Here is a 72,089-nt window from a genome sequence, read left to right as displayed (position 1 = left end):
TACCTTACGTTAGATTTCAACTTAATTTTTTTTCATTAAACTTATATTGGCTAACCCATTTTTTGGAAGAAAAAAATAACTACGATATTCAAGTAATATAAAAAAATATTTAATGGTACAAATTGTTGTATAATGACATCAATAAAGTTAACTTATAAATAAAGATAGCATTTAAAATTAAATAATTAAAAGTCTTGATACAACAAAATACTTTAGATGTTTCTTCAGATTAAACCATACAAAAAGGAACTGGAAAGTTAATGAAATTATTTGTTTTTCTTACTTTAATCTTTCTTTTTCTTTAAAAATATTGTAGTTTGTTTTTCTTAATGAACTGTTATAATTTCTTAAACGTGTATGTAGTTTTAGTGTTTCATGTTTATCTAACTATTTGTCCTGAATTATATAAAACATTGCTTATCACATCTTTTGTAAAACATTTCAATATCAAAACAATGTGAAAATGATTACTCTCATTTTCAATTTATTATTATTATTATTATTATTATTATTATTATTATTATTATTATTATTATTATTATTATTATTATTTGGAGAGCTACAATATTTCTTTAATTACTTTTTTCAAATATTTTAGCTATATATGAAAAATAATTTTAAATTGATAATTAAGCGTGTATTAAGGTATATAACTTTTTTACTTGTCCGTAATAAATTTTATAGAAAAAAAATTGAAACAAATTTAATCATTTCCACATAAAAGAAAGACAATAAACTTTTGAATCAATTTTTAATTTGGTTGAATTAATAATATTTTGTGGTGTCACTATCACCCTTCCACATCATCCCTCCTAGAATTTAATTAGCCCACATAATTATTCAAATTTACCAAAATAGGTGAGAGCTTACAAAATAATTAAACCTTCAATTAGGGATAAAATGGACAAAAAATTTCATGTGAGGACTACAAAATTTTGAGATCCTCCCTTATATATAATAGTAATTTCTTATCCCTTCCAATTAAGATGAATGTGACGTTTACGACTTATGAGTACCTCTTGGATCGGGTTGGTTCGGATTTTTTAAACACCAAATCAAATTAATTGTATCGAGTTTTTAAATTTATACACCAAACCAATAAAATTTGGATTTTTCAACCTCGGTTTTTCTCGGGTTTTTCGGGTTTTTTTCGGAATAGTCTTGATATAAAACATATAACTTTTACTTCAAATATCTCTTTAGTCCTAGTAAGGTACAACTATATAATTAAGGTGTTTCTTAAGAAAATAACATAAAATGTGAGAAGAGTGATGACATTGTATTAAAATATTTAACAAAAGCTAATAAAATCGGTTAAAATAAATATTGTTAATTAACAAGCCATAAAGAAAATGACCATAATCTAAAAATATTAAGTCATGCTAAAATAAGTACGGCTAATAAGTATTAATTACATGACAAAGAAAAAAAACTTAAGTTATGTATTTTCACTCTCTAAATCAATTATGCAAAACTAAAGAATAGATATCCAACATTATTGTCATTCCTAATGGTAAATTGAATTTCTTTTGTTAGCATTAGTGTTGAGTTGGTTTTGGCTTGAACTTTATTTGAGTTACTAACTATAGGATATAAAACTTATTGACATTCAAAATTCTAAGTTCAAGCTTAAATAATATGATAATAGATAAAAAAACTACGAAAAAATTTAAGAAATATTTATAAATTACATTACAAATAAATATTTTTATGTATAAAATATTTTAAAAATTGAATACATGTAATGTCGGGTTGGTTTGGTTCGGTTTGACTTTTTTTAGTTAAACCCAAACCAAACCAATTATGGTCGGGTTTTTTTTTTCAACACCAAACCAAGTCAAACCAAACCACTAGTCGGATTTTTTTCTCGATTTGACTTGATTTATCGATTTGGTGCGATTTATCGGTTTACTTTATACACCCCCAATGAGTACTCCATACTGCTAAGCACCTTATATGTTGATCTAGATGATAACAAATCTTTAATTGCTCGAACTTAAAAAAAATAAAAAAAATCATGAGTATCCGAAGATGGGTTAAGTCAATATCATGGTCTTCATCGCAACTTATCCTTCTACGATTGAAAAATTCGTCAACGTAAGATGTCATGTGACAATTCTTATAACTAACTCTTTTACACAAAGCTATCCTAAACTTGATTAATAGCTTGTTTGGCTTAGAGAATTAGGCGTATTTGTTTGTATTTAAGTAAAGTTTTAATCTTAACTATTTTGATTGCAGTCACTAAGTGTGTTTATCTTTTTAGGTCTGAATCTTAATCATTCAGATTTAACCATCAAGTGAGTTTTATTTTTATATTTTACAATCATTTATTGAGTTTGAATAGATCTGAATGGTTAAGATATATAATAAAATTTTATTATCATTAAAATGTCTAATCAAGGAAATCTACACGGTGGCAGTTCACCAATTCCATCAGCTCACCCGATCGTCATCGCCTACCATTATCAACTACTGTTGTCGCCGCCTACCCTACCATCCATAATCACCATCCTCAACCACAACCACCACTGACCACTAGTTACAATCATCACCTCCAATCACTGTCACCACAACAATCACCAATCACCACAAACAGCCATCAGTATATACGGCCGACTACTGGCGACATCATTCATCATCACTATTAGCTATCACTATTATATACAACAACTATCAGCCGCCACCACAAACTACCACCACCACCCACTATGCCAGCTATTATCACCTACATCTACCACCTACAGCATCATCATTAGCCAACACCATCCCTCGTCGACACCCACAACCATCATCACCACCGTTGTTGTATAACTTTTTAAAAATATTGTATTGATATAATATTAGATTAATTTAATATTTTATTATATTTTGTATTTATTAATTTTATAAATAAAGACAAGTTTTATATATTCAAATGTTGAAAAAATAAGCAGTCTTAGTTATTTGGTATTCAGACTCAAACTTCTAAATTTTAATGCACATCTTAATATTCATATGCATATTCAGATTCAAACGCCTTAATTTTATTAAAACCAAATGAGCCTTAATGTGTTTTGCCAAACTTTTGGAATCAAATAAATATTTTTTAATAGTGGCAGAAGTGTTTTTCAGAAGCTGAAAAAAGTAGCTCTCACTAGAAGCACCATATGTAAGTTTGACCAAGCACGATTGCTACTAGCTACAATATTGGAAAAAATGATTTTCAATTGATTAGCAAGTTACTACTCTTTAAAATTACTTTTTGGATAAGTACTCTTCTGACAGAATTCATTTCTTTAAAATAAACAAAATTTTAGAGTTTGACAAACAGACTATAAATATATTAAATTCCTTGTAGAAGCATTTCTCATGCAATTTTGTTCCGTTTATAATTACCATATAATAAAGTTAGTTAATGAGAACCATTTTTAGAGTTCCGAAAAGTTTCTTATCTGTTTTATATTCGAAAACGTGGACCTGAAATTTGAACATAACCATAAATAATAGTACTTTTTTAAAAAAAAAATTGTTTTTATTACATGGGGCAAGGGAAAGAGAAATGAAGAGGGAATTACAATGTGGGAATTTGAACTCTGACCAACAAGGTGAAAGTTCAGATAGCCAACTAACTGAGCTACCAGATCCCTATTATAAATAAATAATAGTACACAAATGAAATTGAAAAAGAAAAACAAATTTGAAGAAGACAGGAAACAACCGTCCAAATTCATTACTAGGGGCACAAATATATTCCTATTTATAGCCTGTTTGGTCAAGTTTATTTTTTCCAAAAAGTTTTTATTTTTTCAATAAGTGCTTATTTTAAAAAAAAAAAAGAGATGTTTGGCCAAGATTTTGGGAGAAAATAAGTACTTTTGGGGAGTAGCAGAAGCAGTTTTTCAGATGCTAAAAAAAATAGCTTTTGCCCAAAAGCACTTTTTTGAAAAGTACTTTTGAGAAAAATACACATAGAAACACTTTTTAAAAGTTTAGTCAAACACTAATTGCTGCTCAAAAGTAATTTTTAAATTAATTGGCCAAACACAAATTGTTTTTAACCAAAAATACTTTTGAGAAAGGTACTTTTTAAAATAAATTGTTTTTAGAAGCTTGACCAAACAAACTATTACTTGATACCTAGAAGAGGGGCGCTAGAGTTAGGGGCATAAGAGGTTCATCCTTTCGCTAGAAAATTACACTATATATATAAGGTCAAAATTATTTTATATATGTATATACTAGTTTCTTCGCATGTATACCGAGTCATGTATGTAAGGATTTTATCTTAATCGATTGTAAAACGTAAACAATCTAGCATGAAATCCTATCAATTATTGAGGGTCGTGAACTATATGATTTTTCACGTAAACACATAAACGATAATTTTCAATCAAGAAAAACGTACCCGAATCCGTTATGTTTTTCTTGATCTTGAGGGGGATGCGTGATTGTTCTGCTTCTTTAGAAACTCGTTTCTTGCTCTTTTCATTTAACGATTTCTTTTAGAATAGTGTGTTGATGGAGTTGTCTACGGTAAAAATCGGATTTATGCTAGACCGGTGAGATCGGGAATCGAGGGAAGAAAGAAACAAGCACGGGCATGAAGACTTTCTTTCGGACCGGAGGTATCGCACTAGAAGTGGCTGATCAGAAGAAAGCAAAGGAAATCGTTTGGTCCGGTTTCTCCATAGCCGAGTTGATCGTGGTCGTTAGTTCGGGTGATCGTGGCCGTTAGTCCGGGTGTGCAGTTACACAATTGCCACGCGTCAAGACCGTTCCGCCACATTGTACTGTCAATCGTACGGGTGTTAGACCGTACGACCCAACCTTATCCTTTTAGGGTTTTCTTTATTCAAAAGGGCTTTATGTCGTATAGAATGCTCATAAGACAAAACTATAAATAGGGGACATTTCCCTACTTTCAAGGGTTAGCTTTTTCAAATCTAGAACATTGTAATAACAAAATATACAAAAATCTCTCCCCCTCTCTCTCTCTCTCTCTCTCTCTCTCTCTCTCTCTCTCTCTGATATTGGTCCGGATTTGTGTGCTCTTCTTTAGCTTTATTTACTCATCCAATACTTACATATTATTTAATACATATATTTGATATAAATCATCAATTTCGATTCATTTGCTCACGGCAATCACACATATAGACACATATCTATTGCAGCGAATCTCTATATATTTCCTATCAATCAAATAGATTAAAGTTCACCCACATATCCAATACCTCACTTACAAATTCAATTAATTACCTAAATTCGGGATAAACAGGAGTATACGCTATTCCCAATTTAAAGGTAGAGAGAGAGGACCCATAACTGTGTTGGGGAGTTACAACTCCTTTATCCCACTCTCCATCACGTGAGGAGGGAGTTATACCACAAGTTAACTTCTCAATATATTGATTTAGCTATTTAATATTTATTTAATTTAATTTAGCTATTTAATATTTATTAAATCAATATTAGTTATGTGGCCACAACTTACAATGTAGTGCATGTTAGTAGTAATATTATTAAAACTAGATTTTGATCTCGGTAAGTATTAGTGTAGTTAATTAACTATCTTCTCAATCTAAATAATAGGAAATTAGAGGACAAAAGGACATAAAGAAAGCCAACTCTCCACTCATGTCCATTAGTTCCATAGGCCAGCTTTCTATTTATATCCTAATAACTTTCATACGTGTGATCAGTTATGAGCATCTTGCCAAGTTTTGTATCTCAGGAAAGCTGAATCATGTTTTTTCTCATATAAAATGTTAGTCGAATTATGCAAAGTAGACGAAACTATATATATATATATATATATATATATATATATATATATATATATATATATATATATATATAACTATATATATATATCTTTAGCACCAACCAAATGTCAGCTTCAGAGAAACATTCATCTATACGAGAGATATCAGTTTCGATACTTCATTACTCCTCATACAATATGGCAAATGTAATATTTCCACAAGATAGGATATGACTTTTCAGGCTCCCTTTTTGCTGGACTCAAAAGTATGAAGGAAAAGGAGAAAAAGCTTGTTCCATACAGTTTACTAAAATGCAAGGCTCAAGTAATGAATGAAACCCATTAGGCTCTCATTAAGAGCATCCTCATTTCAAATTTAAAGTATACATTTTCATGTCTTGTATCCAGCATCAAGTGTCATAAAGGGGTCTACATTAACCTCACACTCAATTTCAATGTAGAAACATCAAGGAATGCGTCTTTTGTAAGCCTCTATGTAGTTTTGACTGACATTTCTTTCAACAATAACTACTAGTTTCTCATTACCAGTAGAATCCATGATTATTAGAAGATGCCTTTTGTAGCTTAAGAACCTATAATGCACTATTCTTGGATCACATACAGGAACAATCACCCTATTTTCAACTAAAACAAGACAGAAGTTGCTCTTGTTTCTTATGCATGTACTACCTTGACAGGATCTCTTTCAACCACAGTCCACAGGCACATACATTTGAGATCGGGCCCGGGTGTGCAAAAGAATGCCTCTCTGTTCAATATATTAGGCATGATGCTTTCAATAACTTTCAATAAAAATTGAAGTTATTGACTCCTTGAGGACAATTGAATAATCCTTCTCACTTGTATCCGTTTCATTCTTAAATTTCATGTAAATTTCAACACCCATCAATAGCCTTCAAATTTTGGCTTGACTGCTAAAATTCTTTCACAATAGTAGTCATGAATATACATGTATCAAAAAAGTAAAGATTTTGGGCTACACTTGTCGCCCTAAGGTTTTGGCTTCACCGCTAAAATTCTTCACAACAATAATGAAGACTTTCTCATTACTAGGAGAAACTATTCCATTAAAGTCTTTGTGATAATGAAATAAAGCAAATATAGGTGGGAAATTCCTAGTCATGATTTAAGAGTCAAAATGGTTTAAATTTGGACTCAAACTAGTTGTACATATTTTAGGGAGAGGAGGAAAAGTGAAATTGCCCTCTAAAAGACCTGTGGATATCAATTTATAGGCAGCTTCTGTAAAATGCATTCCATCCCAACTAGCATATAGTGAAGGGTCACCGCAAATATTTCTTGCTGTTAGATCCCCACATAATTCAAAAAATTTATAATTATATGGCCCTCCTGCTCCACAGCATGCAATTAAAGCTCCTTTTGTAAACCCTGTAACAAATTTTGTAATGTTTGGTGTGAAATCAGATAGAATCTTCAATTTTTATGAAATAAAGTTTACATATTTAAAAACGAAATAAAAAGTATTATGAGTCACAATAGTTAACTATTCAAAATATTTAGAAAGTATTTGAAAAAATTGTGGTCAAAGAAAATATCCTTTGACTATCCAAATAGTAACTAAGACAAACAAATTGAAACTGAGGGAGAACGTACCATAGGTGTTTGGGGACACATAAAATTGCATGGCAGCATTGTAGTAGTCAGCATAGATGATTGTAACAGAAGGATGAAGCTCTCTAAGAAGATGAAGTTCCTTCTGAAGAAAATCATTGTAATTCTGGGAAAATTGGTTTAGCCAATTAATACAACCAGTAATTGGATCATAATCTTCCTTATCTGAGAGCATAAATTTTGTTAGAAGAGCTGTTGAGCATCCAATTGGCATACCCCCTGGAACTACCAGTGTGCTTGCTCCTAACTCCATTAGTTCCTGCATCATCATGTATAGTCAAATCTCTTTATAACAACATCATTGTTCTAATATTTTCTTAACTGCTATAGTCAGAGGCAGATCTAAGATTTAAACTCTATGGGTTCAACTTTTTTAGATTTTTAATTTGAACCCTTCATATTTTAAAAGTTATGGGTTCATGTCAACTATTTATTGCAATTTAATTACTTTTTACACAAATTTATGCTCCGCGTCAAAAGTTAGTTGAACCCCCACCTATCATGCATTCATGCTACATCCGCCACAGGCTATAGTGAGATGTTATTATAGATAACATATAATATAACATAATATGGAAAGATCGGTTTCACAGAAAACATAGTTATTATAATGAAATATTGTTATAGAGGATGACTGTTAAAGGGAGGAGTCTGACTGTATTTAAAATTTTTTTAGAATGTGTGCCGGCCTCACAGTTGTTGTGTCACGGTGTTCGTATGTAATAGAAATTTCACAAATCCATATTATGAAGTTTGAAATAAATTTTGGACAGAAACAATAACAATATCAATAAACAATAACAATATCAATAATAATAGTAACAGTAACAAACAAAAAAATAGCAATAAAAACAGCAACAAATAACAACGATTACAACAACGACAATAACAATAGCCAAAACGACAGCAATAACAACATCACTAAATGTAACTGTTGTTATTAAATCTGTATTGCAACAAATACTTTGAAACAGTAACAAGAAAAACAGAAACTGGACAGATTCTGCAAACTGCAAATAACTAAATTAGCAGAAACTGGAAAATACTATGAACAGTATGTTTAATTGTATGGAAAAATGAAATCGAGCCCACTGAATTCACAGTGTGTCCTTAAGGAAATTATTCCCCTCAATGTACCGAGGTATTGGAATCTTTCCTCCCAGGATAGAACGATTTACTCACTAAAATAGCGGTACAGCAAATTCTGATGACTACGAACCACTCGAAGGTAGTATATCAGACGAAAGTTTTTACGAAGTGCAGAGAAGAAAGAAGAAGAATATCAGAAAATTTCGTAAGTAAATCAATAGAAATATATAGCCTGTTTCGGAAAAGGTTTGCAACTTTTCAGAAAAGGTGTGCAACCTTTCAGAAAAATTTCGTTGAAAATCGAAGGGAAATTGTTTTAAATTAATCCGGGAAAGAAAGAAACGGGTCGGGTAATCAGATCATTTGATCAAATCCCAATCCCAATCCCAATTCGAAGCCGAAGCCGAGCCGAGCGACGACGACGGCGCGAGGGGAGACCCTCTTCTTGACCCTTTAGCAACAGAAGGAGTGCTTCTACTTTTAAGTAGGAGAACTTTTCTTTCCACCACCTATGAGGGACAAATGCTTATTTCATAAAGCAAGAGGGAGCAACTCATTTTCCCTCCATTTCCCATTCAACCTATCAATTAAACCCAACAATTCCCCACATGAATGGGGAATGGCTATAAGATAAAGGAATGCACGGACAAGTGTGTGATATGCAAGTGAAGATTAATTGCATCTGGATAAGTAGGTTTCCCTTTGAACTTTCCGTAGTGAACTTATATCGGATATACTCGATCAATCGGTAGATGTGATATCTTTGAACCGTCGAACTTTGTTGGATACCTAGACAACATAAGTCACACAATTAACCCTCAACCATTTATGGTTCTCACGGTTGTGTTCGTTTCAGCCATGAACACCGCCTGGTTTCGTAAATGCATAGAGAATAGGCCTTTACCGTCATTCCCCTTGAAGCGGCTTATACTTCACACTCACATAGGTGATTTCTAAATGTGCAGTCCTATAGACACACTATCTGATCGTGTTCTGCCAGACTTAGACAATCATTAAAAAACTTTAATGCTTTATTAACTCATTAAAAAGCCTTAAGGTATTATCGTTGTTTCTGAACATTATCTTCATCACGAGAATGGGTTGAGTTATTTGACAATGTTAAACCGTCATTCATAACTTTGTTTGATCTCTTTGAACCTGGATCTTGGGATCTCCAGTCTACTAGGTAGAGTTACCGCTATGATGACTTGTCCTAGGCCTTAACCCCATTCCCCTCGATGATCTTTCAACAACCTCTCTAGATAGGCCTTTTGTTAGCGGATCCAATACATTATCTCTTGACTTTACGTAGTCAATAGTGATAACACAACTAGAGAGTAGTTGTCTAACGATATTGTGTCGCCGTCGAATGTGACGCGATTTTCCGTCATACATAACCTCTCTGCCCTACCTATAGCCGTTTGGCTATCACAATGTATACATATAGGTGCCAAAGGTTTGGGCCAAAATGGAATATCTTCCAAGTAATGTCGGAGCCATTCAGCTTCTTCACCGGCCTTGTCTAAAGCTCTAAATTCAGATTCCATTGTAGAGCGGGCGATGTATGTCTGTTTTGATGATTTCCAAGACACTACTTCTCAACCAAAGGTGAAAACATATCCACTCGTGGATTTAACTTCAGATGATCCGGTGATCCAGTTTGCATCACTATATCCCTCAACTACTGCGGGATATTTATTATAATGCAAAGCATAGTTTTGGGTGTGTTTCAAATACCCCAAGACTCATTTCATTGCCATCCAATGAGTTTGATTGGGATTACTCGTGAATCGACTCAGCTTGCTAATAGCACATGCTATATATGGTCGTGTACAATTCATAATATACATCAAACTTCCCAAAACTTGTGCATAGTCCAATTGTGAGTCACTTTTACCTTCATTCTTTTGAAGTGCAAAACTTACATCAATTGGAGTCTTTGTAATATTGAAATTTAAATACTTGAACTTGTCAAATACCCTTTCAATATAATGTGACTGTGATAATGCTAGACCTTGTGGAGTTTTATGGATCCTAATTCCTAAGATCAAATCAGCAACTCTTAAGTCTTTCATGTTAAATTTGCTAGCAAGCATACACTTCGTAGCATTTACATCGGCAATATCTCTGCTCATTATCAACATGTCATCAACATATAAACAAACAATGACTTCATGATTTGGAGCATTTTTAATGTAAACACATTTGTCACACTCATTAATCTTAAATCCATTTGCCAACATTGTTTAGTCAAATTTCGCATGTCATTGTTTGGGTGCTTGTTTAAGTCCATAAAGTGACTTAACAAGTTTGCACACTTTCCTTTCTTTATCAGGAACCACAAAACCCTCAGGTTGTTCCATGTAAATTTCTTCCTCCAATTCTCCATTTAAGAAAGCTGTCTTGACATCCATTTGATGGATTTCAAGACCATATACGGCTGCCAGTGCCACTAACACCTGAATAGATGTTATTCTTGTTACCGGCGAATATGTGTCAAAGTAATCAAGGCCTTCTTTTTGTCTATAACCTCTGACCACAAGTCTTGTCTTATATTTATCAAATAGTGCCATTAGCTTTCATTTTCCTTTTAAAGATCCATTTTGATCCTAAAGGTTTATTTCCAGGAGGAAGATCAACCAATTCCCATGTATGGTTGTTTAAAATTGATTCAATCTTACTATTGACTACCTCTTTCCAAAATGCTGAATCAGAAAAAGACATTGCTGCTTTAAATGTTTGAGGCTCATTTTAGTCTACAAACATATTACAGATTAAAATATATAAACAATAATTTCCTTAAGATTGTTATTAAATCTGTATTGCAACAAATACTTTGAAACAGTAACAGGAAAAACAGAAACTGGACAGATTCTGCAAACTGCAAATAACGAAATTAGCAGAAACTGGAAAATACTATGAACAGTATGTTAAATTGTAAGGAAAAATGAAATCGAGCCCACTGAATTCACAGTGTCTTTAAGGAAATTATTCCCCTCAATGTACCTGAGGTATTGGAATCTTTCCTCCCAGGATAGAACGATTTACTCACCAAAATAGCGGTACAGCAAATTCTGATGACTACGAACCACTCGAAGGTAGTATATCACACGAAAAGTTTTACGAAGTGCAGAGAAGGAAGAAGAAGAATATCAGAAAATTTCGTAAGTAAAAATTCTGAGGATCAACAGGAATATATAGCCTGTTTGAGAAAAGGTTTGCAATTTTTCAGAAAAGGTGTGCAACCTTTCAGAAAAATTCCGTTGAAAAATGGAGGGAAATTGTTTTAAATTAATCCGGGAAAGAAAGAAACAGGTCGGGTAATCAGATCATTTGACCAAATCAAAAGCCGAAGCCGAGCCGAGCCGAGCGACGACGACAATGCTAGGGGAGGCCCTCTTCTTGACCCTTTAGCAACAAGAAGGAGTGCTTCTATTTTTAAGTGGAAAAACTTTTCTTTCCACCACCTATGAGGGACAAATGCTTATTTCATAAAGCAAGAAGGAACAACTCATTTTCCCTCCACTTCTTTTCCCTTCATTTCCCATTCAACCTATCAATTAAACCCAACAACTGCAACAGCAAGATTAGGCTCGCTAGAACCATTTTACTCCAATGTAATCCGATCGTAATTAGGTAAAGGCAAATCACATGCTAAGAAATATGAAGGCTCTCAAAATAAAATTCAATTTGGCAAAATGTATTGGATAAAAATTAATGCAAGTAGTATATTCTATACCATGCCATAAAGTTTCTTTTTTTTTATATTATTGCTACCTGTATAGCTGAGCTGATAGTGTTGATGACTGCTGGAACATATGATTCAACCTCTTCCTTAGTGTTATTTCCAAAGAAACCATAGATGAAATCATTGCCTCCGATTTCTCCCACCAGTATCAATGACTTTCGTAGAAATTCCTTGCATTCTATACATGATGTGAGATGTATAAAAAGAATTCGTAATTAACAAATGTTGAATAAAACTTATACTAACACATTATAAGTGTCTGAAATACATATTTATGCCTTTCTTTGAAAAAATATATGCCTTCTTAGTGTGATCTTTTGGTTCTTTTGCAGATTCTTCTTCTTTCTTATTGTTTAACTTGAGAGATTAATTAATTTTATACTACTTTTATCTCAAGATATGACTTTATTACCTTTTTGGTACGTCCAAATTGATTGAACCTCTTTGCTAGTGTGCATGTTAATCTTGTATTTTTTTCCCTGTCCTAACAATTCAAACTTGTATCACAAGTTACTATTCGCTCTATTTCAATTTATATGTTTTATTTACTTTTAATATGTTTAAAGAAGAATATTTCTTTCTATATTTAGTAACTTTTAATTCTAACATCTTACGTAACACGTTTAAAACCACAAGATTCAAAGAACATTTTGGTAAATTATACATATTTGAAATTTAAGACAACAGGATTGAAAAGTCTCATTTACTTTTCTTAAACTTCATGCTCAATCAAAGTAACTAAGTAAGACACATAAAATGAAACAGAGAAAGTACTAATAAAATATATTGCGTATGTATACACTTAAGGTGCTTAATTAGGAGTCCAAATTAAAATTAATTTCTATATAGTGAAATGTATTGTAGGAAATATATAATAGTACCTGAGGGAAATTTGCAATGGGAAGAGAGCATTTCTTTGAACCAACCCAATTGAATCACCAAAGACGCATTGGTCGTGGTTCTTACTCCCTTGTTCGTCAAGTAGGCAGAATCAAGTGCCGTTGCTCCTCCTACTGCAAAGTTCACACCTTGCCTGAATTTTTTACCTTTTCCTCCCAAATATGGTGGAACTAATGGCAACCCCAAACTCTCAGCTGCAAATCCAACAAGTCATTACAAAAAAGAAACTTGTGTCAGTTTTTGGTGCACGTGAAGAAGTGAGGAATGCATCAAAAACTCACAAATTAAATAGGACTCCAAAAACACAGTAACAAGTATGGATCTGGCTCGACAAATAATCCATTTATCAACCAATGTTGATAGTACTACGTACATGGTTGAAAATTAAATTTGTATATTCAGACGTATGTAGCAATACAACCACAACAGCAACCTACCTAGTGTAATCCCACAAGTGAAGTCTGTAAATGGTAGAGTGTACGCAGACCTTACCCCTACCTTGTTGAGACAGAGATATTATTTCTGAAAGATTCACGGCTCAATTGCAGCAAATCAAAATAGTTATGAAAAAGGAAATATGGTATTGAAGAAAACATAACAACTAATAAGGAAACCATTACAAAGCATTCAGAAAAATAACAGTAACAAACAGCAAAACAGTGTGATAATCGAAAAATAATAAACAACATATGGTAACAGCTATCAAAATCAAGAAACTACGTGAATAAGACTAGTACTACGACAGACACTGTGCTCTAAGTACGTACCAATGAAATCGATAATAAGACGGCCATTGGAAAAGCGACCGGTGGGACGATGAAAGAAGGTTTCACCATAAGGTGGGGTAGCGAAATAGGGAGGAGGATTTCTGTTTCGAGTGAGGTGAAGTTCATTTCCAGTGTCAGTAAGAGAATCACCGAAACTAATAATGGAGTTGAAGCATCCTATTCGTCCCTCAATGGGATTTAACAACACCAAAAAGAAGAAGGCACTCCAACAAACCAAAGCCATCACAAAATTAACCATATAATATGGCTATCGCACATAACCCTCTTAATTATAAGGGTCGATGAAATGCCAACAAGCTAGGCTGTTAATTAACAATGTGACCAACCACCAGCTTTTATTTATTTATTTTTTATTTTTTATTTTTAAGGCCCCAGGGGCTATTTCCAACCGCCTATTTAGGACTGGGCTACTATCAATTACTATGCCAAAGGACAATGTGGTCCCGTATATTTATTTTAGGATCATTGGCACTCATGTCTAGAGGTGTCAATATCGGCTTGGTCCGCGAGGTCGGCTTAACCCAACCCATTATTTAAATAGGGTTGGGTTACGATTTCTTTGGCTCATATAAAAGTGAGGCTCAAAAGCGCAGCCTCTCTTGGCCCGCCGGCCTTAAGTGTTGGGCTGAGGCCAGCCCTTGGGCCAGAAAAAAAAAATTAATTTTAAAAAAAATATAAGTAAATTATACAAAAAGACAAAAAGTAATGAAAAAAAAAAATGTACTTACTACTAAGTAGTAATTTAGAAACTAGAGTAATACTTTTTAGTCTTAGAAGTTATATTATGTTTAATTTCTTTTGAACGTGATCTGAATTAGTGATAAAAATAATAATTTATATTTGTTCTCTTAAATTTTTTTCTTTTATGATATGAATTTGCGCAAGAATGGGTTGTAAAAGATTCTATTTCATATTGCAAAAGTTTCATGTTCAAATTGTACCAAAAATCACTTAGAAAATGTTATTTCAGAAGACGAAAAAACTTAAAGGGCTGGCCCGTCCTAGCCCGCGGCCCGCTTACGCTGGGTTGGGCTGCCATTTTGCAGACTCTTCAATTAAAAGGGCCAGCCCGTCCTAGCCCATTTAATTCTTTGCCCCTTTAGGGCTGGGTTGGGTTGGGCTGGGTCAGCCCATATTGACACCTCTAATCATGTCTCTCTTTTGTGATGGGTCTTTAATTTTTGGCCCTCATAAAAATTCTAACTTTTTTCGGAGCATAAATTTATATTTTCGCATCATAATATTTCATAAATTATGCCCTGCATGCTGAAAATTAAAGATCCATTTGAAGGACAACTCGTGCAATTTCTTTTTTATTTTTTACGGATAATTTCATAGATCTCCCTCTAAGTTTGGCTTCATAATAATGATCTTCCTTGTGGTTTGTAATTTTGATTTCTTTGTAACAATTATTTTAAACTATATTAATATTAACATAAACTAATTACAAATGACCAATATGACCATTCTAATGTTACCTCTTTTGACTAATTAATTTTATAATTTTTTTTTTAATATTCTTCCTTATTGAGAGACTGTTGGTTATAACTTCCAAATGGTAAACAATATCATCCTATACAAGATTACAGTAGTCCAAAATGTTACTCATATTTGACAAAAAGGTCATAAACAAAATTAAAAACTCAATATTCTCTCTTCAAATATTGATATGAAACAAGAGAAAAAGGAAGGAAGAAATTTTGGGTGGGACCTTCGACCCAGCTATTCCCTCTGTTTCAATTTATGTGAACATTTTTGGAGTACAAGGGTCAAACTTAATAGCCTTGACCGCAAATTTTGACATAGATTTACCAAGTTTGTAAATATGAAATCTATATATTCAGAAACTACATAAAAAGTATTTGTATACATGATAAAATACAGCTTGACACATGGCATGACGAGAAAGTAACACGTGGCATTTGAAGGTGAAACACTGCTTAGTCGTTTAACTTGGTCGGAGTGAGACATCCCGATTAACCCCAGAGCGAACTTGCGAGTCAGTTGTTTCGGGTCATTAATTGAAGATAAACATTATGTGACCGGTCCGGGTTCGAAGCAGACATTACGATTTAGAATTTAAACAGCATTTATTGTCTATTATTGCTCATTATTAGAATTTAATTTCAACTTAAGTGCTGATGTATTTATATTATAAGAGGAGCCTGAAGGCCTCTCAAAAGAATCATCCAATAACAACAACTTACACACATTCATTCTATCCAATTTTTAGCAATTAAGTTTATTTTATCATTCTTTTGTACGGGGTTACCATTAATTTAGCAACGCCGAAGCAAATAGCTGTTCCACCAGACGAAAACCTATCAAAGGATTCTCTCTAAGGATCAACAAAGCCTAGGCTTATTTAATTCATTATTGCTTTACAATGCATTACTAATTTATTCATTCAATTTCTCTAGTCATTATTGGCTTTATTATCCACTGTTTATAACAAATCAATTCACGTATCATTTAGACCTCAAATAAATTTAACTATACTCTTTTTTAGGGTAAACAATTTGGCGTCCACCGTGGGGCTAAGGAAAATAGTGATATTGTTTTGTTGCTCTAATTACTTTTCTTATTATCTTTTAATCTCTATTACCAGGTAGTTCTAACAATGACGAACACTGGAAACCAAACTGATGGAGTATTGAACAACACTAATGCACAGAAAGAGATCCAGCAACAGGAGAAGTTAGGGTGGGGAATCATCAAGAAAAGATTTCTCCTCGTGGATCCAAGCATACCGGAAACGATTTAACTCCTAATGATAAGCACGAAGAAGAAGTAGCAGCTGCAAACCTAGGGCTAGCAAAATTCTTGGACCTGCTGGAAAAGCAGCAAAAGGCTATTGCTGAGTTACGAACAGGAATAAATAATGTTGGAACAAACTTAGCCAATACGAATGATGAGCACAGGGAAAGCAGCGGTGAGACCCGAGATGACAAAGACATTATGCAATATTTGGAGGCCCTTTCCAATTGGCTTGAAAAGAATTAAATAGTCGATTGGATCGGAACGAGAAGGAATTTAAGGCGTTCAATTTCCGGATAGACCAGATTCCATGAGCCCCTCCGGTATTGAAGGGACCAGATGCGAAGTGACGAAAGTACCTTTTGCGCACCAATTTAGTGCGCAATAGGACTAAACTGTAACTTTCACAATTAATTCCTATTGCGCAGTAATTTAGTGCGCAATAGGGGTTTAATAAAACGCCCCGCCATTTTCTTTACCCGATCAGTCCCCCACCTCTTTTAACAAAAAAACACCGCCATTAAAGTCAAAAACCCAAGGTCCCACATTCAAAAACATCGTTTTCGTGTTATTTTTTTTAACCTGAAAGTCAATATTCTTGGTATATTCAAGTTAAGGAACAAGTTTCAAAGCTTGAATATCGAGATAAAGCAGCGTAGAACTCGATTTCAAAAACTCAAAAACAACTTTAATCTAGGTATTTTACTATGAATTTTCTATTACATTGTTAAATATATTATTATCCTAAGCATGATTAATGTTTAATAGTTGTGGATTTCGGGAAAAAAAAAAAGCGCAATAGGGGCTGTCCAGTGCGATCAGCCCCTTTTTTAATTTTTTTTTGTTAATTGTTTGATTAGCTAATTTTTAATTATTTGTTAATGATATGTTAATATTAAATTGTTTGATTAGTTAATTGTTAATTATTTGATAATGATATGTCAATCTTTAATTTCTTGTTAATTGTTTGATTATAGGAAATATACTAATCTCCTAATAATATCTTTATTTGTTAATTTATTTATTTGTAAAATTGTTTAATCCATGTTAATTATTAATGTGCTAATTATTTATCTATTTTTATGTGTTAATCTAATTTTATTTGCTAATTAGTTATCTAATTTTATGTGCTAATTAGTTATCTAATTTAGGTGTTAATGTGCTAATTAGTGGTCTAATTAATTATCAATTGTTAATTAGAAATAGTTAAACCTTAATATCCTTAATATTATATTTGTTAGTTAATTGTAGTTAATACTTAGTTTAGGATTGAACATCCTTAGTTTAAGATTAAAAATATCATTAATATAATATTAGTTAGTTAATTATAGTTAGTATAATAATTAATTAACAATTATTACTTCGCAAATTTAGATAGTTAATATAATTTTCCGTTAAAGGATTAGTTAGTTAATATAATTTTTCGATAAAGGATTACATAATTAATACGGAAAAGGGCCAAATATACCCCTGTACTATCAAAAAAGGGTCAAATATACCCTTCGTTATACTTTGGGTCTAAATATACCCCTACAGTTATACTTTGGGTGCAAATATACCCCTCCACCGTTAAAGTTGACCAAGGTTAATATTTTTAATGAAGAAAATGCCATGTGGCATGCCACCTCATTGTCCAAATCCAATTTTAACCCTCCCTTCTTCCATGTCATCTTTCACCATTTGCACCTCCCCTCCACCACTATACCCACCACCATTTTTACAAACTCAAAAGGTGGAAGAAATCAAAATGCTTCAAATGACTCATCCCAATTAACTGCTTTCCCATCAATTGGAAGCCAGAAGAGCCATTAAACTTTGAGGTACATCTACTTCGAGCATTTGATCATAGGCAAACCATTGAGCAGCTTCTTGTCTTAAAGACATGATGAGATTAATTCAACTGTGTAGTGCAGTCCAGCCAATCCAACAAGAACATATCATGAGCAAAAAGTCACGTGCACATTACAAGACACTGAAAACTAAAAGTTGGTGCACATGAATGACGTCGGAATATTGGCAATGCAAGTAAAAGGGCTTGCTCTGTATATACAAACATGGAGTAATACTTCGGGATTCCGATGCCCTGCTTATAATCTAATTTTGAAAAACCAAAATATGTACATCTATGAAGCAGTTAATTGGGATGAGTCATTTGAAGCATTTTGATTTCTTCCACCTTTCGAGATTGTGAAAATGGTGGTGGGTATAGTGGTGTAGTAGTGGTAGAGGGGAGGTGCAAATGGTGAAAGATGACATGGAAGGAGGGAGGGTTAAAATTGGATTTGGGCAATGAGGTGGCATGCCACATGGCATTTTCTTCATTAAAAATATTAACCTTGGTCAACTTTAACGGTGGAGGGGTATATTTGCACCCAAAGTATAACTGTAGGGGTATATTTGGACCTAAAGTATAACGAGGGGTATATTTGACCCTTTTTTGATAGTACAGGGGTATATTTGGCCCTTTTCCGTAATTAATATTACATGTCAATGATTAATTAAAAATTATTAATACAGATACGACACCTTCATGGATTCCAACCCTCTTCATTCGAGACCCTTCGATGCATCAGTACTTTATCTACAGGCTCTTCATAGGTCCCAGCTATTATGGGATGGGGAGAAACATTCTAGTACGTTGTTCCGTTCCCGTAGGATAGAACATGTGTGGGATCTTGTGGGGGCTCGACCCCCATATCGTCACGTAATTAGATATACCTTATCAGGGCAGTATCTACCATTGCGTCGCTGTTGGTCGGGTACAACATGATAGAGCACTTGTGCCGGCCATAATTGAGCGATGGCGACCGGAGACCCACACATTTCATCTCCGTACTGGTGAAGCCACTATCACGCTTAAGGATGTGGAGGTCATATATGGTATATGGGTAGATAGACGCTCATTATATATTGAGGAGCCTCAACAGCCCAGTTGGTATCAGCAGGAGTTGACTAGGCTCACTGATTTCGTGTTGGAGGAGCGTGATTTATGGGGACAGACTCGGGTATCGTTGGTTTCCCTCTGTACTCACTTGCGCCTCATAGACATCTAGCATCCTATTACAGAGGACACACCTCAAATAGAGGTCGATCGTCGTGCCCGTCTATACTTACTCATCATATTCGGGGGCATCTTGTTCCCGAACACATCGGGTTCCCATATGAGCTTACGGTATTTGCTATATATGGAGGATCTAGGCGAGTTGGGATGTTATAGTTGGGAAGTTGCTGTTTTGGCTTACCTGTATCGATCACTATGTCGAGTGCCTGTAGGCGAGCGTGTGGAAGTCGGCGGATTTCACTCGCTCCTCCAGGTAATATATTCAAAAGTGTGTAATTTTATTCTAAATATAGCTTTTTGAAACGACGACTAATAAAATATATTTTTTAATTAACCCTTACACATATGGGTGTGGTCTAGGATGAGGCCTTTTCAGCCCGTAATTGCACACCCTCGGCCTAACTTCATTGTGGGGCATGCCCTACGCGAGGAGGTAAACGAAAGGCGTTATCTGAGATGTGGATACGCACTACAGACTTCTTCCTTTCAGGGATCAACTAGATCATATGACGGCGGACATGGTAGGTTATTATATTTTTACTTTTTTTAACTATTTTTGTCTTGTATTGTTTACTAATTTAATTTTTTTTACAGTTTTTATATGGAGGCCATATGATCAGATTTTGGATTATTTGTCGGTGTTTTGTAGGGTTGGTGAGCATATGTGGAGGTCGCGGTATCTGTTGATACACATGGATATCGTTGAGGATCACGCGCCCCCACCGCGTCTTACAACAGCTCGGGCATATACAGAATATACCTGAGCCGGTTGTTTGGGAGCACGACCACTATACGTGGGACAAGCGTGCGATCGTTGATGCTGCATTTCGGGCCTTTATGCAGGCGCAGCTCCATTGTTGGTATCATAGGATGGGGTCGCTAGCGGTGGTCGGACATACGACTCCGATCCTTGAGTACATGGAGTGGTACCGGCAAATCACACGCAGCCTGATTGGCAACCCCAGGATGCGTCACGCAGATGACCGAGGATATGCAGCACTCGAGGGACAGTATGAGACGTTGGTAAGTTTACCCGACTTAAACTAATTAATCGTCTTATTTATTACGTTACAAATTTATTCAATCATTAATATTTGCCAACAAATGCAGCTACGAACCGTACAGACGATGCGCTGGGAGAACATGGGCCATATGCATTCAGCAGGATACGCAGCCCGGATGGTTCAACTAGCCGATAGTGGTATGCAACAATCACAAGAGCTCGGACGTATCCATGAGCATATTTTAGATATCCCGTATCAGGCCCCTGTAGCATGTGGTCATGGTCGTGGTCGTGCTCATGGAGGCGGTGGTGATAGAGGTGGTGGGGCTAGAGGGGCTGGTGGCCAAGGGTGTAGGGACAGAGGCGGCGGGGCCAGAGAAGCTGGTGGCCAAGGTGGTAGGGACAGAGGGGCTGGGGCTAGAGGGGATGGTAGCCGAGGTGGAGGCGGTAGAGGCCTCCGTCTAATAGATGAGCCTGATGAGCATGCTACCATTCCAGCTTCAGCTCGGCAACATCCGTCGACTTCAGAGCGCCTATCTACTTCTTACCCACCATCGACACCTCTATATACGCCGGCGGAGCTATATTCAGATCACATTGACTGGCGATCAGTAGAGGCATACCATGCGTATCCTCCGCCAGTTTGTCATCCACAGAGTGACTGGCCAGTTCGTGATCTACAGGGTGGCAAGGAGCTGGAGTATTACTACACATTCCTGGACTTTGACAGCTGAAGCCAAGATGTAAGTATTTGAAATAATTATTTTAACAAATTAAAATACTTATACGAATTATTATATAATTTTCCATTTCTTAGGATCTGGCACCATCTATATCTCCGGCTCCAAGGCCCATTCAGCAGCTCGTTCGGGAGACCGCTGAGAAGCCAGCTTGGGAGCCCTCTCATCGTCCATTTCAAGAGCCCGTCGACACACAGGCTTGATTGTTTACAAATAGATAATGTATTAATTAAATCTAAATTATAATTAGGTTTTTAAATTGTTTATATGCTATTTCAGGTTTAGTTTAGAACAAATCTAAACTAAATTGTTTATATGTTATTTCAAGTTCATTCTTCTGCGCTTGTGGACCCGTCTCCTGTTGAGATTGACCCAGTTCCTGATGTTGATGAGGTTCAGACCATACAAATCCCATACCGGCCCCACAAAGAAGCATGTTATGCTCAAGGGTGCAAGGAAGGGAAGGAAGGATGATCATGACATAAAACATCCTATTATTAAAAGGAAGAAGCGGGATGGAGATGATGGTGAGGGTAGTGGGGATCGCCTTAGGCTTAGGGTTACTCTAAAGGCCCACATGTGGGACCTAAGGAAGAAGGGGGATGGAGATTGTGTGTATATAAATAAATTGTATATTTTATGTTAATATTATATTTTTACTGGTATTTTTTTTTGTAATGATAATTAGTTATCTTAGTCTTTATTATCGTTTATTAATAACTCGTGCGACGACATAAATTAATTATGAAAAAAATCTCGACATATTCAAAATAAAGTGATGCCTTGACTAAATAATAAAACGCTTAAATCAAAACCTTATAAAATAAAACACTTAAACCTAAAGATAACAAGTTTTCAAATAAACAAAACTTACTTCGAGGCACTTTACAACTCCTAAAACGACGATCCAAACGTTTAGGTATACTTGATGTATTAAGCCTACATTATTGTTCGCAGAAAAACATATCAGGTTCTATATAAAATATTGATATTCCGGCGTTTTGAAACATGACTAATCTTTGATCAAAGTATGGAAAAAAGGTGAAATTTCAAAACTTTGAAATTACACAAGTGTTGTAAAAATGAAAATAATACCTATTGCGCACTAAATTACCGCGCAATAGGACTTAACTGTGAAAGTTACAATTTAGTCCTATTGCGCACTAAATTAGTGCGCAAAAGATACTTTCGACCCCTTTTTTTTTGCCGTTATTTTGGTCCACAAACTCACTTTTTGGGTCATTTAAGTTGCGGACTCTAGAAAAATGTTGGAAGTGATGACTTAATAATCAGCGAAGGAGAGGGCACAAATGAAGGAGTTTGGCGGCGACTGCTAATATTTCTACTAGTTTTGGTCCGTGCATTTCTTTCGGCAACTATAGATGGATGGAGATGGGAAAAAAAAAATTAAGGTCATTTTCCTATGTAAATAAAAACTAAGGATATTAAAAAAAAAAAAAAAAAAAAAAAAGTTAAAAATCAATCTTTTAACATGTCAACTATTTTTAAAAGAATCTCACACGCTCGATGTTAATGTTAACACGCGCAGTTTGCTACATTAAAAACTTTGTGTTCAACGAGCATACATTTTCAGGTAAAAGTATTTATGCGATCACCAGTTAAATTGGAGTGTCTAACTTACAATCGTGTCAAGTTTAAAAGGATATCTAGGTATTTACATTTTAATTTTATATTCTTCATAGTTTAAATCTTTTTTATGCTCCCGGCCAAAGTCTAGGAACATGTTCAAATTATTCACTGATAGAAAAGTTTCACTATCAGGGTAGGGGCGGACACACGTGGAACGAAGTTGTGTCACGTGACACCTCTTCGTCATAAGTTTTTACTGACTATATATTATTAATACTATGAAAATGATAAATAGGAACAAAGTGAACAACGCTTGTCGCTTGGCACAATAGTTAAACGCCATATGTTGCTTTTCAAGGTCGGAGGTGCGAACCTCAACTTTAACATATTTTTGGCAAATATTTGAGAGAGTCTCTATCAATAAAAATTGTGGTTAAGTAGATCCAAACTCTAAATCTTTTTTAGCTTAAGTAAGAAGCGACCAAACCATATATAATAGGCATATTCAGTATCTACTAAAGTGATCACTAGTATTATTTATTTCCTCTCTTTTATAAATATTGAGACCGCTTAGAAAAAATCACTATGCCCTGTATCAGGATGGCAATGTGAAGTCACCTAACTCCACATACGATGGATACTGTTGCCTAGCAGCCTAGGCTAAACATGAGATTTTAAGATTTCATATGAGTAACATTTTCATTTTACAAAATAACTTAACTGTGTTGTTGAATCTTAGATTAGAAATACTCATTTAAAGTTAGGGGTCCCTTTAAAAAACAAAAAAATGAAAACCCAAATAAATGAGATAGCGTGAGTAAAACTAACTTGTGAAAATTTTGGGGTAATGAGAGTTGACATCTTTGTTGGACTCCAAAATTGGCCTTTGATATATATATATATATATATTTTTACATAGAGCCCGTTTAGATGTGCTTATTGCTTTTGACTTATAAGCCAAAAGTCATAAGTTATTGCTTTTTTTTTTAACTGCTTCTATAACGTAGTAAAATACTACGCTAAAGCAGTTAACGATTCCGTCTCCGTGAACTGCTTTAGCGCAGTAAATTAATGCGCTAAAGGTAGTTTTGTAACATTTTTTTTTGTTGCGGTATTTTGGTTCAAAGTGGTTTTTTTGGGGCATTTTGGTTCCGGATTCATTTTTCTAAGCGGTGTCAATATTTATATAGAACCTGATGTTTTTTTCTGCGTACAATAATATAGGCTCAATACATCAAGGATACGTAAAACATTCAGATTGTCATTTTAGGGGTTGAAAAAGGTGCCCGAAGTAAGTTTTGTTTGTAAATTTTAGGTTTAAGTGTTCTATATACATAGACGTCCATTTTTGTTTGAAGACTTGTTGTCACTAGCTTAAAGTTTTTTATTTTTAGGGTTTAGATTTAAGTGTGTTATTTTTTAAAGCGTAACTTTATTTCGAATATACGCCTTTTTTTGCGCTCGGACGTCCGATTTACGCGATTTTTTTTTGCAACATATTCGAAAGAAAGTTACGCATTAAAAAATAACACACTTAAGGAACATAGTGTTTTTTCCATAAAAAGATCGCAACATCTTATTTTAATAAATCTTTTCTTTGCAGCGCTTAGTGTTTTTTTCATACTTTGACCAACGATTAGTCGTGTGTCAAGACTCTGAAACGTCAATATTTTATATACAACCTGATATTTTTTTCTGCGTACTATAATGTAGGCTCAATACATCAAGGATACGAAAACGTTCGGATCGTCGTTTTAGGGGTTGAAAAGGTACCCGAAGTAAGTTTTGTTTAAGGTATAAGTGTTTTATTTTGGGATAAGACATCATTACCCCCCTCACCTAGTAGCGTTTTTGCTACGACACACCTTACCTAATGTTTGGTCCTATCACCCCCCTAAACTATTTAAAACCGCAATATTTTACCCCCTAAATGCTGACGTGGAAAGAAGAGTGTATTTCACTCTCTTTGAGAGAGTGAGAAACATAAAAAACGGGAAAAATTAATTTTTTTCTTAAAAATCTATATTTTTTTAAAATATGAAAATAAATGTATTTTTCCAAATTTAGTTTTAAAAACGGATTTTCCACATTTTAAAAAAATAATTATTTTTTCCAAAATTTTATAAGAAATCAATTTATTTATTTTCAAATTTTGACAAGAAAAACACTTTTTTCGGATTTTATTTGAAAAATAAAAGTGTCCTAAGAAAATGAAATCATGAAAATCAAGATCTTTTAAGACATTTTAAAAAAAATAATCAAGCTTTCCATATTTTTAACAAATCCATTTTTTCATATTTTAAAAAAAAATCATGTTTTCAGTTTTGTTTTTTTTTAAAAAAAAAAATTGATTTTTTTTTTTTAAAAAGGGTTTAAAATTTAATTTTTTAAAGAAAATTCAGTTTTTTAATTCACGTTTTCAGTTTTTTTTTTTTTTTTAAAACATATGGGTTTTAAAAAAAATCAAATTTTCATTTTTATTTTTAAAAAGGGTTTTAAATTTATTTTTTTAAGGAAAATTCAGTTTTTTAATTCGCGTTTTCAGTTTTTTTTTTTTTTTTTTTTTAAAAACGGGTTTGAAAAATAAATTTTTTAAAGAAAATTCAGTTTTTTAATTCGCGTTTTCAGTTTTTTTTTTTTTAAAAAAAAACGGGTTTTAAAAATAAATTTTTTAAAAGAAAATTCAGTTTTTTATTTTTTATTCTTGAAAATTGACACGTAAGCTGAATTGTTTTTATTTTTTTTTAAATAAATAAATGCACATGTGGCAAGGAGAGTGTATGTCACTCTCCCATATGAGAGTGGGCATCAGCGTTTAGGGGGTAAAAAATTACAATTTTAAATAGTTTAGGGAGATGATAGGACCAAACATGAGGTAAGGTGTGTCGTAGCAAAAACACTACTAGGTGAGGGGGGTAATGATGCCTTATCCCTTTTATTTTTTAAAGTTTTGATTTAAGCGTGTTATTTTTTAATCAAGACATAACTTTATTTTGAATATAAATATAATTCTAAAAAATATAGGGAGAACAACTAGTTGTAAAGTGGTCAAACTTTAGATAGTCATAACTTTGCGCTCGGACGTTCGATTTACGCGATTTTTTTTTTTATTTTGGGTATTTTTCCGAGATCTATGCGGACAAACCACCACTTGACCGAGCTGATTTTTAAAAAAACACACCTTTTATCCCATTCAATTTCAATTTCCCCCCAAATTGGCCTGAAATTTTCAGTTTTATTTACTTATAAGATGAGGATACGCAATAGATTTCGACATAAAAATCCCGGGGTAATGTAGCTGTGAATGTCAATTTCACTTCTGCGGTTTCAATTTTTGAAAATAAAGCTGACTAATTTTCTCGACATATAAAGTTGACTTAGATAACCTTACAATCAAACACTAAGTTTTTTCAAACAAAACTTACTTTGGGCACCTTTTCAACCCCTAAAATGACGATTCGAACGTATACATATCTGTCACGACCCAACCCCGTAGGCCGCGACTAGTGTCCGTGCTGGACACCCGGACGCACCCCATAACCCAAACCGGCATATTAGCAGAATATATAAATATAAAAGTCAAATGGCGTCACTAACTATCACAGATGAACAGATATAGCACGTGGAAGCCGATAAGGCTATCACAGATCATATCAACTCAAAACATATACAGAACCCACATGTATGTCTACAGACCTCTACAGAACACATCAGAATCATAAGACGGGACAGGGCCCCGTCGTACCCCTGAATAGCATACATATGTACAATGGCAAAAGATTGTACCAAAACGTAGGCTCTGAACAATAGAGCACTCCAAGATAGCAGAATATAGTCCTAAGCAAGCGGATCAGCAAATCTGTCGTCTGTACCTGCGCGGCATGAAACGCAGCCCCCGAAGAAAGAGGGTCAGTACGGAAAATGTACTGAATATGTAAAGCACGGAACGTAGTAAACAAAGTCATAACCGAAGCAGAAGGTACAGAAAATGAACGGAATATCCAGAATAGCAAAATGCTGATCATGAAGCATAAATAGTGCATGCAGAAAACATATGTCATATCTGGTCCCATTACGGGACTGGGTAAACAGAACGTGGTCGCCACCCCGACACTGGCGCCACAACACAGCATAACTCCAGAGTAGGGAATAACTCCGTAACATATCATATTATATCATATCAGAATGTGCACATGTCAAACATATCAGATGGTCATATCATATCATATCATCATATATCAGAATATGTGTACATGGCACAGCATACTCCACAACCCATGTACATGTATACCTGCCCCCTCACATCGAGGCGCGGCGAACAATGCAGTGGAATACGCGTGATAACATATCCTGGCCCGGGCTCAGTGAAGGAAGCATTGAGGCATCCACGAGTAGAGTAGTGAGAAACTATATGCATATAAATAAATTCCAAGACTCGATGGACAAATATATTTACCGACATCTGAAGGCTCAGAAACAAGTTTCGGGTCAATCCGATTTAGTATACGAAAATTATGAGCTTTTGAAGTACAAAACCTTCTAAAAGCGATTCAGAGGCCATTTTTCTTTTTTGGAAATTCAAGTAATAATCATATTAGACAACTTTCAAATATCGTTATGGATCAAATCAAACAGAGGCTTTAGAACCATATGTACATATCAAAATATATATCAAGGACCTTAGGCATATCAATTATCTTTCGAACAACATTCGGAAACATACCAACTAGGATTCTTTGAACATCATAAATACATATCAAACCATATGGAATAACTTAGGGAAGTCAAAGACATTGGCCATCCTAGTGGCTCTAAGAATATAATTTTCTTTAGAGTCATACATATACATCACTTATCTGTTCCATAAAGGTCATGCCAAAAAAAAGGTTAGGCTTTACATACCTGTTAGCGGCTATTCGTAACCCGTTCGTCTCGTCGCTCTTTTAGCCTATTTATATAAGAGTAACGTTATTGTTAGTAACTATATTATCTAGTTTACAAATCCATAGCCTATTTCTTATCGAACCTATATTCTAGCTTATACATATTCTCGTTTAAGATTTTCTATTATCTAAAATTTAGCGAAAATCCGGCAGCACTTCCCCTATATTTTCACCTATCCAAAATTTACAATTGTTCTCCTGTTGACACAGAAATACCAACAACAACATATGGATACAATCATATCTTCAATTCCTTCAATTCAACGAAAACAACATATTCATATCAACAAAATTTCAACTTTAACTTTCTAATCCTTTCGCCATATAATCCATGATAACAACAACCATACCACTAATTAAACTTAATTCACCATAGCTAGTTTAAATTGGCCCCATACGGCTCAAACTCCACTTCCATATCAACATACACAACTCTTGCAATTTTTTTCACATCCACTAATTCATACAAGGACTAAACATCTTCTAAAGTATGTAGGAAAATATTAAACCTTACCTTAATAAATTTGGCTAAAAAAATATACCGAGGAGAGAATAGTTCTTACCTAATATGGCAAAAAAAAAATAATCTTCTTCTTACTTGAAAGCTCGGAGTCAACAACACGGCAAAACGGAACGGATCGAAAAGGTGAGTAAAACCCGTATGTTTGTTCTTCATATTTCGTTAAGGATCATTGTTGCTGCCTTTGTAGCTCCTAAGAAACTTCAATTAAGAGGAGAGGAAATCTGTACGTATAGCCTTTAAATATATTGGAATGTTGCTGCCCATATTTGTTAAACTTATCTAAAACGAAATCTCAAGACTTAATTAATTGATTGTGGTCTCTCCTATTCAGCACTTTTTTTTTTTAAAATTAAAAACAAAGCTTGGCTATAGATAAGCCACGGTTAAATGCATATAGCATTAATATGAGTCATAAGTTGGCTCACTTTCATGATCACACGTGTAATAAACAATTAAAGCAGTTGTCCCCCACTAATTCAACAATTAGATCATATTTCTCCCACTTTAATTTATTCTTGATCTCAAATTATTTACATACGAAAACAATTATCATTTTTAAACACATCTCATACACTCATTTTCATAATCTTGTGGTATAGCAATAATCCATAACTATTTTTTGCACACATAAAATATTATTTACAATCACTGTCATCACATTTGTTAAGTCCTAGATTATTTCGGGATCTCAAAACTCTTTGTACCATGATCTCTTTATTTGCATACTTGAATGTGACTAAAATTCCATATAGTTCGTTATAACTTGTTCAATTTCTAAACTTTGACAAAACTTATTTTCTCCGATTCGCTTAACCTCCACGACACTTACTTATCACTTGTTAAACATAGCATAAATACTTATAACGTCATAAGTAATATTGTCCTTGAACTTATGTCAATTAACTTACGACAAATCCAATGCACAAAAGTGTGGAATTTAACAAATTCACACACTAATGGTACGAAACACTTATCCTATCAATGTAATGTTCCTTATATTTACTAAAATTAATACCTACCATTAATCCACTTATCCACGTAGTCACTACACCTTTTAATAGTAGCTATTCCATCCTTGCTGTCCCACCTAGCATTTAATATATAATACATATTTTCCAACTAAAAGGACTTTCTATATATAACACTTGTAAACAAAAAGCACCATATGCTTCCTTCTATATTTTCATCTAGTAATCACTATATCTAATTGGTAACATAGTATTCATATGGTAATAATATAGCAATGGTGCAGATATAAATATCTATCATACGTATTCCTCAATAATTCTCATAATAGAAAAAGATAGATTTTCATAAGAGAAAATAATTTATGTACCCATAACAAATAAAATCTCATTTCTAAATGTCCTCATACCGCACACATAATTAAAAATGTATCACAGAAGTACTTACAGTATTAACTATAGAAAATCATACTTATCAAATATTTACTAAAAGGGGTTTACTTAAAAGAAAATACCATATCAAGACCATATAAATAACAGTTTCAAAATTCATCAAACTTATTCCGTTACTAATGTCATTGAACTCGTACGCCTTCCAACTTGTGAAAACGCGGGATGTAACAATATCCTTCATGTATTGAGCCTACATTATTGTACGCAGAAAAAAATATCAGGTTGTATATAAAATATTGACGTTTCGGAGTCTTGACACACGACTAATCGTTGGTCAAAGTATGAAAAAACACGCTAAGTGTTGCAAAAAAAAAAAAAATTGCCAATTTTTTTTTTTAGTGCTCGCTATTTTACTGCGCTATACAAACAAAAAAAAATTCTTTAGCGCAGTAAAATACTGCGCTAAAGAAGTTAAAAACCTTTTGGCAATGGCTTTATTTTCAATAAATCTAAACCCTAAAAATAAAAAACCTTAAGGTAATGACAACAAGTCTTCAAACAAAAATGGACGTATATGTATATAGAACACCTAAACCTCAAGTTTACAAATAAAACTTACTCCGGGCACCTTTTCAACCCCTAAAATGACGATCCGAATGTTTACGTATCCTTGATGTATTGAGCCTACATTATTGTACGCCGAAAAAAATATTAGGTTCTATATAAAATATTGACGTTTCGGAGTCTTGACACACGACTAATCATTAGTCAAAGTATGAAAAAAAACATTAAGTGTTACAAAAAATAAAATTGGCCATTTTTTATTTTTTTTGGTACCGTTTCTATAACGCAGTATTTTACTGCGTTATAGATTTATTTTTTTAACAACTTCTATAAGGCAGTAAAATACTGCGCTAAAGCAGTTAACGGCTCCGTCTCCGTGAACTGATTTAGCGCAGTAATTTACTGCGCTAAAGGTAGTTTTGTAACATTTTTTTTATTGGAGTATTTTAGTTCAAAGTGATTTTTTTGGGGGCATTTTGGTTTCGGACTCTAGAAAAAATCACTATGCCCTATATCAGGATGGCAATGTGAAGTCACCTAACTCCACATACGATGGATACTGTTGCCTGGCAGCCTAGGCTAAACATGAGATTTTAAGATTTCATATGAGTTAACATTTTCATTTTACAAAATAACTTAACTGTGTCGTTGAGTCTTAGATTAGAAATACTCATTTAAAGTAAGTGGTCCCTTTAAAAAGAAAAAACTGAAAACCCAAATAAATGAGATAGTGAGTAAAACTAACTTGTGAGCATTTTGGGGTAATGAGAGTTGACATCTTTGTTGGACTCCAAAATTGGCCTTTGATAGATGTATTTTTACATAGAGCCCGTTTAGATGTGTTTATTGTTTTTGACTTATAAGCCAAAATTCATAAGTTAGGTATTCTAGCTTATGACTTTTGGCTTATTTTTGTTGTTTTGGCTTAAAAACAAGTGCTTAAAAGTTTTTTTTTTTTTTATCCAAACACTAGAAAAATGCTTAAAATCTATTTTGGCTTAGAAGCACCTAAAATAAGTCAATCCAAACAGGCTCTAGAAATTCTAGCTTTTGACTTTTAGCTTATTTTTGATATTTTGACTTAAAAACAAGTGCTTACCCAAACACTACAAACACTACAAAAGTGCATAAAAGTTAGTTAGACTTAAAAGTACCTAAACTAAGCCAATCCAAACAGGCACATAGTCAGATTTCTAAACTGCGACTGATCCACAACAAGAGATGATAAAATTGCACGAATTGTCCCTCAAATGGGCTGGTCTTTAATTTTTGTCATTTGGCAATCGAACTTATTCCGTATTGAGCATAAGTTCTTTAAGGGAAAAAGTCATGCAGGACATAACTTCTGGGATATTATGATGCAAAAACATAAACTTATTTCCTGCTAAAAAAATTAGTTGGTATGAGGCACAAAAATTAAAGACCAAAACAAAATGGGACCAAAAGATGCAAATGACCCCCAAGAGATCACTGATTGGGCTTCTTTCTTAGTGCGAGTGAAGTGCACCTGGGCCTTAACGAAATAAACGGCCCAAACAGTGTTTATTTGTAGAGTCAATTTACTAATTTACCCTCTAAATGTTGACATTATGACAGTCATCTCCACTATATATAAATTTCAGCCGTGTCCCTAAACCCTAATTCCTGTTTGCATAACCCTAGTATTGAAGGAGGTAAGAGTTACTCGCCGCCCCTAATTCCTATTTCTTTTATTTGTTAGATTGGCATTGCATAGATATTTTCTTCTGTATTTTTTAATTGTTTTTGTTTTAAGTTTTGTAAATCCTCAGTATATACAAAACAGAAAAGGGAAGAAAGGTTGTTCTTCTCTTCCATTTTATATGAAACTGTTACTCTTTGGATGGTCCTAACTATTTGTTTCACTAATCTTTATACCATTTTTAAATATATATTTTTTGACTATGAAAAATTGTGTTCCAAAGTAGGTGATGGCGCCAAAGCAGGCGAATACAGGGCTATCTGTTGGGCTAAACAAAGGCCATGTTGTCACCAAGAAGGAATTAGCTCCACGCCCTTCTGACCGAAAAGGGGTCAGTTTAATTCTTCCTTGTTGATTGCTAACTGTTTGACAACTTGGGTTTGTATTAGAATCTTTGTATTTACTAAATAAGAAATTGGGTTTTCTGAATTAGTCATGAAAACTGTGAAACAGTCGATAGTTTTGACAAAATGTCTTTTATAGGTTTTCTGCATGGTATATTGGCTGTTTTTAACACAACTCTTGTCCCTTATAGTGTAGGGTTCTCTATTACCTATACTTGTTTACTTTTGAGACTTCAGAAAAGCCTGATGCACATGATTTTGGTACAATTTATTGGATTTGGGAGTTGGGGTACACTGTGTGACATTATAACAGGTGCATGTACATCTTGTACTAGAATGGGTTGATCGAGTGGCAGGACATAAATTTATCCCTTTTGAGAGTTGAGGAGTAAATAGTCTCTTGTAGTATGTAGACTATAGGCTGTGGTGTTTAAGGGCGCCCTTCATGTACTGTTTCTTACGCAGAAATGTTTTTGGTACGGTGCTCGTCTTTTACAAATTCTTTTACCAGTGTTATTTTCATGGGAAGGATTAAATATTTTGTAGCTGGTTTCTTACGTGAGGTTTTCTATTTCTGATTTGGATCTGCACGTACTATGCTTTTGCTTGCCAATTAAACAGGTATTACTTGCATCTTTGTAACAAATCATAATCTTTTCTTTCCATTTTATTGGTCTTTATTAGAAAACAAGCAAAAGAGTCCACTTTGTGAGGAGCCTTATCAGAGAGGTTGCTGGATTTGCTCCATATGAGAAGAGGATTACCGAGCTTCTCAAAGTTGGAAAGGACAAGCGTGCCTTGAAGGTAGCCAAGAGGAAGTTGGGTACTCACAAGAGGGCAAAGAAGAAGAGAGAAGAGATGTCTAGCGTTCTCCGTAAGATGAGGTAATGTCTTGATTATTATTGCTTTTACTATAGAAGCTGGTCATTGCTGTTATTTTCTTGCTGAAGAAGGCTACTACAAGCCTTGCCAGGTATCTCATGTTTCATTCCTTTTTCTTGACTCGTACAGGGCTACTGGAGGTGCTGAAAAGAAGAAGTGATATGCTTGCTTCCTCCACAATTGATGATTGAAGAACCCAGTTAACTCACTAGCTTTTATATTTGCAATGTACTTTTGTTTTCAAGAAAGGAGACTTGTGATTAGAAGGATTTCCCCATTTATGTTTCATGACGATTTTGGAACTAGTGATATTTTAGACATTTTTGCAAATTGCGTGCTTTTCTTAGCAGCACTAGTCGTAATTATCTGCTTTTGATCTACTTCGATGTGTATTGTCTGATTCAACTGCCTCTGAGAAGAAAGAGTAACAAATCTTTGACGGTTCAATCCTGTTGAAATATGTGCGTAACAAGTAACAACTAATTTTAGGTGTATCCCATTAGAGAAAAATGAAGCCATTGCTTTTAGACAATCTTACCTAGTTTAGGTTCTGTGACTAATAGATGAATTATAGTCTTCAGGAAACTACGCACCATTGCTGTTCCAAACATGTTTGTCTCAGAAAATCCGAGGACACAACTACGAGCACTACAAGTGACATAGCTCCAACTAGAGGGCAAAAAAATTATTTTGGCCTAATGTACACGACTGATGGTCAATTGGAAACAACCTCTACCCCATAAAGGTAGAGGTGAGGTTTGCGTACATCCTACCCTTTCCGGACTACAGGATTACACTAGGTATATTGTTTTTGTACAAGAGCGATACAAGAATATGCACTATTGGGTTCACTCAAGTCTTGCATTTCTGCGATATTTTCTCAATTACTCCTCTGTTATCTCCTGCAAATCGCTTTCCATCCTTGAGACCTGAGCCAGTATCAATTTGCATCTGGTTCACAGCTACCATTTTCGAGATAGCATTATCCCTTAGCACTGCCATTCGTGAGCCTGCTTTCAGTGCCCATTCCTTGAGCGCAAAGATTACAAAGAGTATCTTTCCATTATGTTATGAATCATCTCTTTTGATTTCCCTCTTACAGTATCAGCCATTTCCTTGAGCTTGTCCCTCAAACTTTCAGCTCTATTCAGTCTTTTCAACTGGCTGATTTCCAGCATGTAGCATCAGTTTTCGTTTCTTCTTGTAGGTCATTGTCAACTATACCAGTTTGATGCCTTGCCTCCCAATGGTCTCAAACCGCCCCTTTTTTCTTGCTCTCTAGCTCTTTTAGCCTCATCTTCAGTCCAAGCTCTGGGTGCAAGATTAAAACAGAATGAGCTAAAGGCGAAATGCAACTGGAAAGGGTGGAAAAACTTTTAGCAATAGTATGAAACTGTTGAACCAAATGAAAGATGACTAGTTAAATGTTTCGACATGTAAATATGCAAGTGCAGAATATCAGCTGCTTTAATATAGCCAGCGCCCTGTTGCCCATTGTCAGCTATGCTTTAACAAATGCGATCGACTTATAATTTGACAAAACATAATTCAAGTTATGAAGCTTAGAAAAAACACCAGAGGACACGAAAAGATGAAGCCTGAACTGGGACCAAGAACCCATCAATTGAGTTTCTGTTAATTCCAGCTTCTCTCCAGTGAATTTTGTCAAAATTAGAGGTGGCAACATCAGGAGAGAAATTATTAAAAGGAAGAACATTTCGGCACACTTTTCTTATCTTTCCTTCACCAGATAGTGTTTTCAAGCAGAACTGACTCTCATGATAAATCATGCTGTCACAACTTCCTGAGAAATCTAGAAGTCATTGAATCACGTAAGACTCTTCATGAGTGTAGGGTGGTAAGGGGGTGGGAGAGGAAACAAGCAGTGGCAGAGCCAGGATTTTCACCTAGGGGGTTCAAAAATATGAAGAAGTGATAACATCTACTATATATACATAATAAATAATTTAACCTTGTATATACAGTGTAATACAGTGCATTCTGCAGTTGAAGTACCGCATTTCAAAAACTAAGCACCTATCAGATGTCTTTCTCAGCTTAAGCTTTCAACATAAGACTAGCTGCTGGTATAAGGATCTTTACAACTCGCAATTGAACACAAAATGCATGTACATTGACATTGTTATTTCACAAGGCAATCCTAGAATACTACGCCGCCAATATTATTCTCAAAGTGAGGAAAAGTACTTCACCACAAGCTTAATCAAGACATTCACTAAATTAAACAATGTTTCAATCCCAAACTAGTTGAAGTCTACTATCATCTCTATCAGTTCCACATTATGCAGGCTGACGTTACTTCGATACTTCTATAATAACGCACTCACCTGAGCTTCAAATGAAGAAGCAGCTGAGATACTTGATAATTTTCTTGGAGAGAATTCATCTCTGCTCTATGTATAAATGAATGTTTGAAGAGAATTCATCTCTTCTCTACGTATAAATGAATGTATGTATCTCTTCTATCTTCAGTTCGTTTTTTATTCTACGAGAAAGTGATGTCCAGTGGCTGGAATCAGAGAACAGCTATATAAGCTTGTTGAATTCAACAGAATAACCTGTTATCGGATATACATATCTTTTAAATTGAACAGGCATGCCCTTTATTAATAAACTTATTTGCTTTTTACCCATGAATTTTGAAATGAGTATATGGAAGAATTGAGCTAATTTCATCATCTCATATCCTTACACAATCTGTTTCATCTCTCTTTGGGTGGACAATGATTCCGCTGTACAAGAACAAAGGTGTCATCCAGCGTTGAAATAACTATAGGGGTATTAAGCTGCTTAGTCACACTATCAAAGTTTGGGAAAGGGTGGTGGGTGAGGTAGGGCGTGTCTATTTCCGAGAACCAGTTCGAATTCATGTCGGGACACTCAACTACAGAAGTCATTCATCTTGTTAGAAGGCTGGTGGAGCAATACAAGGAGAGTAAGGACTTTCACATGGTGTTCATCGACCTAGAAAAGGCATATGATAAAGTCCCAAGGGAGGTTCTATGGAGATGATGGAGATGTTTGGAGGCTAGAGGTGTACTGGTGGCGTATAATAGGGTGATCAAGGACATGTACAATGGAGCCAAGACCCAGGTAAGGATGGTGGGAGAGAGGGGGGAGGGGGGTTGGGGCGGGGCTCGGACGATATTGTTTTGATGAGACCTGCAACAGAGTTAATGCTAAGTTGGAGGTCTGGAGACAGACTCTAGAGTCCAAAGTATTTAGGTTGAGCAGAACCAAGACGAAATACTTGGAGTGCAAGTTCAGTGATGTAGAGCGTGAGGCGGCCGTGGAAGTAAGGCTTGAGACACAGGCCATCCAAAAGCGTGGAAGTTTTAGGTATCTTGGGTCCATCATCTAAGATAATGGGGTGATTGATGGTGATGTCACACACCGTATTGGGGCAAGGTGGATGAAATGGAAGCTCGCCTACGGAGTCTTGTGTGATAAAAAGGTGCCACCAAAACTTAAAGGCAGGTTCTATAGAGTGGTAATTAGACCTACTATGTTGTATGGGGTGGAGTGTTGGCCAATCAAGAAATCTCACGTCCAGAAGATGAAGCTTGCGGAAATGAGGATGGTGCGATGAATGTTTGGGCCTAGTAGGAAAGATAGGATTAGAAATGAAGTTATCTGGGACAAGGTGAGAGTGGCGCCCTTAGTGGAGGACAAGATGCGGGAAGGGGAGGCCGAGATGATTCAGACATGTACAGAGGAGATGCACAGAGGTCCCAGTGCGGAGGTCTGAGAGGTTGGCTAGATAGTTTGAGGAAAGGTAGAGGTAGGCCGATGAAGTATTGGGGAGAAGTGATTAGACAAGACATGAAACAGTTGCAGCTTACCGAAGACATGACATTAAATAGAAGGTTCTGGAGGACGAGGATTAGGATAAAAGGTTAGTAGAACGTTGTCTCGTGTGTCCTCCCATACTAGCTAGCGACCTGGCGTAGTATTATCTTTGTAGCTTCCTACCCTTCGATTTTTTGTTACTATCTACTGTCTCTTGTACTTCGTTTATCGTATTAGTTTGCTGTAGTTTCTGTTAATTTTCTATAGTACTTTGACATGACTTCTTTACTTTTATCAATTTTTATCTGACCTTTTTGTCATGTTTTCTCTTGAGCCGAGAGTCTTTCGGAAATAGTCTCTCTACCTTTCAAGGTAGGATAAGGTCTTCATACACTCTATCCTTTCCAGACCCCACTTGCGAAATTACACTGGGTGTGTTGTTTGTGGAAGAAACTCCTACTTCAACCAAGTTCATTAATCGGCCATAATTTGAATGGAGGAGAATATTGTCAAGTAAAAAATAAAGTTTTAGCATATTTTTGTAGTACAAGTTTGTAAAAACTGATATGAATTTAATAGCAACTCCTAGAAGAACGATCGAGTTTGGAGGAAAACAGTGACTGCAAAAGAGCATCGGTAATACTTTTTTTTGCGCGGATTGCCCTTCTTTTGGGGTGGTCTTTAAATTTTGCCCTTCAAATTTGTGGTCTTTAAATTTTGCCCCTCATATTTGTGGTCTTTAAGTTTTGCCCTTTGCTTGGAAAGGTGGGCGAATACATGAAGTTCTGGGTTCGAACCCCCGCTCAGGCATAAAATAAAAAAAAAAAATCACTAGGCAGGACTGGGGGAGTGTATGCTGGATCCAGCATACAATCTTTAAGGAAAAGCTAAAGTTATGTCGGATCCGGCATAACTAAAAGTCTTCCCCATAAGGCAGAATTTTTCGTAAGACATAGTTTAGTTATGCCTTATGGGGCAGAATTTTAGTTAAGGCATAACAAAATTATGCCCCGTAAGGCAAGAACTTTTCTTAAGGCATAGACTTTGCCTTATAAGGCAAAGTTTAAGTTATGCCTTAAGGAAAAGTTCCGCCTTATGGGCATACTTTTAATTATGTCTTTGGGCACACTTTTTAGTTAAGGCATAACTAAAAGTTTACCTTGAAAAGTAAAAAAAATATATATATATGCTTCAAGGCAAAGTCTGCCGGAGGTGGCAGACTTCTAGTTAAACACAACTAAAAGTCTGCCGGAGGGGGCATAGCAAAATTTAAACTTTGCCTTATAAGGCAAACTTTTAGTTATGGCTTAAGGAAAACTTACGCCTTATGGGGCATACTTTTAGTTATGTTTTATGGGACACACTTTTAGTTAAGGCATTACTAAAAGTTTACCTTGAAAAGTAAAAAAAAAAAAATACGTATATATGCTTCAAGGCAAAGTCTGCCCCCTCCGGCAGACTTTTAGTTAAACATGACTAAAAGTCTACCGGAGGGGGCATAGCGAAATTTAAACTCTGCTTTGCAAATTTTTTTAAAATTTTTGACTGAGCGGGGGTTCGAACCCGGAACCTATGGGTTTTAGCCGAAGGGCAAAATTTAAAGACCACAAATATGAGGGGCAAAATTTAAAGACCACAAATATGAGGGGCAAAATTTAAATACCACCCCAAAAAAGGCAATTCTGCGAATTGCCCTCGGTAATATAGCATCGAATTTGATCATCCATTTGGTGGAGTTCTTACTCCCAACTCTTTTATTTACACCCTATGTTTCATAATAAGTGGTGTTTTTAGTTTATACACACCTATTAAGAAATTGCTCACTACTAAAAAAGAGGAGTATTTTTAATAACTTATCCCTAATCAAATTTTACCTATTTTTAAGTTACATCTTTCCTAGAAAAACTAGTTAATGATTCTTGATTATGTAAATAAGAGTAATTTTAGAAGAATAAGATCAATTTCCTTTTGAAATACTAAAACATCACTTATTTTGAAACAAAATGAAAAGCCTAGAACACTATTTACTTACAAACGGAGAGAGTATCTTTTTATCCCTATTCTCGACGTCCAAAATAGGCATTAAGATGGGTCACTACACTTAATTCATTTTATTAAGCGTATTAAATGATGAGCAAGATATTTTAGTGACTTGCGTGACAAAGAAAAAGTAACTTTTGTTCTATAGACCATCAATGAAAACTTCCATCCAGCCAGTTGCAATGCTTTTAGTTTTAGCTACATAACCTATTGAAACAGATTACCTAGACGTATGAATTGTGTCCAAAGACCTGGAAACTTATTCTTCTCTTAGACCTCATTTGTACAGAAATTCAGCATTGCTATTCAATCACAGACTTAATTTCAAATGCTTATTCGCAACCGGAAAATCAGCTGGAACTCAACTAACCAGACAGTACAAAGAATATGTTCCAGATTGATTCTTTACAAGTAAAATGCAGTAAATGAATATGTTATTCTTTTTATTGTTGGTAATTAGCCCGACATTGTCCCTTTATGAAGTTTGATTTTTCCCTGGGCTGATGGGTGGTTGCAGGCACCCCGTGTAATTAGTCGAGGTGCGTGCAAGCTGGCTGGACACCAAGGTTATAAAAAAAAAAAAAAGATACTAAATCACTTTGTTTCTAAATATGTTCATTTGATCATACAATCTTCTATGTTCTGGTAGCTTTAGGTTGCATCAACACAGTAGATGAGAGGAGCGATATGCTTTTCTACCCTTTTCAAACAAATATTTTTTGTATTTTAGATTTTCTTTAGGTTAATTGATAGGCATCATGTATATTGAAGGGAGATTCTTCGCCTTGTATCTGTAAGGAAGAAGATAACATAGTTGATAATCATTATAGCGGAGGCAAAAAATGCTAGGTAATTTCTTCTCATCTACCTAAGTCTCAGTGGGCAGAGTTACATGTTACCTGTGTTGGTGGGAGGTAGCAGGTACCCAGTGGAATAGTCAGGGTGCGCGCAAGTTGGTCCAAACACCGCCATCATAAAACATATATAGTTGATAATCATTTGAAACTAGGTGGTTTTCCTCTTTATCTTGTACTTCTTTATTAACGACGACGATGATTGAAATTGCATAATAACATCTAAGATGTTTCCAAATTTGTGTTTTGATTTTATTTTGAATTGTTTGTTTCTACTTATAATCGTTTTTTTTTTCCAGGTGTTCTCAGCTTTTGGATTTGTCCATAAGATTACTACATTCGAGAAAACTGCTGGCTTCCAGGTCAGTATGTTATTGAAGTTGGATTTGATCAACTTTGATTGGTCTTGTTATGTCTCTAGTCCATCGATTCAGCTGATAAAGTCCACCACTCTCCATCGGAACCTTTTCAGGCGCTAGTGCAATTTACTGATGCAGAAACTGCGACTTCTGCGAAGGAAGGATGCCCTTGATGGAAGAAGCATTCCCAGGTGATTGTGGATTTATATTTCAGATTGGGGTACATTGGGGCTCGACATCTTTGAAGAGCTTTTTAAGAATCTACCAAAGGGGTACACGCATGTTCCTTGACCATTCCATATCTCATTATATATTCGCATTTAATGCCCCTTAGGTTCATTGTAATTCTAATGATGTGGTCTGTGTACTGCTAAAATATGCAGCTTAAATGTTGCTAAAGAATCTATTCATTACAACCGGTGAGCTTGCATCTTCTAGCTTAATAAATATTAGCTGATCCTGCTTAAAAGGTGCTGGACAGATGAGATTTTTGCTTAGACTTGCTGTCAGCTAGCTGTTTCGATGTGCATATGCTCAAAGACTACTATGATATTGTAAAGAAGAAAAATACCACAACGTCTTTACATCCATCATCAGCTGTTCAATATCAGTACAATTTAGTCCTCTTTTTTTGTGAGAGAGTAGCCATTGACCTATATTGTTATTCTCTCTGCATTAGGTATTTGATTCCGGAGCTGGGACCTTGTTCTCTCAAAATAACATATTCGGCACATACTGATTTGACTGTGAAGTTTCAGAGTCATCGTAGCAGGTAGAACTGATATCTCTCTCCCTCACACAGAGAACTCCCCCCTCCTCTTTTTCTGCTAAGCAGACATTCATGATGATGGCTTATTCTATTTTCGGAAAATCAGCTGTACATATTGCATAAAAGTCGGCCAAACAAAAGTTATCAGTGCCAGGTATGTTAATGAGTCACCTCATGGTTCAAGTGAACAGCTAAGAACAAATAAAATAAATAGGCTTCATGAAGAGATGTTGTGTTGGTGTCTCTCAGATTCAATCTTGAACTGTATAAAACTGCAATCAGGAGAGCAAGGCCCTAAGGGCACATATGCAATTCTAAAAATAATAATAATAAGGGGGAAATATGGGGAAGGTCAGGGAAGCAAGGTGAGAATGTAAAATGCAAATTTCTCATTTTAGAAGTCATGGAAGAGCATGAGAGAATCGTCAAGATTCATTAGGGAAGATTCCAGGGTAATCCGAACTTTTCTTAGGCGCCTGTATCTGTCGCCCAGTTCCCCTACCAGCCTTTCTCTGGGCATCTGAAGAATCTGGAACAAGTGACACCGAACAGTCAATCCATTAGAACATGTGAATCCACTAATAGTTAATGAAGGGGAAAGGTAAATAACAAAAATAAATGAGCAATAGACACAAAGTAAAACTTGATAAGAGAGATCTGTAAGCAAACCTCTTTTTCCTGTTCTTGCTCATGTGTTATTCTCAATCTCAAATTAAGGGCAGCATGGTACATTTCATCTAGAACATGCAGCCAAAGAGACTGCTTATTAATTTTCCACAGAACGAATTCTGATTGCCTTGCTCCAGGTGTAATAACTTTCTGGAGAGAATGGGGAATATCATTAGTATGTGTTAGAAGCTTTGTTCAATGCAATCTTTATATGACCGGGCCTACGTGCGGGTATGCATGCAAATGTACAAAGAAAAGAAGAAGAAAGCTTTCTTCAATGCAAGTCACAGTTGGAAAATAAAACAATTTGGGGCTTATCATTTTACTATGTATTCCGTTCCTCTTGACGTATGTCCTGCAAGCCCATTAGGGGGTTTCAAATGCAGCACTCGTCTATCAGAAAGGACAACAAGGAGAAATTCATAGTTGCATAAGTAGGTATTTATGCTATATTTTACGCAACTACTTATTGGATCCTATGGTGACAGTTAATTGTGAGATTTATCTGCACTGTGTGAAGCTTCATTATTGTCTACATTCCTTTTCATGGAGACTTCAAAAGATGGTGAGAGAACTGCTGCTGAAAAAAGGATTTGACTAGTTAGTAGCTTTCTGCAGTTCTTGTTCTCGACCAATTTGAATGCTATTTCGTTTTTTCATGTTAAGTAGAGTAGTAATCTGCTCATAGAAAGAACAAGCATTCTCATTGTCTATGGTTGTCTATGCAGGTGCTAGTTTGTGGAAATATACAACAAGTTTATGGCCTTTCTTACAACACAACATAAAGGTGGATATTGGAGATGGGAGCAAAATTAGATTCCTGACACATGTATCAGGCTGGAGAAGAGAAACTGATGGAAAATTTTCCCCATTTATATAGTATTTCTATGAACAAAATCTGTACTGTTGCAGAATGTCATTCAGAAGCAGCCTTACAACCAAACTTCAGAAGAAACTTCAATGAGTGGGAAGTGGAAAATGTCTGTCGACTACTCGATCTTCTAGAACATATATTTTGGAAGAAAGCAGGGTGGATTCAGATTTAGAGGTCCAGTAGAGATGAAAAATATTCAGTTAGAAGCTAAAAACAAGCTGGTCAGTGGAGGTATCATGGCCTTCTTACTCAGGATATGCTACAAAGAGGAGGATATGCCTTATGCAGCGGGTGTTTTTTCTGTTAAGAAAAATCAGGAATCTGTAAATTGTTTATTCCTCCACAGCAAGCAAACTGGACAGATATGGGATCTCTTCCTAAATATACAACAACAACAACAGCCCAGTGAAATCCCACATCTTGGGGTCTGGGGAGGGTATAATGTACGCAGACCTTACTCCTACCAAGGTAGGATGGCTGTTTCCGAGAGACCCTCGGCTCAATAGAAGCATAAAAAGGGGGTCAGATAAGGTTAAAAGATTTAAAACGATATTGCAATGAAATAATGCAAGCGACACAGTAAAACAGGATAATCAAGGAATTCAAAGCGATATGGAAATGCAAATCACGAAAGCGGCACAGATAAAATAGAGTAATCAAAGTACAGAAAGTAGCAAATAATAACATAAATCAAAGCACAAGAAATTATAATGCGCTAATGCGCCTACTAATAAGAAAAGATAACGAGACTTATATACTAGCCTTCTACCCTAATGTGGGTCCTCCACACCTTCCTATCTAAGGTCATGTCCTCGGTAAGCTGTAACTGCGTCATGTCCTGTCTAATCACCTTTCCTAAATATATATGGTGTAAAATGGGTAATGCCTAATAGTATTAGAAGTCTGTTGGAAAGTTGGCAGAGTCAACAGGTAAGCAAAGGGGAGAAGAAGATACGGAAGACCATTCCTCTATGAAAGAAACAAAAGATGCTTCGAAGATCAGAGGCTCCACATTCAGCCAACGTTAAAAAATAGATGCCTGCGGAATTTGTAATTTTGGTGTAAGGGAAGTGTAGTAGAAGACCTGGTTCAGTTTTCAGATTTCATGGATATGTAGGAGTTCAATATGTAACTGCTATCCCATTGTAATTTGCTTGCACTTTAGAAGCACCTCCTTGGTCCTTTTCTGAAGTTTCTTGATAAAAGTTTACCTTACCTGATAAAAGAAAAAGGAACAAGCAATCTCCTTCTGTACTTCTGATGAATCAGAATGATCTTCACACTTGATTCTTGAGAATTTCTGTCTGAACAGAATCATATGGTCAAAATCAGTGGTAGATTTTCCTATTTAGGAGCTTAATGAATCGCCCACTTTGCATACCCGGGTAATTGTGCTGGGTTAGAACATGGTCGAGTCCTCATCCAATCTTGAGCTTAAATTTGAGCCCCCCCAATTCTCAATATGAATCTCTACTATGAAGCACAAAATAATTGTAACAAAGTTGTGCACAGTATCTGGAACTTCGAAAGGATATTTTCATTTAACATAAAGATCTTTTTTGTTTTTAGATTACTCTGAATTTCAGGGAATGCCCCAAGTGCCAGTAATTCTTCATGGAATAGATCAGAGTTAGTCATGTTACTATTTAACAGGAGATAAAATATACGTAGTTTTATAGCACATATCCAAAATAGCACTTACTGGCATAAGACAGCAAGAAAAACCACAAAATAGTTCGAGATATATTTTGTTCTACTCTCAAAGGTCTTCAATTTTAAGGAAGCAATCAAATCAAGACATGTTCTTCATCTACTACAACAGATGACTGGAAACATATTACCTTCATGTCTAAGTAGTCATCTTTCCACAGCTTAAATAGAATCTTGAGTGCGTCTTTCTTTTCAACAAATGTGGTATCTGAAATCTGAAAAATTACAGCATTGTAAGATTGCTTTCATCTCATTTATCAACAAATTATAGCATCCAAAAACAAAACCCTCTTTCACCTAAACATTCTGGAAAACTCAAAGACTAATGCACTTCAACATTATCCTCATGTATGTGCACTTTCTCAGTGAGCAAGAATTTCAATGGAACAAGTGATGTATATATGCTCTAATCTGTTCCATTTTTACCTATGTTCTTAATACTTAATCTACCATATGATTTTGTTCTTAGCTTCAGTTTTGTGAAATGCTTTTTGCAAAATTTAAGGACTAAATGTTCTAACGGCCTCCCTTAAGATTTACATTTGCTAGAGTAAATTACAATTTAGAGAACCAACGAGATATATGCTCCTTGTTCCTGCACTTAGCAATGCAATTTTTTGGGTGAAGTGAACTTGGCATTTTGATAATAAATGAACCTATTGAATAAAAAATAGGAGGACATCTGAAATGATAGCATCAATTAAAGTTGATAGCAAATATACAAACCAGTTTTGGAGAAAAAATAGAGTTATTTATGTTTGATGATTTCATTAAATCACTTTTCGTCCCTCAAGAACATTAGCTGGAGTTGAAAATAGAAGTTTCATGGGCTACAAAGAAAGAGGGAAGATAGCCCAGGATAAACAAAATCTGGCACGTACTGAGCAGCCTCGTCGACATTTATTTATTTAAGTCTCTCATAATGATGGTGGTTGGACCAGCTAGTGGGCACCTCGACTATTTCATTACGTGATATTGCCAGCCAGTAAAGGTACCGGGTAACTTTGTCCATCAAAGCTTAGGTAGATCAGAAAGAATCACCTTGCATATTTTTTCTCTACTAGGATTTAAACCTCGGGTTTCACTCATTTTGTTGAGATAGACTAAACCCTTGGGTGGCCCCATTGCCGTTTATACAGGCAACAATTTGTAGAAATCTAGCATGCCTTCAAATTAAGTAGCCTTTAAATCATACATTCACCAAAGCTATGATACCTTATCCGTTTCAAGAAGATGATCATTTTTAGACAGTAATCTGAACATCCTGTAGGCCTCCCTCCCATACCTTTTTAATACAATGGATTCCACCTGCAAGTTATAGCATATAGAGATGAAGTAATTCAATTCTAGCACATTGAAAAGGTTCCCTGGTCTATAAGTTTGTAGCCAACCTCTTCAATGCGAGCCTGTTCAATAATGTTCTTCAAATCTGTGGACACATAACTGTCAGTTAAGTCATAACGGGAAATCAAACACTTGGATCCACATGTGTTGTAAGATATACATACCTACACTATAAGTTTCATCTATTTCCATCAATGGAGCTTTACATCCTAACTCACCAAGGGAAGCTCTGATACGCTCCAAGTCCATACCAAGACCACCTTCCCTCTTTATCACCTCATCATAAATAGCATTTATGGACTGAGGAACTGCAAATAATGATTTCAAATATCAATTAAGAAAATATAATGACAAACGCATTAAGAAAAAGGGAGAAAAGAGACTCGAAATCCAAAGAGAATGATAACACTACAATGAAACAACTAAAACATGAAACTGATATGCGTCAACACAAATCCCTCCATTTCCCAAAAACAAACCAAATAGAAATTTTTGGCACAATGTCCGAAGCTCCTACGAAACTTTACTCCGTTTCAAAATGTTCGTCTGGTTTTGACTTGGCACGGAGTTTAAGAAAGTAAAGAAGACTTTTAAATTTTCTGGTCTTAAATTAGAGATATGGGGAATGTACCAAAATGTCCTTCAATCTTGTGGTCTTAAACATGCCATGTCAAAAGTTGAATCAAAGGTGCCAAAAAAGGAAAGAGGCATTCTTTTTTAAAGAGACGAAAAAGGATAGTAAGACAAACATCTTGAAACGGAGGGAGTAAATGATTTTACTGCAGACTATGACTTGTTAATTACTCAACCAGAGACCTTATCTTGGCAAAATATCAACAGAAAAGTATAGAAGTAAGCATGCCACTGTTATGCATGTCTCTAGAAAGGTCTATAAGGCTCAGTCTCCAGTCTAGAAAGTTATCCATATACGACTGTATATGATTCAAGATGAATGTACCTTCACAAAAGACTCAAGATGCTAAAAGCCTCAAAAGCAAGGCTGAAATTAAAGTTGGTGGGGCATTTAATGAATAGAAGTCGGTGGACTTTGTAAATGTGAAATATCAAGTCTATTTATGTCATGAAGCTGGCTATACCTCATCTCAAACATATGCATATGGTTCATTAGTCACCATGCACCTACCCTTCGTTGAGACTTGAGAATTATCATACACTTTTTTTGACAAATGCAAATTTTAGTTTCTAATTATCCTTTAATAATATCAACAAGAGGTCACAATCATGTTTAAAATTTATTGACCAGTAAATGAAATCCACACTCACCTGAGTTATCAATTCTCAATTTAGTTTCAGAATGTCTACTCAACTCCAGGGTTGCAGCAAGAATAATGGCAGCATCATTGTGGACATTTACTTTCACATTTGCAACGCAAGCCTACATACAATTTGATATAGCTGTGATGCCATAGCCAAAGCCCTACTGAAGATTCTCAGGAGATTTTAGTTCTAAGAAAAAGTCAAACAAGACAATGTTTTCTGAGCCATTACTACTCTAATGGTAAAGGTTTCTGAGGTTTGCTAAATAACTTAACTATACCACTAATTTGAATGTTTAGGTACTCCACTACAAGAAATTGAGAGACCAACCTTGTGCCTCAAGCGGCGAATGAATTCTTCAAAATTGGCACGCCAGAGTACTTTCTTTTCATCTGTATCCAGCAGTTCTGTGTTTGACTCTAAATTATCTTGCTTCCGCTAAAATCAGAAGATAATATATCAACCAACTATCAAAATTGATATCTTTAATGAAAAGATCATACCAACCTTTGTGCCACATTTCACATCCATAGTCTTTATGTCAGTTTTTTCCTCAGAATTATTCCAGGTGTCTGTCTCAACTAAGAATCTCAAGGATTCCATCGGAGCTGCTGCTGCTAAGGCTCGTTGTTCAAGGGTTTGTGCTGGAATCTGTTTTCATCAGTAGATAATAAACTCAAGAACATTAACAGTAAAATACCAACTTAAAAAACTGCAGCTTTTACTGCACTATATTTACTCATCAGGAGTATTTGCTAATGCTCTCATCTACCTTCCTCACCCCAAATAACCTATCGGTAGCACTATTTTTCTTGTTAAAAAAAGAAAGCAGCATCTCTTTGCTGATTTGAAAGAACATAACCTACATTCCTTTCTCTAATACCTATGCTACTACTCCCTCTGTTTCCGTTTATACGACAGTGTTTGACTGAGCATGAAGTTTAAGATATTCATTTTTTACTTCTGTATTATATTAGTGGCCATGTAAGAAATATTAAAGTAGTTCCAACCCAAAAGAAATAAATACTAAAGTAGTAGTTGAAAATTTAGCTTGACAGAGAAAATATCACATCAAAGTTCAAAATTGAAGTTAATGGATTGAATTCTTGGAAGTTGTTGAAGTTGGATAGACATGGAATTGTGTCAAACATTTCGGAACGACCAGAAATGGAAAGATTGCCATATAATTAAAACAGATGGAGTATTTGCTTTACATTGTCAGTCCTGTCTCCTATCTTATTTTGCTTACTGTCATTTCTATGATTCCAATCTGCAAAAAAACAAAAACAAAAAAAAAATGCATCTCCTGTCTTCAGACGATAAATGGAAGCATACTGTTAATTGATGAAGCTTTAATTTAATCGTTTTCTAGGAAGTTGCTAAAAACTAATTCAACTATGACTGACTGTTTGTAACTACAGATAGGCTCTTATTGGGAAGAAAATTTGTCTTGTAAATTACTAATGTGTGGGGAAACATTATATGGTGCTGAAGTAGCATTACGCTATTACCCTACTATGAAATTAAGTAAAACAGCGAAGAATTGAACAAGACAACTTAGCCAATTAGATTATGTAACTCCTCAACTTGTTAATTTTTCTTGTCTATCATAGCAAAAGCTTCAACGTCTTGCTGTAATGTAGTTCCCCGAAATATTTCGTTAGCTTTAAATGCATCTTTGCATTTGAGAGGCTCCATTTTATTATTGCACGTCAAATGGAATGGACTTTTAAGTTATTTCTTAAGTGCAGTTATTAGTAATTCAATGAGTTTATGTTTGTTTCAGATACACGAAACGGAAAATGGAACAGAGAATCAAATGAGGAGCTTGTGGGACAAGCGCACAATGTCATTAACCACGTTATTGGTGGAAACTTTATTTCTTAGGTCAACTAGTTAAAAGAGTACCACATGATAGTTTATTATTTATATTAGATATTTGTACAGTGAAAGAGGTGTGGGCTAAGCTTCTTTGAGGCTTGAACAATGGATAAGGAGTGGTCTTGAATCTCTTTTCAAAGGAATAGATATGGGGGGAAGATAACAATGCAAAAGTTTTCCTTTCCATTGGAGTGGTCATGGCGTAACTGGTAAAGTTGTTTACCTTATGTGGGTAAGTGCCAGTTACGTTTGTCCATTTTATTCATAGAGGCTCCATAAACATACTGAGTGGTTTTGTTATAATTTTTTGCAAAGCATTTATTTTAGAAATAATTGAACTTCTATTTGATTGACGATTCATGTGCATAGACATTGGGTAGTATGGAATGATGTATAAAGGTGGTTCGCTCACAGCAGGTTAACAGCATCAGATGTCGGCCATGTCTCAACCCATTTTGGCCTGTGATATGTAAACTTGTACAGGAGCGCGATATGGCAATATCCAGTTTAAGCTCAGTTCAATATCTTGTAGGAGGATTTACTGGTTAATAGAAGAATGGAGAAGTATTCTGTTGCTCGTAGAAAATCTCCATCATGGTTACTTGTTGTTTATAATTAACAGTTCTAAAGCTCATATTGATTTATATGGTTCTTCAGCTTAAGAAGGAAAGCCAAGATCACATAGCTTTCTAGAGTAAAATGAAGAATGCAGCAGAAAACCAACATCACATGGAGTCATCAGGGTCACCGGTATATCTCAAGAGAAAGTTTTTGATGGGAAAGAAGTTATCATCATATTATAAACTTGGTATCAGAGTACCTTTGCAGATTTAGCACCTCGTTTCTTTGCAGCAGTTTCTTCTTCAGTAGGTGGTTCAAGAAATGGTTCAGGGGCAGGACATCGTTCCACAAATCTAGCGTTAACTAGTCTGTTGAAGCTATCTCGTGCAGCATCAGCGCTAGAATCTCCTGCACAGTGATGAGGCCCTCTTAAAGTAAGAAAGTTGTTTAGGAGATGCAGCCTAGGCTTATCAAAGATTGACACCCAAGATTTGTTGCTTCAGGTTCAAGTAGCTATAACCAAGAAACAAATATAAACATGCAACTTGAGGTTATGCACCCAAGGGTGTAGTCTAGTAACCAATGAAGTGGGTCTAGAACCATGAGATCTTAGGCAAATTCCAGCAGAGCGAAAACACTAGGTGTGTCCAAGCCTTGGTGGACAGAGTTACATGAATACTTGTGCTAGTGAAAGGTAGCAAGTACTACATGGAATTAGTCGAGGTGCGCGCAAACTGGCCGTACACCACACTGTCAAAAAGAATTGCTTACGTGTGGGGAACATAGATGCTCTCTTGAGGCTAGACACCTAGGTGTATTTGACTTTGTAGAAAATTTTGAGGCTTTTCTTTCATCCTTCCTCCTTATCTTTGTTTGCCTTGTTTCAATTTGCAGTTTTGCAAGAGAAGTACCAGGGGATTCAAGCAAGGATCCTTCAACTCCAAAGACTGGAAGAGGAAAGGAAGAGAGGAACTCCAGTACTATTGGTAGTAATAAGTAGAATATATCTTATACGCTTGTGAAACCTCTTATATTGAGGGTTAAGTAATACTAGTGTTTTCCTTTAAAACAAAAGACAGGAACAGAAGAAATAGCATATATATGTAGCACTAAAAAGGACCAATAATTTTATACACTCGCAGATCCTTTTATTGAGAAGCTGACTAATACTTTTGTGTAGTTCTGTTTTTATGCAGGAAGAAAAGATGTTCTGTGTAACTGCTTTAACATATTTGATGGAGTGTAGATTTAGGTGATGCTGTGTATCTCACGTGTTCTTTGTCCATGTTGTTTTTTCTGTTTTTAAAATATTAGAAACAAGAAACATGTTAATATATTGCCTATCATCTTCAATTCAAACCATTTTCTAAGGAAATGGTTTTTTATCTTTTAAAATCAGGACAAACCTTCTTCTCATTGTTTCTTATTTAGAGAAAACAGAAGCAAACAGAAGTGAAAAGTCAGATTAGAACTCAAGCTCGCATATTAAACTAATTGGCTATGATACTATAATCAGAATTTACAAGAGACTTCACAAAGAACTCCAGCAAGGATATTGTTTCACCTTGATTCGATGTCTGCTTGTATCTATCTATAATTTGGCTGAGTGAAAGCCTACCATGCTGAAGTAACCCTTCAAAAATCTCTTCACACTAGAAAACAAACACAGTCACTGTATTATAAACTATAATCAGCTTGAGATAGGGCAACGAATATTATACCTAGTGAAACCAAGAAAACTCACCTCTTTTCCCAGCTCCTCAGACACAATCTCTATAAACTTAGGGAACCTCAATTTATGTATTATGTTGTCAAATAGTGCCATGTATTGTGTAAAAACTTTTGGTGCCTCCCCAAATGCACCTAAATGGAAATATATCAGATATCAAGAAACTTCCCATTACATATCCTCAAATTGAAAAGCTAATTGTATTAGTGTTAGTACCTTCTTGTTGCACTGCAAAGGCTTGAACACAATTGTGATGAATAAGCACGAGCAAACAGTTCCTAACATTCTCTCTGCTAAGCTCTGTGAAACGTACAACCTGAGCTAAAGGTTGTGTTCCTCTTCGCAATAAACAGTCGCAAACTTTCTGCAAAAATTATCAGAAGAAGAATTAGGCAAAAGGGGATCAACAAATTGATTTTAACTTAATTGAAAGCGTCTATATAGTTTCTGCATAAGAGATATAAACCCCCCAAATAAAAACAACTACCTACCCTCAAACTCAATTAAACGAATCATCTATATCTATTCCATTCTATTTGGGTCCGTTTCATTCCAATACCAACAATTTTCTAAGTTACGAAACCCCAAAAGCGAAAAAGAAAAAGAGCAACTACTTCTGCTCAATCACATGCTATGTACATTCTCACCTCAAGCAGAAAAATCAAAACTTTGAAATCTTTAGAAAAGCATCCATATGGTTTCTGCATAAGATATAAAAAACCCAAAAAAGGGAACATTTATAAAAAATAAAAAAACTACCACTACCCCTGAACTCAATCAAACTAGTTGTGTTGACTATACGAATCGTCTATATCTATTTCCATTCTATTTGGGTCAGTTTCTATCCAATAACAATAATTTGCCAAGTAATAAGACCTCAAAAAAAAAAAATACTACTTCTTCTCAATCCCATGCTAATTGCTATGTACATTCACCCCAAGCAGAAAAAATAAAAAATTTGAAATCTTTAGAAAAACATCTATATGGGTTCTGCATAAAAGATATCAAACCCCGACAAAGGGGAACATAAAAAAAAAAAACTACCACTACCCTCGAATCGAAAACGAATCATCTATATATATTACATTCAATTTGCCAAGAAATAAAACCCCAAAAGCCACAAAAAAACAGCGAAGTCCCACAAAGTGGCCGTGCAAAGAATTGAAATTGGGGGAGAATATTACAGCGTGAATGTATCTATAGAGTCTTCAACTAGTAGAAGTAGTGAGTAAAGCGCCGTGCTAAATGGAGCATTGTGCCGCTTGATTAATAAATTACATTCCAGACAAAATTGATCCTTTCTTTTTAAGCTAGATATGAATGAAGTTGAATTGCCAAATTAACAATTTTGATTGTATTTCCCTCCAGTCAAGACTACTTTTTCTTGAAAAAGATTCACTCTACTCAAGAAACTACATTACGGGTTCATACAATAAGAGTGGCGTAAGGCCATAGAACATTCCCTCGGGATTTAGTTTTGTACAGAAAAATGAGATGAGTTTTAGAATATGGCGTCACCTATTAGATATTGTTTACGTTGTATTAGGGTTTAGGAAAATGTAAGGAATCAGATAATTTCCTTGAATAAAACCCCAAAAGCCACAAAAAAAAAAAAAAAAAAAAAACAGCGAAGAGTGGCCGTGCAAAGAATTGAAATTGGGGGGAGAGTATTACAGCGTTAAGATCACCGAAATAAGAATTGATGAGATAAACAGCCAGTTTGATTCCGTGCGGCCAAACCATTGTGCTACTCTCTTTCTTTCTTCCACTACTGACCCAGAGAGAATATTGTTGTTGCAGAAGAAGCGGCCAGGGTACAAGACAAAGGAAAAGAGCTAAATAAAACTACACGGCCCAACAGCATCAAGGGTCCATAGCTCAGTGGTAGAGCATTTGACTGCAGATCAAGAGGTCACCCGTTCGAACCCGGTTGTGGGCCGCCCTTCTGCTTTCTTTCTCTTTTTATTATTATTATTAAATACTCCGTATAGAAACTTGAATTAGATTTTGTAAAGCCATTAAACTAAGAATTAAATTTAAGTTCAAATATTGATTACTTAAATTTATTAATTCTCCCAAGAGCTAAATTAATCTATTGTTCTCATTTAAAAATCATAAATATACATCTTTTTTTTTTTTGCGCAGATTGGCCTTCATTTGGAGCGGTCTTTAATTTTTGCCCTTCAAATTGGTGGTCTTTAAGTTTTGCCTTTCACCTAATACCTTGAGGTAGTGGATTTGAATCCCAACTCAATAAAAAAAATTAAAAAAAAACCGCAAGGCAGAATTTGGGTCTTAAGGGCAAAAGTTAAATACTACCAATTTGAGGGGCAAAAGTTAAGTACCACCAATTTGAGGAACAAAAATTAAAGACCACCCCCAGCGAAGGACAATCCTGTAAATTACCCCATATTCATTGCAGAAAAATAGCCCAAACTTTACATTACAATTCGCTGGCCCAAAAATACAATAAGCCCATTCTTATATCCAAAAGAACCAATGTTTGATCCGTTATTTTGGTGTCCCCGTCTTTGTCTGTAGTGTGTTGCCTCCAATCTCTCTAGTATCCCCGTCTTTGTCCGTAGTTTGTTGCCTCCAATCCATATTGTGTTGCCTCCAGTCTCTCTCCTTCAATACTTCATATACATCGATACTTCAAAATCAGAACTAATGCAGCTCGAAAACTTCATATACATTAGCAATTGGTGAAAGAAATCAACAATTGTTTTCAGTTTTTTTCTGCAATTAATGGTTTGAAAAACTTCATCTACATCCTTATTGTGCAATTCATGATTTCAACTTGTTTCAATAGAGAATGCAGATTTATCCTGTATGCCTTCTTCATAGTGGTCAATGGACTAATGACAATTAATTTGTCAATTTTGTTGCTGATTATATTGCTATTGGGTCTACCTTCAACTTTGAAAATTTAGTTGAAGCAATTTCAAAGCAGATCAGACTAGATACTCAGTTAAATGCATTAGAAATTAAGTTTGTTCCAAGGGATGGGTTGATGCTTGTCCTAATCTACAATGATATTGGAGTTCAGGTCTATATCGAATTGAAAAAGAAAAATCCACAGTTCACTGACTCTGCGCTCTATGTCACGGTGGGAGGAGGTTGAGAATGATTCAGTTGCTGCAAGCTCGAGTGGTATAAATAGAGGCAACTTGGTACAAGAGGTTGATACAATAGATGTAATTGAGTATGAAAGTGATAATGAATATATTGAAAACAAGGATTTTGGAATAATAAATGATATGTTACACAACGAAGTTGAGGAGGATCAGGTTTATAAAGCAAGGAAACTGTTGTTAGTGTGATGCATAACTATGATGTTCGGAATAATTTCCAGTATAAGGTGAAGAGATCAAGTAAATCAAGGTATAATTATAAGTGTATATTCTGTTATATTTTTGTATAAATATGTATATTGACAAAGTTACGTATAAACTTGTATAAACCCGTATATCACTTTGTACTGATTTGTGATTCCCCCACTGGATATATGTGTATAAACTTGTATATCAGTGTATACTGATTTGTGATTCCCCCACTTTATGTGTATAAACTTGTATATCAATGTGTACTGATTTGTGATTCCCCCATTGGATATATGTGTATAAACTTATATATCAATGTGTACTGATTTGTGATTCCCCCACTGGAGATATGTGTATAAACCTGTATATCAATGTATATTGATTTTGATTCCCCTTGGATATATGTGTATAAAAACTTGAATATCATGTTTCCTGGATATAGTCTAAAGCGAAACACTTGTATATTGTCTTACATTTGTGATTCTCTTGTATAAATATTGTATAATCACGTATATCCCCTGAAATCGAGCTTTCCGGTGAAAAGTGATAGATATGAGGGGAATGGAATCACTTTAAAAATAGTGAAAAAATGTGCAGTATATGTATAAAGATGTATAACTTTAAGTATTGGTTTTCTTAAGTTCATAGGCAAACTTTCCCATAATATAAATTAAGTTCATAAGATATCTATAACTTTTTGTATAATCTTGTATAATCACGCATATCCCCTTAAAAAACTTGAATTATTATTATTATTAAATTCAAATTAAATACTCCGAATAGAAACTTGAATTAGATTTTGTAAAGCGATTAAATTTAAGTTCAAATATTGATTACTTAAATTTATTAATTCTCCCAAGAGCTAAATTAATCGATTGTTCTCATTTAAAAATCATAAATATACAATTGGGACATATACATCTTTCTTTTTTTTTGCGCGGATTGGCCTTCATTTGGAGCGGTCTTTAATTTTTGCCCTTCACCTAATACCTTGAGGTAGTGGATTTGAATCCTATCTCAGTAAAAAAAAAACGCAAGGCAGAATTTGGGTCTTAAGGGCAAAAGTTAAATACCACCAATTTGAGGGGCAAAAGTTAAATACCACCAATTCGAGGGACAAAAATTAAAGACTACCCCCAGCGAAGGACAATCCTGCAAATTGCCCCATATACATTGCAGAAAAATAGCCCAAACTTTACATCACAATTCGCTAGCCCAAAATTACAATAAGCCCATTCTTATATCTAAAAGAACCAATGTTTGATCCATTATTTTAGTATCCTCGTCTTTGTCCGTAGTGTGTTGCCTCCAATCTCTCTGGTATACCCATCTTTGTCTGTAGTGTGTTGCCTCCAATCTCTCTGGTATCCCCGTCTTTGTCACGACCCGAATAGGGTCGCGACGGGCACCCGGGGCAAACCACCGAGCACCGCTCGTTCTAATACTCATCTTACTCATTTAATGCCCTTTTACCAATTTTATACACGAATTGTAGGAAAATCATATTTTATATAGAAACATAAATACTTATATACATTTGCCTCTCGGCCATCAAAATAATATATACATAATAATAACATCTTGTGAGACCATCTAACCCACACTGCGCGTCTACGAGCCTCTACTGACATATTATACATATAGACGGAACAAGACTCCGTCGTGCGCGAAATATATAAAGGAACCAAAGGAATAAACATAAGCACCTCCGAACAATGGAGTGCTCTCAATCAGCTGACAGCTACTAACAATCTGGATCAAGCTCACCTCCCTGTCTACCTGTGGGCATGAACACAGCGTCCGAAGAAAACGGACGTCAGTACGAACATTGTACTGAGTATGAGAGGCATAAACAATGAAGAAAGACAGTGATAATATAATGTGAGCATCAATATGAAACATCTGAATCTGAATGACAATCATAAAAGAAGTAATGCATGTTGTCTTACTAATCATACTCATCATAATCTCATATATGCATAATATGCAAGCTGCCCGTCCATATCGGAACGGTGTGATAATCAATAACATTAGCCCGCGTCCGGGGTACCATCTCATGCCGCCCACTAGTGGTGTCTGCCCATGCCAAAAGGTCATGGTGTATCCGTATAGCTGCCCGCCTTGGCGGTGACTGCCCGGCCAACTAGGCGCGGTGTAATATGATTATGACATGCTCATAAAAAAATACATGTAATAATATGCTTATCATAATATGCTTATCATAGTACATGCATAAGACTCAAGATCAACTATACTCTGTCGGGGTGGCGTAAGGTCGTGATCCCCCGATTTCATTATGGAGCAATTATTGACATTCTGCCTCACCTTGAAGGAATTAGTACATAAGGTGAGTGTAAGCAATAAATAACATCATTATCAATATGGCATCATCATATCATATCTCTTATCTTATATAGACATTTATGGACTTAGGCTTCTAGCTTTCCGGAAAATAGGAACTCATGAAGAGGAAAAGAACTCATGCTATAGGATTCATGCCATTAGAAAGAAAGGACTAGCCTCACATACCTTTGTCGTTTAGCTATGTTATCGTTCACTTGCCCTCCCCCAATGTCACGTCGTTACCTTCACGGGAGAATTTGTATTAACATTAGTTAATCGACTATAAGAACGCGTCGTAAATTCTAGAGAAAATTGGGCAGCATTTCCCCTGTAAACTTAACAATCCTCGAAATTCCAACTTAGCCAAACATCAATCAAAATACCAACAACAACAATACCAACAATTTCATATCAAACTAGGATTAAATCCATTCTTAAATTACTCCCAAAACAGCCCAACATGCATTCGGATGCCAATGCTTGTATACACTTCTTTATTTTCGTATATCCATAATATAACAACAACAACTACCGCCAATCCCCCGATATTCCAGCCCACAAAACAGTCCATAACGACCATAAAACAGTCCCCAAAATATCATCGCAATACAACCACAAATATTATACCAAATAGCTCCAAAATACAGTCATAAAATAGCCACGAAAATTACATAAAACAGCCCCAAATATCGGCACAAAACAGCCCGGTATACGCTTTGTATACAATATCTTTATACACTTTATTCTCTCAAATTCAAGAACAACAACTTATCAACAACATCAACAACAATATCAACAACCTCATATAGCAATATAAGCACCTAGAAATCTCTCAAAGTTCCAATCAAAAACAACCCTCAAGGCAACCATATCAACCAACTAATCTATGACTTCATAACATAATTCCCTTCACTTTAAACTAGGGAATTCTCCCATGAATAACTTAATTAACAAGAATAGAGTTTATTACATACCTTATTGCCCAGAAAACTCAACTAAAATCCTAGCTCCAAGCTTCAATAATCAGCCACACATCAAGCACCAAATACTATAATCCTTTCCTAACTAGTTTCCAATTTCCTAAGATGAAATCTTGCTTTGATTTGGAGGAATTCAACTTGAAAGATTTACAGAGCTTTTAGGAGGGTTTGGGAGGGTTTAGAGAGAGTTTAGAGTAAGAGAGAGAGGTAGAAAATGAAAAAAATCAGATTTTTTTCCGATTTTTAATTTCTGATTTTTTTACTGTTCATCGGATACTGTTCATCCGCGGCTACTATTCATCCGTGTCTACTGTTCACCCGCAGAATTATTTCATGGACTCAATTTTTTTTTCTGAGGTGTAACAGTCTTTGTCCGTAGTGTGTTGCCTCCAATCCATATTGTGTTGCCTCCAATCTCTCTCCTTCAGTACTTCATATACATCGATACTTCAAAATCAGACCTAATATAGCTCGAAAACTTCATATACATTAGCAATTGGTGAAAGAAATCAACAATTGTTTCCAGTTTTTTCTGCAATTAATGGTTTGAAAAACTTCATCTACATCCTTATTGCGCAATTCGTGATTTCAATTGTTTCAATGGAGAATGGAGATTTATACTATATGCCTTCTTCATAGTGGTCAATGGACTAATGACAATTAATTTGTCAATTTTGTTGCTGATTGTATTGCTATTGGGTCTACCTTCAACTTTGAAAATTTAGTTGAAGCAATTTCAAAGCAGATCAGACTAGATACTCAGTTAAATGCATTAGAAATGAAGTTTGTTCCAATGGATGGGTTGATGCCTGTCCTAATCTACAATGATATTGGAGTTCAGGTCTATATCGAATTGAAAAAGAAAAATCCACAGTTCACTGACTCTGCACTCTATGTCACGGTGGGAGGAAGTTGAGAATGATCCAGTTGCTGCAAGCTCGAGTGGTATAAATAGAGGCAACTTGGTACAAGAGGTTGATACAATAGATGTAATTGAGTATGAAAGTGATAATGAATATATTGAAAACAAGGATTTTGGAATAATAAATGATATGTTACACAACGAGGTTGAGGAGGATTAGGTTTATAAAACAAGGAAACTGTTGTTAGTGTGATGCATAACTATGCTGTTCAGAATAATTTCCAGTATAAGGTGAAGAGATCAAGTAAATCAAGGTACAATTATAGGTGTATATTTTGTTATATTTTTGTATAAATAAATATGTATATTGACAAAGTTATGTGTATAAACTTGTATAAACCTGTATATCAATGTGTACTGTTTTGTGATTCCCCCACTGGATATATGTGTATAAACTTATATATCAATGTATACTAATTTGTGATTCCCCCACTTTATGTGTATAAACTTGTATATCAATGTGTACTGATTTGTGATTCCCCTATTGGATATATGTGTATAAACTTATATATCAATGTGTAATGATTTGTGATTCCCCCACTGGATATATGTGTATAAACCTGTATATCAATGTATATTGACTTTGATTCCCCCTGTATATATGTGTATAAAAACTTGAATATCATGTTTCCTAGATATAGTCTAAAGCGAAACACTTGTATATTTTCTTACATTTGTCATTCTCTTGTATAATATTGTATAATCACGTATATTCCCTGAAATTGAGCTTTCTGGTGAAAAGTGATAGATATGAGGGGAATGGAATCACTTTAAAAATAGTGAAAAAATGTGCAGTATATGTATAAAGAGGTATAACTTTAAGTACTGTTTTCTTGAGTTCATAGGCCAACTTTCCCAAAATACAAATTGAGTTCATAAGATATCTATAACTTTTTGTATAATCTTGTATAATCACGCATATCCCCTTAAAAAAGAGGATGCAGATTGCCTAAGATCAACAAATATTACTTGAGAACCTGTGATACCGTAAAATAAAACATTTCAACACTCGGAAATCATCACAATTGTACACAATAAAAGTGCTTTTCATTGATTAGCAACATCATTGTACTTTACAGTATTACATCAAAATAGCTTAGTCAAATTCCTTTCTAAAAGCCACTTTGCATGTACTTTACATTATCGCTTCAAAACATCTAAGTAGAATTCAAAAAGCATTGATATGCAACCCCCTACTTTTCCTCACGTTTCCTCTTCCTCCTCCCGAACCATCTGTTAGTAACTTCTTTAGTCCCGCTAGTTGCATCGGCCTTTTGTTTTTTTCTTTCATAATCCCACAACAGGGATCCATAGCAGTAAAAGCAATAAAGTAAAATAAAATTAATAGAAAAGGATACCTATTAGTTTGTTGTGGCAGGTTATCAACCAGATTTATCAGCAAAACATCACTTTGAGTTTTGTCAATGCCCCTCTTAACATTGAATTTGGACATTTCTAGGAAGTATGGTAGCAATGTTTTGTAAGGTAATAGAGTTTTCATAACAAGTTTGTCATTTTTTGAATCATGCTGGGAGTCGTACACATGGATGCACCACTCACTGAAGGTAAAGACACCCGAAACCCAATGTCCTAATTTAGATTTTCCCCGATTGACATAAATCGGGAATAACACATGATGAACTTTGTGCCAAGCTACATTTGCATCACAGCAACGACCTCTAATTTACTCTTCTACTTCACGCTCTTCTGGGATCACAGAAAAATCTTGACCTTTTTTCTCAAACCCATATAGAGTAAATAAAGCTTCTTATTGAAGAAAAAAAAAGTCAGTTGTAGTAAACTTTACGCGAAGAGTAGGTCCATATTTTGCCTTCTTCCTCAGATAGTAAAATATGACATCCAAATGCTGGGACAAGAAAAGAAGAATGCTGAATATACAACACATATACCAAAAAATACAAATATATACAAGCATGTACCAAAAGTATACTGCACATATACAAATTTATACAAACATATTCAAGCATAAACAAAGCATTTACTAAGAAATTAAATCTTGAAACCAGAATTAGAACAAGCAAGAATACCAGGAAACTCAGCGAGTCGAAATAAAAACATTGATTATTTATAAAATAAGCAGTCAAAAGTGAACATTCAACATACTAGAAACAGTCAACCCAACACATATACAGATTTGTATACATCTATGCTACTATATTTTCTTTTGTTGAACAAAAGTAAATACACAAACATATACAAAAGTATGTGCTCACATATACAAATTTTTACAAACATATGCATATCACTAGTGTGCTTTGCAGGTTTCCAAGCACTGACCCACATCCTATAGGACATGATGTGATACAAATGTGGTACAAGTATGGCTGGTTTCATATAAGCAATAGGGCAATTTTTTAAGAAATCAACTGCAGTAACTCATGGGCAGATGCACATAAAGGGGAGCAGCACTCACAAGTATCAAGTGTGCTTTGTAGGTTTTCAAGCACTGCAGATTGGCTATTGACAGTTATTGAAGCAACTGGAACACACAAGGAAGCAATTTCAACTAGATTAACTCAAATTTTCAAATGATGCAGAGGTTGTTCATACTATGCATGGAGGTTTTCTAAGTATGCAGGCTTATTTATAAAGATACATATGCACTAGTGCTTGTTACATGATACAGTGGTATGGAAACTGCAGTTTAAGTGCAGCAAATTCCTGGTTCATAGTTATGTCACTGATCCAAATCACTTCAGATATAATGTGATACAAAAAAGGATTGCTAAAGATCAGTGCTATAGTTCCATTGATTCACTTGGTACAGGAAATGACATGGGACTCAAGTTTGACACAAAAGGAACCAAGTGCAGTCTGCAGATTATCAAAGTTTTTAAATTTGCAGATATGCAGGTTCATCAAAGTTGCTGCTACATAGATGCAGTTTTTCAAACTTGGCAGTGGCACCAGATAATGAAGTTCTTATGGTTAGATATGATATAATGTCATACTTGATCTATTTATTGGCTTGTTATCAGTGTGTGGCATTAACATTAGATACTCAACCTGCTGAGAGTTTGCCAATTTATGAAAAGGGTATAGGTACAAATTACTAGTTAGTTGAAGCATTGCAGTGTAGCGGACAGAAGCAACAATTTCTGCAGATCACACGAATTATCTGCAGAATTGTTAAGTATGCAACTAGAAGATTTAGTTGCAGCTATTACTTTACACACTGCAGTAGTTGGAACAAGAATTGCTTTACTGATCATGCAGAAGACTTGGGACAGTGTAGGATAGTTATGGTGTAGTGAAGTGATCTCCACTTCATACAATTGCGCCAAACTCATATGACCACGCCATTCTTGCAAATGTTCAGTAGCTGCAGCAGTTCACCAACACTCAAACAAACAGTACAAAGGATATTAAGCATTTACAAAGCAGTTACTTAAGAAAATAAATCTTGAAACCAGAATTAGAACAAGCAAGAATACTAGGAAACTCAGCGACTCTAAATAAAATCATTGATTATTTATAAAATGAGTAGTCGAAAGTAAACATTCAACGTACTAGAAACATGGAAACAGCGAACCCAACACCTATACAAAATTATACAAACATAAACAAGCATTGATCTATACTTAGCACAGCTACTATCTTTTTTTTTGTTGGACAAAAGTAAATATACAAACATATACAAAAGTATACACTCACATATATAGATTATACAAGCTTATGCAAAAGCATGTTTGTGTATGTACAATAGGACAGATACTCCCATTATACACAATTAAACAAACATATACAAAATTATACATTTTAGGACAGAAAAAGTGGTAATACCATATCTTTCAAAGGTCGACCACTATGTACAAGCGCCTCAAACCAGTCCTTTCAGTTTATATGACACGAGTCGAAAACAAAATCTTCGGGGAGATCATTTTTTCCGTCACGATACAGAGTTTTGGGACTTAAAAATTATGAAAAAAAGAACACCATCAAGACATTTGCAAAAATGTAAAAAACCAGAAAATAAAAAGCTTAAAATGAGTAAAGTTACTGTCGTGTCATATTCATCCCATCCTTAATGAATTCCACAAACTATTGGGCCAAAACCGACAAGGGATCAAATTCATCAATGTCTCTCATGAAAGGTAGTTGATATCAAAAATACACTTGGATGTACCCGAATCAAAATCTTCCACATATGGATCTTGGGCTGATTTTCCTGGAAATTTCTTTCATTCCAATTTTTTAGGAGTCATGTCTTTTTCTCCTACTTCCATGACGAATGGTCTAGGAAGCTCGATCTCGAACATCTTTATCTTAGCAACCTCTTCATCGCTAATATCCCAAGGTTGAGGGAGCACAACTTGGGACATCTTTATATTGGCAAACTCTTCATCAGTAATACCACACTAGGGATCGTCTTTGACACCATCAACTGCTTCCACTTAGAAAGAGAAAAAAGATTAATAAAAAATATGAAGGTAGATAAAGAAAAAGAAAATTCATGAAAAAATACCAAGATGACCATCAGTAACTTTCTCATTTTCCTTGACACTTGATTTTGTTTGGTCAAGTTGCATGTTTACTTCATGCATTTGCTCGGGGGGTTCAACACCCTCACTTGCTACCACTTAGACAGAAAAAAATATTAATCAAAAGGTTTCAATCCGAAGGCAAAAAAAAGACCAAGTATAGGACAAAAATATACCAGGAAGACCATCAGTAATTTGCTGATTTCCCTTGACACATGACGCATTTTGGTCAGATCGCATGTTTAGGTCATGCCCTTGCTCGAGGGGGGGGGGGGGGGGGGGAACATCAGTACCCTCTTCATTTCCCTTGACACTGTTTGGTCATCTTGCATATTTAGATCATGCACTTGTTCGGGGGGAGGAGGGGAGAGGGAAGGAGGTGGAACATAATCATTATTGTCAAATCCATCATTGCCTAGCCCAGATGTACCGTCCTCATCAGCATCGCCTTGATCACTCGGTTGCTTAATTTTCAGATGCTTAAATATGATTCCAAAGGAAGATATGATGTAAGTGTTGAGTGCCACAACTACCAGTAAGCTATAAAAAGGGAAAAAAACATAAATTAAATTAATAAGAATGTGTATAAAAAAAACACAATTGACAACCTACAAAGATATCAAAGAAGCGATACCTCTGAAACATCACTCCTCAACTGAGCAACTTTAGCCATAAACCCATCATTTCTCCCGGAAGGATCGCATCTCAATACGGGTTACTGCTCCGTATTTTGAGAATGAGGTTGTTTAGGCCGCTGCTCCATATTCTGAGGATGTGGTAGGGGTGAAATGTTAGAATCTTCATTCTGAAAAACGGACAAACCCCATGAAGAAACATGGTCGGCATTGATATCTTCAAAATATGCAACAATTTTCAAGTTTATTTTTTCCTTAGTGGTAGGAGAAATGTTGCAGTACTTCATCTACAAAAAGCAAAAAATAGGCTAATTTTGTATAGTATATATAATCTTGTATCAGAGAATTTGAAGAAAAGGGATGCTAGGCATTTTACTTTGTCGATACTAGGCATGAGCACATCATCAGTCAAGAACGTATACGTCGGAGAATCAGTCACTTTCCAGTTAAGAATAAGTGGCACATTAGTGCTAACACAACAGGAGACAGGTCTACAGGCGCAGAAGAATGAACCTGAAATAACATATAAACAATTTAGTTTAGATTTATGCTAAACTAAACATGGAATAACATATAAACAATTAATTAGTATATTATTTTATTGTAAAAAATCAAAAATGTGTGTCGACGGGCTCCTGAGATGGATGGCGAGAGGGCTCCTTAGAGGGCTCGTGAGCTGGCTCCTCAGCGGTCTCCTGAGCGAGCCCCGAAGCCGGAGATGTAGATGGTGCCGGAGCAGGAGACGGGTCCACAGGCGCAGAAGGATGAACCTGAAATAACATATAAACAATTTAGTTTAGATTTATTCTAAACTAGACATGAAATAACATATCAACAATTAATTTAGTACATTATTTTATTGTAAAAAATCAAACCTGTGTGTCGACGGGCTCCTGAGATGGCTAGTGAGAGGGCTCCTCAGCGGTCTCCTGAGCGAGCCCCGGAGCCGGAGACATGTCTAAGTCCTCGAATAAGTAATCGAAGTCCAGCTCCGTGCCACCCTATAGATCACGAGCTAGCTGCTCACCCTGTGGATGATGAACTGGGGGCTGTGCAGGCGATGGCCAGAACATGTGATCTGAAAATAAATCCGGCGTATATACAGGTGTCGATGGATGCTCTGAAATCGACGGGATCTCTAAAGTTGACGGAGGCTGCGGGCTGGAGCTGGAACTGGAGCATGCTCGTCAGGCTCATCTACTAGACCACTACCCCTTCTGGTCCCATCCTCTCTATGACCAGCCCTTCTGGCCCTACTACCTCCGCTACCAGCCCCTCTGCCCCTACCCTCTTGGCCACCAGCCCCTCTGGCCCCACCCCTTCTGTCACCCCTCCCCCTTCTGCCACCACCACCACCTCTTCCAGCCTGACCACGACCACTCGTTGCTTGATGTAGGACCTCTGGAACATGCTCGTCGAGACGTCCGAGCTCCTGTGCCTATAGCAGACCACCCTCGGCTAGCTGAACCATCCGCACTGCATATCCCGCTGTCTTGGGGGCAACCATATGGTCCAAGCTCTCCCAGCGCTTGATAAGCAATACATAAATTGCTTATCTACATAAATTGAATAAATTTGTAACGTATTACATAAGACGAATAATTAAGTTTAGGACTAATAAAACTTACCAACGCCTCATACTGTCCTACGAGTGCTGCATATCCTCGGACATCTGCACGAGGCCTCGCGAGGTTGCCAATCAAGCTGGGAGTGATCCGTGTGTACCACTCCATGTACCTCTGGATCGGAGTCGCATGTCCGACCACTACTAGCGTCCCCACCCTCTGATCCCAACGGTAGACCTGGAGTTGCATAAAGGCCCGCCATGCATCAATGACGGCCGCACGCTGCTCCCGCGAGTAATGGTCATGCTCCCCAGTAACCTGCTCAGGTATATTCTGTACTCGGCTAAACTGTCGTAAGACGCGGTCGGGCGCGTGATCCTCAATGATATCCTGTTACACCTCGAAAATTTTTCCGTTGGTACGCAAGTGGATGAACTAGTGATGAATATGAGTGCATGATGTCTATGAGCAAGAAACGACGTTTGATGACCTTAGGCGAGATTTCGAACGTATCCGATGTGAGATGAGAGAGCTGGCCAAGTTAAGATGAGATATAAGGTGAGTGATGCATGTGCATGGACGTGGGTGATTCAAATGAGAAGTCTAAGAAATATGGGAAGTTGCAGAATTGCAACTGCCCAGTGGTCGTAAAGTGCATAATACGGACCGTAAATCGATATACGGTCCGTAAACTGCCAGTCGTAAACTGCCAGTCGTAAACTGCCATGCAAGGTTTCAACTTTCTGCCCAGTCAAGAAATGGTAAAATACGACCAGGTGGACGGACCGTAAAGTGATTTACGGCCCGTAAACCATGGTCGTAAACCACCATGAAGGCAGCCCAGCTTCTGGTTCTGGAAATGGTTAAATACGCCCATGGAGGACGAGCCGTATAGTGGAATACGGGTCGTAAACCACGATGGACGACCACTGTTCATCTCAGCACAGATTTCACAAGTCATTAAATAAAGGGACCAACACTTGTTTTATTTCATTACAACATTACACCACTTCTCTCTAAAACTTCTCTCTACATTTATTATATGAGTTTTCAAGGATTATAAGCCATCAATAACATTAAGACAAGTGAATCAAGGATAAGGGAATCATCAAGGATCATCCAAGTCAAGAAATCCAAATGGAGAAAAACTAGGGTTTTGCTCAAAGAAGAGTATTATCAACCAAAGCTTGTTCTTACAACTTCTAAGGTAAGATTCATGATTTTTACAAGATGTTTAAGGTATTGGAGAATTAAAATACATGAATTGTAGAAAATGTGGTCAACTAGGTCATGAATGGTGAATAGTGACATTTTGAGGAATAGTTTGAATTGAATTATGAATGTTGTTGTGTTACGATATGAATGCATTATAAATGGTACTAAGATCATGAACTCGACACTTTAGACGAATGGACGAAGTTGGAGGTCATGACCATAAATATGAGAGAATTAGAAGCAAATTGAGAAATCTAGATGATGTGGATGATGTGAATGACTAATGGCCATTGTTATGATATTAATGAAGGTATAGACGCTAGCATTGAAAGGAAACGTGCAAGTGTAGAATAGTCCGACGAAAAGGTATGTAAGGCTAACCCTTCTTTCATAAGGCATGGTTCTTAGCCAAATTTCTAATTCCTCTATATGGGTATGTTGTATTGAAGTGATTGACACTCCGAGCTCATAAGCTCACGATCCTTAACATGTACTACGATTGTACTATGCCCTCATATGACGAGTAAGCCTAAGATATTGATGTAGCAATAATGACGATGATAGTGATGACGATAATAATAATAATGATGCCAAAGGTGCCTACGGGCTATTATACTTATATGTGCCTATGAAGGGCTATAATGATACCCCGAGCTTATAACGCCGGGTAGAATATATGTATATGATTATGTATAAAGTATGTATACGATTACGAAACGCGCGCACACCTCTGCAGATGGTACGGATAACCCTGAAGCCTTGGTAGGGCCAGGTAGAAATAACATTGAGCCTTGGTTGGCTAAGTACGTATGAAACACCGAACCTTATGGTCGGGCACGCTATATATGTATGTAGGTGTATGGCTATGTATATAATATGAATATGAATGTGAAAAGACTATGTATACGAATACGAATAAGGACATGTATGCGAATATGAGCACAAGTAGGGTACGAGCACTATTATGAAATACGCATGAGAAATGGAAAGTTCCTATGAGAGGCAGGTAAGTGCAATGATGATGATATTATTGTCTTCCCTCCTGTGCCACTTCATATATTGTCTATGATGCTTCTATATTGATGTTAATCACGCTTTCCATACTCAGTACATTCTTCGTACTGACGTCTTTTTGTTTGTGGACGCTGCGTCATGCCCGCAGGTGCACAGGGAGACAAACTTGATCCATAGCTGCCTATTCGGAGATTACATAGAGAGCTCCAATTCCTTCGGAGCCATATCTTTTGGGTACTCATTATTTTGTGTATATAATTATGGGCATAGCGGGGTCCTGTCCCGCTCATACGATATGTCATACTCTTAGAGGCTCGTAGTCATGTGTATGTGGGTAGAGATGTTCGGCCATGTCGGCCCATGTTTTGTATATCTTTTGTTGGCCTCGTCGGCCTTGTACTTATGATGTGGCATAGATGCCTATGATATGTTAAATGATGATGGTCGTCGTCTAATGGGATCAATATGATTAACGATAAGAAAAGCACGAATTGACTTATGGTTCACCTAGATGATTATGTTATGTACGATAAGGGGGTGCCCGGGTGGGGTAGCACCGGGTGCTCGTCGCGGCCCCTAGCCGGGTCGTGACATATCCATATGTATCAACAGACACCGCGACCTCTACGTGGGCTCACCAGCCCTACACAATGTCGGCAGCTGATCCAAAGTCTAATCATACGGCGTCCAGTTAAAAGCCTGTAAAAAGAATTGAATTAGTTAACAATAAAAGACTAATATAGTAAAAAAAAAATAACATACTAAGTTAAATAAATAAAACTTACTGTTTCTGCCGTCATACGATCTAACTGATCCCTGAACGGGAGAATACTGTGGTGTGTATCCACATCTCAGATTACGCCTCCTGTCTAGCTCCTCGCATAGGACACCGCCTCAACAACACAATCGAACGGAGGGTCAGCAACTGTGGGCTGAAAAGGTCTCATCCTAGTCCACACCCATATCTAAAAGGGTCATTAAAAAATATTTTATTAGTCGTCGTTTCAAAAAGCTATATTTAAAATTAAGTTACACACACTTAAATATATTACCTAGAGAAGCTGGCAAAATGCAGCGACATCGGTCCTCGAGCCCATAGACGTTCGATAGAATCCTCAATACATGTAAGCCAGAACAACAACGCCTTAACTATAACATCTCAACTCGTCCAGATGCTCCAGAAACGGCAAATACCTCAAGCTCACATTGGAACCCGATGTGTTCAGGAACAGGATGCCCCCGAATATGATGAGAAGGTACAGACGAGCACGTCGATAAACATCCACCTGAGTTGTGTCCTCTGTAATCGGATGCTCCATGTCTACGAGACGCAAGTGAGCAACGAGGGAATGCATCAACACCCGACTCTGTCCCTATATATCACCCTCCAGAGGCGCGAAATCAGTGAGCCTAATCAACTCTTGCCGATACGACGACATTTGCTGAGGCTCCTCAATATACAACGCGCGTCCATCTACTTGTAGACCGTAAGTGACTTCCACATCCTGAAGAGTGATGATGGCCTCACCAGTCGGAGATCAAATGTATGGGTCTCCGGTTGCCATCGCTCAATCATGGTCGTCACAAGAGCCCTATCATGCTGTACACGACTAACAACGACTCAACGGTAGATACCGCCCTGATACAGTATATCTAAGACGCGACAATGTGGGGGCTGAGCTCCTAAAATATCCCATGCTTGTTCCATACAAATGAAAAGGAAGCAGTAATAACAAGCAATAATACTAACTATGGTCATCAATGCCTCGTAAAACTCAGTTTAATTGCACCATATGTAATATCTAATTCGGTTATAATATATATATATATATATATATATATATATATATATATATATAATTAATTAATTTTTATAAACGGAAAAGGGCCAAAATTACCCCTGAACTTTGAAAAATAGTTTATCCATACCCTTCGTTATACTTTAGGGCCAATTATACCCTTACAGTTATACTATGGGGTCAATTATACCCTTATGTCTAACTGCTGCCACGTGGCATCATAGCAGCCCTTCAAAATTATTTTACCCTCAAATAATTTTTTACCCACTAAAATAACTCAACTCGACCCGAATTTTTTTTTTCCAGCAAAAATAATACGGATAATTTTTCTAGCAAAATAAAATAAAAATAATTCCGTATTATTTTTGCTGGAAAAAAAAATTCGGGTCGGATTGAGTTATTTTAGTGGGTAAAAAATTATTTGAGGGTACAATAATTTTGAAGGGCTAGGATGATGCCACGTGGCAACAGTTAGACATAAGGGTATAATTGATCTCATAGTATAACTGTAAGGGTATAATTGGCCCTAAAGCATAACGAACGATATGGATGAACTATTTTTCAAAGTTCAGGAGTAATTTTGGCCCTTTTCCGTTTTATAAATCTTGTATTTTGAAAATTTCCCATTCAATTTGTCCGAACATGACGTGTTGGATGGATTGCAATTTAAAGGGCCAAACTTGACGGCCTTCACTAAAAGCATACCAGGAAAGTGAGTTTATATCAACTTTACAAATCACTAAATTCCAACCTACTAAACTCTTGTAGAAGATATCAACCTGTCTATGCCAGCAAATATAACGCAAATCCCCAAATATCCATATTCTCACCATCTAGGAGTTGGGACCGGTAGGAAAAGCACACAGTAGGTGATTTAATCAATAAGATGCCAATATCTAATAAGCACTTGATAGGACCAGTGTTTTGAGACGCGTTTTCGGGCCGAGCTCCGAGGTGGGGCGCAAATGAAAGGCGTAGATTCACAAGGTGTACGTCCTAGAAATTGGGGCGTAAGTCCCGGGCATAAAAGCGTAAGCCCCGAGAGTAAAGACATATGCCCCGGGCGTTAAATTTGATTTTTATTGTTTTAAAAATATATTTGCTATAAATTGTGATTTTTATTATTGGTATAGAGATATTTATACTTTATGTTATCATGTTGTAGTGATTTTTCCTAAAATATATAAATATAGAAAGCAACTCTAAAAAAAATAACACTGATATAAATAATTTTTTTAGATGATTATGCCTGAAATTGACATTATAGAGATTTTATACCACTTGTTCCAGAAATAACTTTATCCATTTTTTATCATTGCTCTTACACTTTTTGTCCTTCTCCTTCTTTGAATATATAAATAAAAGTTAGTGCAAATATTAGTTGAGGTCAGGAAGGACTAATATATCAGGAGATTGATGATAAAGTGAATGAAAATTTCATTTTAATGACTATCTAGGCTATTATTATTTTTTGTGTCGTTACCTTTCTCAAATAATCTTTTTATTTTCTTTTTAGTGATTTATTTGCAGAAATTTAATTAAAACTTTACTTTTGCTTATTTTAGTAATAAAATTATGAAATTGAAGATCCATGAGACTTACCCCTTGTAAATTCATGAGACTTACGCCCTGTATCTTGAGGCATACGCCTCGCCCCATATTAGATAAAATGTCTCACCCCGTACTAGATAAAATGCCTCACCTCACGCTCCAGCCTCATAAAACACCGAATAGGACAATGCAATTATGCAAAAGGAGTAATAAAATAGGAAGACAAGTGTACGTAGTCAAAGATAAAAAGAGCCAGCCCCCGTACAAGAAAATAAGAGGGCAAAGTAGTGTCTGTTATTGATGTACTGTATGAAACGTCCCTTTAGCAGCTGAGGGGTCATTTAATTTGTGGATTTGTTAGGCAAAGAATACATTACCTGAAATTATTCTATAGAGATTAATAATATCGTTATAGCTAATACTAGTACAAATTCATTCATCTTTTATCCATATAAATTAAATATATGGATTAAAGTACAAGTAACTCGATGTTTAAACCCCCCCAAAAAAAAAGTGATATTCATTGTGAAATAACACTTCCGGAATTAGTTCCCTTCAAATAAAATACAAACTTACAAAGATTTCATTCTCCAACATTCTTCTTCCAGAGTCAAGGTTGAAATTGGAGATAGAAGTTTATCTCAATTTATTTAGTCTAGTGTAAAATCAAATACATGTTTTAGTACATTATGCCTTGTACATCATATTTTTAATCCAACAAATCAAACATTTATCATTAAAATATATCCGGTAAATTATCTCGTCATTATTGAATCTCATTATAATCCCTTATTCACCAACCAAACAACTCCTAATTATACTAGAAATGAAAATGCCAACCAAAAGGAGGAAAAATAATATATCAATAATGTACTGGATTAATTTCTAATACCTCCGAACAAACAACTCTTTTAAACTACTAAAAGTGTGCATTTTTTTTTATTGAAGGTTTC

General features: G+C 35.7%; 3 protein-coding genes, 2 long non-coding RNA genes and 1 other non-coding gene across 8 annotated transcripts; 3 read left to right on the top strand and 3 right to left on the bottom strand.

Annotated features, from left to right (window-relative positions):
- Window positions 1-6,656: 6,656 nt before the first annotated feature.
- LOC132639305 (GDSL esterase/lipase At1g28580-like) lies at window positions 6,657-14,228 on the bottom strand. The gene is made up of 5 exons (XM_060355761.1): window positions 13,904-14,228; window positions 13,118-13,330; window positions 12,266-12,414; window positions 7,382-7,658; window positions 6,657-7,156 (listed from the first exon to the last, which is right to left on the bottom strand). The coding sequence occupies exons 1-5, from the start codon at window positions 14,160-14,162 to the stop codon at window positions 6,894-6,896; spliced, it is 1,161 nt and encodes a 386-aa protein (XP_060211744.1). The 5' UTR covers window positions 14,163-14,228; the 3' UTR covers window positions 6,657-6,893.
- A 12,463-nt stretch (window positions 14,229-26,691) lies between these two features.
- Window positions 26,692-29,133, bottom strand: LOC132639299 (uncharacterized). Its single transcript, XR_009582100.1, has 3 exons — window positions 28,582-29,133; window positions 27,978-28,023; window positions 26,692-26,947 (listed from the first exon to the last, which is right to left on the bottom strand). It is a non-coding gene; the product is annotated as an uncharacterized LOC132639299 (long non-coding RNA).
- A 2,887-nt stretch (window positions 29,134-32,020) lies between these two features.
- LOC132639288 (large ribosomal subunit protein eL36z-like) lies at window positions 32,021-33,739 on the top strand. 2 transcript variants are annotated; one of them, XM_060355747.1, is made up of 4 exons: window positions 32,021-32,136; window positions 32,410-32,514; window positions 33,212-33,411; window positions 33,539-33,739. In XM_060355747.1, the coding sequence occupies exons 2-4, from the start codon at window positions 32,413-32,415 to the stop codon at window positions 33,567-33,569; spliced, it is 333 nt and encodes a 110-aa protein (XP_060211730.1). In that variant the 5' UTR covers window positions 32,021-32,136; window positions 32,410-32,412; the 3' UTR covers window positions 33,570-33,739. The 2 variants fall into 2 exon arrangements, with proteins under 2 accessions (XP_060211730.1, XP_060211733.1); XM_060355750.1 differs by having other exon boundaries at window positions 32,089-32,136; window positions 32,407-32,514.
- A 6,020-nt stretch (window positions 33,740-39,759) lies between these two features.
- On the top strand, window positions 39,760-41,390 carry LOC132639287 (uncharacterized). Its single transcript, XR_009582098.1, has 3 exons — window positions 39,760-40,475; window positions 40,586-40,744; window positions 41,152-41,390. It is a non-coding gene; the product is annotated as an uncharacterized LOC132639287 (long non-coding RNA).
- A 26-nt stretch (window positions 41,391-41,416) lies between these two features.
- Window positions 41,417-53,171, bottom strand: LOC132639274 (uncharacterized). 2 transcript variants are annotated; one of them, XM_060355740.1, is made up of 14 exons: window positions 52,962-53,171; window positions 51,504-51,651; window positions 51,303-51,421; window positions 51,123-51,210; window positions 48,331-48,386; window positions 47,624-47,767; window positions 47,447-47,554; window positions 47,123-47,234; window positions 46,003-46,146; window positions 45,886-45,923; window positions 45,710-45,802; window positions 44,626-44,709; window positions 41,911-42,060; window positions 41,417-41,770 (listed from the first exon to the last, which is right to left on the bottom strand). In XM_060355740.1, exons 1-14 carry the CDS (start codon window positions 53,028-53,030, stop codon window positions 41,636-41,638), a joined length of 1,488 nt encoding a protein of 495 aa, XP_060211723.1. In that variant the 5' UTR covers window positions 53,031-53,171; the 3' UTR covers window positions 41,417-41,635. The 2 variants fall into 2 exon arrangements, with proteins under 2 accessions (XP_060211723.1, XP_060211717.1); XM_060355734.1 differs by lacking the exon at window positions 48,331-48,386 and adding an exon at window positions 49,818-49,966 and having other exon boundaries at window positions 52,962-53,163.
- On the top strand, window positions 53,155-53,227 carry TRNAC-GCA (transfer RNA cysteine (anticodon GCA)). The gene has a single exon. It is a non-coding gene; the product is annotated as a tRNA-Cys (tRNA).
- The last annotated feature ends 18,862 nt before the right edge of the window (window positions 53,228-72,089 follow it).

Source organism: Lycium barbarum, chromosome 1 (genome assembly GCF_019175385.1).
Source record: "Lycium barbarum isolate Lr01 chromosome 1, ASM1917538v2, whole genome shotgun sequence".
Taxonomy (NCBI): Eukaryota; Viridiplantae; Streptophyta; class Magnoliopsida; order Solanales; family Solanaceae; genus Lycium; species Lycium barbarum.
This window is presented reverse-complemented; position numbering and strand designations above follow the sequence as displayed.

What these genes read in the sequence shown, in the direction of transcription:
- LOC132639274 (XM_060355734.1), bottom strand. Translation starts at nt 53,030, where the DNA reads ATGGTTTGGCCGCACGGAATCAAACTGGCTGTTTATCTCATCAATTCT. An exon ending in CAAGCAGACATCGAATCAAG is followed by an intron (nt 49,967 to 51,122) that starts GTGAAACAATAT and finishes ATCACTGTGCAG; the next exon opens with GAGATTCTAGCGCTGATGCT. An exon ending in TTCGCCGCTTGAGGCACAAG is followed by an intron (nt 47,235 to 47,446) that starts GTTGGTCTCTCA and finishes AATTGTATGTAG; the next exon opens with GCTTGCGTTGCAAATGTGAA.
- LOC132639305 (XM_060355761.1), bottom strand. Translation starts at nt 14,162, where the DNA reads ATGGTTAATTTTGTGATGGCTTTGGTTTGTTGGAGTGCCTTCTTCTTT. An exon ending in CCATTGCAAATTTCCCTCAG is followed by an intron (nt 12,415 to 13,117) that starts GTACTATTATAT and finishes CATCATGTATAG; the next exon opens with AATGCAAGGAATTTCTACGA. An exon ending in TGTGTCCCCAAACACCTATG is followed by an intron (nt 7,157 to 7,381) that starts GTACGTTCTCCC and finishes AATTTGTTACAG; the next exon opens with GGTTTACAAAAGGAGCTTTA.
- LOC132639288 (XM_060355747.1), top strand. Translation starts at nt 32,413, where the DNA reads ATGGCGCCAAAGCAGGCGAATACAGGGCTATCTGTTGGGCTAAACAAA. An exon ending in GCCCTTCTGACCGAAAAGGG is followed by an intron (nt 32,515 to 33,211) that starts GTCAGTTTAATT and finishes GGTCTTTATTAG; the next exon opens with AAAACAAGCAAAAGAGTCCA. An exon ending in AGCGTTCTCCGTAAGATGAG is followed by an intron (nt 33,412 to 33,538) that starts GTAATGTCTTGA and finishes TGACTCGTACAG; the next exon opens with GGCTACTGGAGGTGCTGAAA.